At 55.6% G+C, this 72089-nt stretch overlaps 1 protein-coding gene across 1 annotated transcript; it reads right to left on the bottom strand.

Annotated features, from left to right (window-relative positions):
• Positions 1–5980: 5980 nt before the first annotated feature.
• krtcap2 (keratinocyte associated protein 2) lies at positions 5981–46948 on the bottom strand. Its single transcript, XM_041181751.1, has 5 exons — positions 46849–46948; positions 45250–45404; positions 44772–44835; positions 11313–11379; positions 5981–6178 (listed from the first exon to the last, which is right to left on the bottom strand). Exons 1-5 carry the CDS (start codon positions 46850–46852, stop codon positions 6064–6066), a joined length of 405 nt encoding a protein of 134 aa, XP_041037685.1. The 5' UTR covers positions 46853–46948; the 3' UTR covers positions 5981–6063.
• Positions 46949–72089: the final 25141 nt, after the last annotated feature.

Genomic DNA, 72089 nt, shown 5'->3' on the forward strand with positions numbered 1-72089 from the left:
TCCGTAACCTCCTCCACACACTGCACCCCTCCCCATCTCTGTAACCTCCTCCAGCCCCTACACCCCTCCCTACCTCTGTAACCTCCTCCAGCCCCTACACCCCTCTCCATCTCTGTAACCTCCTCCAGCCCCTACACCCCTCCCTACCTCTGTAACCTCCTCCAAACCCTACACCCCTCTCCATCTCTGTAACCTCCTCCAGCCCCTACACCCCTCCCTATCTCTGTAACCTCCTCCACGCACTACACCCCTCCCCATCATTGTAACCTCCTCCAGCCCCTACACCCCTCCCTATCTCTGTAACCTCCTCCAGCCCCTACACCCCTCCCTATCTCTGTAACCTCCTCCACCCACTATACCCCTCCCCATCACTGTAACCTCCTCCAGCCCCTACACCCCTATCTCTGTAACCTCCTCCAGCCCCTACACCCCTCTCTAACTCTGTAACCTCCTCCAGCCCCTACACCCCTACCTATCTCGGTAACCTCCTCCACCCACTACACCCCTCCCCATCACTGTAACCTCCTCCAGCCCCTACACCCCTATCTCTGTAACCTCCTCCAGCCCCTACACCCCTCCCTATCTCTGTAATCTCCTCCAGCCCTTACATCCCTCCCCTCCCTATCTCTGTAACCTCCTCCAGCCCCTACACCCCTATCTCTGTAACCTCCTCCAGCCCCTACACCCCCCCATCTCTCTAACCTCCTCCAGCCCCTACACCCCTCCCTATCTCTGTATCCTCCTCCAGCCCCTACACCCCTCCCCATCTCTGTAACCTCCTCCAGCCCCTACACCCCTCCCTATCTCTGTAACCTCCTCCAGCCTCTACACCACTCTCTATCTCTGTAACCTCCTTCAGCCCCTACAACCCCTCCCTATCTCTGTAACCTCCTCCAGTCCCTACACCCCTCCCTAGCTCTGTAACCTCCTCCAGCCCCTACACCCCTCCCTATCTCTGTAACCTCCTCCAGCCCCTACAACCCTCCCTATCTCTGTAACCTCCTCCAGCCCCTACACCCCTCCCTATCTCTGTAACCTCCTCCAGCCTCTACACCCCTCCCTATCTCTGTAACCTCCTCCAGCCCCTACACCCCTCCCCATCATTGTAACCTCCTCCAGCCCCTACACCCCTCCCTATCTCTGTAACCTCCTCCAGCCCCTACACCCCTCCCTATCTCCGTAACCTCCTCCAGTCCCTACACCCCTCCCTATCACTGTAACCTCCTCCAGTCCCTACACTCCTCCCTATCTCTGTAACCTCCTCCACACACTACACCCCTCCCCATCACTGTAACCTCCTCCAGCCCCTACACCCCTCCCTACCTCTGTAACCTCCTCCAGCCCCTACACCCCTCTCCATCTCTGTAACCTCCTCCAGCCCCTACACCCCTCCCTATCTCTGTAACCTCCTCCAGCCCCTACACCCCTCCCTATCTCTGTAACCTCCTCCAGCCCCTATACCACTCTCTATCTCTGTAAGCTCCTCCAGCCCCTACACCCCTCCCTATCTCTGTAACCTCCTCCAGTCCCTACACCCCTCCCTATCTCTGTAACTCCCTCCAGCCCCTACACCCCTCCCTATCTCTGTAACCTCCTCCAGCCCCTACACCCCTCCCTATCTCTGTAACCTCCTCCAGCCCCTACACCCCTCCCTATCTCTGTAACCTCCTCCAGCCACTACACCCCTCCCTATCTCTGTAACCTCCTCCAGCCCCTACACCCCTCCCTATCTCTGTAAACTCCTCCAGCCCCTAAATCCCTCGCCATCGTTGTAACCTCCTCCAGCCCCTACACCCCTCCCTATCTCTGTAACCTCCTCCAGCCCCTACACCCCTCCCTATCTCCGTAACCTCCTCCAGTCCCTACACCCCTCCCTATCACTGTAACCTCCTCCAGCCCCTACACCCCTCCCTATCTCTGTAACCTCCTCCAGCCCCTACACCCCTCCCTACCTCTGTAACCTCCTCCAAACCATACACCACTCTCCATCTCTGTAACCTCCTCCAGCCCCTACACCCCTCCCTATCTCTGTAACCTCCTCCAGCCCCTACACCCCTCGCCATCATTGTAACCTCCTCCAGCCCCTACACCCCTCCCTATCTCTGTAACCTCCTCCAGCCCCTACACCCCTCCCTATCTCTGTAACCTCCTCCACCTACTATAACCCTCCCCATCACTGTAACCTCCTCCAGCCCCTACACCCCTATCTCTGTAACCTCCTCCAGCCCCTACACCCCTCTCTATCTCTGTAACCTCCTCCAGCCCCTACACCCCTCCCTATCTCTGTAACCTCCTCCACCCACTACACCCCTCCCCATCACTGTAACCTCCTCCAGCCCCTACACCCCTATCTCTGTAACCTCCTCCAGCCCCTACACCCTTCCCTATCTCTGTAATCTCCTCCAGCCCTTACATCCCTCCCCTCCCTATCTCTGTAACCTCCTCCAGCCCCTACACCCCTATCTCTGTAACCTCCTCCAGCCCCTACACCCCTCCCTATCTCTGTATCCTCCTCCAGCCCCTACACCCCTCCCCATCTCTGTAACCTCCTCCAGGCCCTACACCACTCTCTATCTCTGTAACCTCCTCCAGCCCCTACAACCCCTCCCTATCTCCGTAACCTCCTCCAGTCCCTACACCCCTCCCTATCACTGTAACCTCCTCCAGCCCCTACACCCCTCCCTATCTCTGTAACCTCCTCCACACACTACACCCCTCCCCATCACTGTAACCTCCTCCAGCCCCTACACCCCTCCCTACCTCTGTAACCTCCTCCAAACCATACACCCCTCTCCATCTCTGTAACCTCCTCCAGACCCTACACCCCTCCCTATCTCTGTAACCTCCTCCAGCCCCTACACCCCTCCCCATCATTGTAACCTCCTCCAGCCCCTACAACCCTCCCTATCTCTGTAACCTCCTCCAGCCCCTACACCCCTCCCTATCTCTGTAACCTCCTCCACCCACTATACCCCTCCCCATCACTGTAACCTCCTCCAGCCCCTACACCCCTATCTCTGTAACCTCCTCCAGCCCCTACACCCCTCTCTATCTCTGTAACCTCCTCCAGCCCCTACACCCCTCCCTATCTCTGTAACCTCCTCCACCCACTACACCCCTCCCCATCACTGTAACCTCCTCCAGCCCCTACACCCCTATCTCTGTAACCTCCTCCAGCCCCTACACCCTTCCCTATCTCTGTAATCTCCTCCAGCCCTTACATCCCTCCCCTCCCTATCTCTGTAACCTCCTCCAGCCCCTACACCCCTATCTCTGTAACCTCCTCCAGCGCCTACACACCCCTATCTCTCTAACCTCCTCCAGCCCCTACACCCCTCCCTATCTCTGTATCCTCCTCCAGCCCCTACACCCCTCCCCATCTCTGTAACCTCCTCCAGCCCCTACACCCCTCCCTATCTCTGTAACCTCCTCCAGCCTCTACACCACTCTCTATCTCTGTAACCTCCTCCAGCCCCTACACCCCTCCCCATCATTGTAACCTCCTCCAGCCCCTACACCCCTCCCTATCTCTGTAACCTCCTCCAGCCCCTACACCCCTCCCTATCTCCGTAACCTCCTCCAGTCCCTACACCCCTCCCTATCACTGTAACCTGCTCCAGCCCCTACACCCCTCCCTATCTCTGTAACCTCCTCCACACACTGCACCCCTCCCCATCACTGTAACCTCCTCCAGCCCCTACACCCCTCCCTACCTCTGTAACCTCCTCCAGCCCCTACACCCCTCTCCATCTCTGTAACCTCCTCCAGCCCCTACACCCCTCCCTACCTCTGTAACCTCCTCCAAACCCTACACCCCTCTCCATCTCTGTAACCTCCTCCAGCCCCTACACCCCTCCCTATCTCTGTAACCTCCTCCACACACTACACCCCTCCCCATCATTGTAACCTCCTCCAGCCCCTACACCCCTCCCTATCTCTGTAACCTCATCCAGCCCCTACACCCCTCTGGTTCCCTTCCCGATTCTCTTCAATCTGTGTCCCCTCTGGTTACCGACCCTCTTGCCCAGTGGGAACAGTTTCTCCTTATTTATTCTGTCCGAACCCCTTTCCTGATTTTGAACGCCTCGATTCAATCTCCTCCCTGAACCTTCTCCGCTCTAAGGAGAACAATCCCAGCTTCTCCAGCCTCTCCACATGAACTGAAGCCCCTCATCCCTGGTCCCACTCGGGGTCAATCTCCCTCCGCACCCTCTCCCTCGATATCCTTCCTAAAGTGTGGGGCCTGGAACCGTTCTCCCACTGGGGCCTAACCAGGGGTTTATACAGGCTTTAACAGAACGTCCTTGCTTCTGTCCTCAATGTCTCTTCGGATGAACCCCAGGGTTCCATATAAAGCCTCCTCAACCTGTCCTGCCACTTGGAATTCACCAAGGAGACTTTGCCTTTGCTCCAAGAGAGTGTTCAACCTCATACCCCAACAGCCCTGGAACTGTCTGCTTTCAATTGGCTGTTGTCTTGAATTCACCCTCCCAGCACCAAAATCACCTCAAGTTGGAGGGGCCGAATGGTCTTCTCTGGTCCCTCTCGTTGCTCTCAACATGGCTTAAAGCCGCACAACACTGCCCTCTGCTGACACACTGAAGAACAACGGACCTCGGCAGCCTGTGTGACTCGAGCGTGGCGATTCCCACAATCCAGTCTCATTCCAACTGCCCCACTCCCCACCCAGCACCCAGCCCCACCGCCACTTGCCACTTCCCCATTCCAGGCCTTTCCCTTTGCTGCTCTGTCCATGTTGATCACTGGTGCAGTCAAAAGGTCGTGGATTCAAGTCCCACTCCTGAGCCCCATAACCCAGCCGAGATTCCTGGTACCAGTACTGAGGGAGTGCCGCACTGTCGGAGGGTCAGTACTGAGGGAGTGCCACACTGTCGGAGGGTCAGTACTGAGGGAGCGCCGCACTGTCGGAGGGTCAGTACTGAGGGAGCGCCGCACTGTCGGAGGGTCAGTACTGAGGGAGCACCGCACTGTCGGAGGGTCAGTACTGAGGGAGCACCGCACTGTCGGAGGGTCAGTACTGAGGGAGCACCGCACTGTCGGAGCATCAGCGCTGAGAGAGTGCCGCACTGTCGGAGGTGCCATCTTTCAGGGTGAGATGTTAAACCGAGGGCCCCGTCTGCCCTCTTGGGTCAATGTGAAAGATCCCATTCCCCTCAGGCCTTTCCCCACCTGAGGACATCCTGAAGCATTTCACAGCCAATGAGGTGCTACATTTTGCTGTGAGGTCACTGTTGTAAAGGAGGAAACAGGACAGCGAATTTGCGCAGAGCAAGATCGCAAAACGGGATCAACCATGATAACTGAGCGTTACGAGCTGAACGTTACGAGCTGAGCGTTACGAGCTGAGCGTTACGAGCTGAGCGTTACGAGCCGAGCGTTACGCGCTGAGCGTTACGAGCTGAGCGTTACGTGCCGAGCGTTACGAGCTGAGCGTTACGAGCTGAGCGTTACGAGCCGAGCGTTACGCGCTGAGCGTTACGCGCTGAGCGTTACAAGCCGAGTGTTACGAGCTGAGCGTTACGAGCTGAGCGTTACGAGCTGAGCGTTACAAGCCGAGCGTTACGCGCTAAGCGTTATGTACTGGGACGTGGGCAGAACTCTCCTGCTCCATTTCCAACAACGGCCATGGGATCTTCTGGGGGGGACAGAGAGAAGGGGACACCAAAGGGGGGGGTGTGGGGAGATTCTGGTGGGGGGGGGGTAGTGAGGCAAGAGTCCAGGGGGGTGTGGGGGAGAAACCTGGGTAGTGATGTGGGTGGGAGAGGGGCTGTTATTGGGGGTTGGGGAGAGACCCGGGCAGCGATGGGGGGGTTAGGGAGAGGCTGGGTGGGTAGGAAGGAGGAAGCCGAGGTGGGGGGGTGGAGGGGAGGGAGACAGTGAGGTTATTCTTGGCCTCTCAGTGGGTTTATTTCTTTTTCTTGAGTGAGCAGTACAGCGTCAAGAAACAGCAGAGCCCGTCTGAATAAAAATTACACCCATCTTTATTCCAGCAGCGCAGAACAGCACACGTGCACAGTGGAGGGGGGGAGACACACGTCAGCTTCAATTCCTCTTCTTCTTGGGAGTCTTGCTGGCGAGGGGAGGGGGGGGTCCTGCCTGATACAGGGTGGCAGACAGCTTGTTAACGTAGTACAGTCCGATCATGGAAAAGATGAAGCTACAGAGAGAGAGAGAAAGAGAGAGGAACCACACCATTAGTCAAAGGTCATGACTGATGACCCTGCTCGGGTCAAAGGCTCAGCTGACCGAATAATCCCCTCGACTGAAGCAGCCCGTGTCCAAATGCAGCAAGACCTGGACAATATCCAGGCTCGGGGCTGACAAGTGGCAAGTAACATTCACACCACAGAAGTGCCAGGAAATGACCATCTCCAACAAGAGAGAATCCAACCATCACCCCCTTGACATTCAATGGCATTACCATCACAATCCCCCACTATCAACATCCTGGGGGTTACCATTGACCAGAAACTGAACTGGACCAGCCATATAAATACTGTGGCTACAAGAGCAGGTCAGAGGCTGAGAATCCTGCAGTGAGTAACTCACCTCCTGACTCCCCAAAGCCTGTCCACCATCTACAAGGCACAAGTCAGGAGTGGGATGGAATACTCCCCACTTGCCTGGATGAGTGCAGCTCCCACAACACTCAAGAAGCTCGACACCATCCAGGACAAAGCAGCCCCGCTTGATCGGCTCCCCATCCACAAACATTCACTCCCTCCACCACCGACGCACAGTAGCAGCAGTGTGTGTACCATCTACAAGATGCACTGCAGCAACTCACCAAGGCTCCTTAGACAACACCTTCCAAACCCACGACCACTACCATCTAGAAGGACAAGGGCAGCAGACACATGGGGAACACCACCACCTGGAAGTTCCCCTCCAAGCCACTCACCATCCTGACTTGGAAATATATCGGCTGTTCCTTCACTGTCGCTGGGTTCAAATCCTGGAACTCCCTCTCTAACAGCACGGTGGGTGTACCTACACCACAGGGACTGCAGCAGCTCAAGAAGGCGGCTCACACCCACCTTCTCAAGGGGCAATTAGGGATGGGAAATAAATGCTGGGCCCAGCCAGCGACACCCACATCCCATAAATGAACAAAAAAAACTGCTGGAACAGAAACAGAAATAGCTGGAAAAACTCAGCAGGTCTGGCAGCATCAGTGGAGAAGAGCAAAGTTAACGTTTCGAGTCCTCATGACCCTTCAACAGAACTAAGTAAAAATAGGAAAGGGGTGAAATATAAGCTGGTTTAAGGTGGGGGGATGGGGGGAGAAGTGGGGGGGGGCGGTGGTGGTGGGTGGTTGTAGGGACAAGCAAGCAGTGATAGGTGGAGATAACCAAAAGATGTCACAGACAAAAGGACAAAGAGGTGCTGAAGGTGGTGATATTATCTAAAGAATGTGCTAATTAAGATTGGAGAGCAGGACAAGCAAGGTACAGATAGCTCTAGTGGGGGTGGGGTGGGGTGAAATAAACCATGGGTGGAATACATTTAAAAATAATGGAAATAAGTGGGAAAAGAAAAATCTATATAAATAATTGGAAAAAACAAAATGGAGGGGGAAGAATCGGAAAGGGGGTGGGGATAGAGGGGAGAGTTCATGATCTAAAATTGTTGAATTCAATATTCAGTCCGGAAGGCTGTAAAGGGCCTAGTCGGAAGATGAGGTGTTGTTCCTCCAGTTTGCATTGGGCTTCACTGGAACAATGCAGCAAGCCAAGGACAGACATGTGGGCAAGAGAGCAGGGTGGAGTGTTAAAATGGCAAGCGACAGGGAGGTCTGGAGGAGTGGACCAGGGTGTCCCGAAGGGAACGGTCCCTATGGAATGGTGCCGGGTGGGGAGGTGGGGGGGGTGGTGGGGTGGGGGTGGGGTGGGGGGGTGAAGGGAAGACGTGTTTGGTGGTGGCACCATGCTAGAGTTAGCGGAAATGGCGGAGGATGATCCTTTGAATGCCTGTCTCTTTATGGGGTATGTGGAACATTCCTTGTTCCAGTCCTACTCCAGCCCCCTTCCACAACTCTTTCTCCAGTACATCGATGATTACTTCGGTGCTGCTTCATGCTCTCGCCGGGACTTGGAAAAATTTATTAATTTTGTTTCCAATCTCCACCCTCCATCATTTTCACGTGGCCCATCTCTGACACTTCCCTTCCCTTCCTTGACCTCTCTGTCTCAATCTCTGGTGATAGACTGTCCACCAATATCCATTACAAACCCACCGACTACCACAGCTACCTCGACTACAGCTCCTCACACCCCGCTTCCTGTAAGTACTCCATCCCAATCTCTCAGTTCCTTCGCCTCCGTCGCATCTGTTCCGATGATGCTACCTTCAAAAACAGTTCCTCTGACATGTCCTCCTTCTTCCTTAACCGAGGTTTTCCACCCATGGTCATTGACAGGGCCCTCAATCGTGTCCGGCCCATCTCCCGCGCATCCGCCCTCACGCCTTCTCCTCCCTCCCAGAAACATGATAGGGTCCCTCTTTGTCCTCACTTATCACCCCACCAGCCTCCGCATTCAAAGGATCATCCTCCGCCATTTCTGCCAACTCCAGCATGATGCCACCACCAAACACATCTTCCCTTCACCCCCCGTCGGCATTCTGTAGGGATCATTCCCTCCAGGACACCCTGGTCCACTCCTCCATCACCCCCTACTCCTCAACCCCCACCTATGGCACCACCCCATGCCCACACCAAAGATGTAACACCTGCCCCTTCACTTCCTCTCTCCTCACCGTCCAAGGGCCCAAACACTCCTTTCAAGTGAAGCAGCATTTCACTTGCACTTCCCTCAATTTAGTCTACTGCATTTGTTGCTCCCAATGTGGTCTCCTCTACATTGGAGAGACCAAACGCAGACTGGGCGACCGCTTTGCAGAACACCTGCGGTCTGTCCGCAAGAATGACCCAGACCTCCCTGTCGCTTACCATTTCAACACTCCACCCTGCTCTCTTGCCCACATGTCTGTCCTTGGCTTGCTGCATTGTTCCAGTGAAGCCCAACGCAAACTGGAGGAACAGCACCTCATCTTCCGACTAGGCACTTTACAGCCTTCCGGACTGAATATTGAATTCAACAACTTTAGGTCTTGAACTCCCTCCTCCATCCCCACCCACTTTCTGTTTCTTCACCCTTCCTTTTGTTTTTCCAATAATTTATATAGATTTTTCTTTTCCCACCGATTTCCATTATTTTTAAATCTATACCTTTTATGCCCTTTTAGTCTTATTTCACCCCACCCCCACTAGAGCTGTACCTTGAGTGCCCTGCCATCCATTCTTAATTAGCACATTCGTTTAGATAATATCACCACCTTCCACACCTCTGTGTTCTTTTGTCTGTGACATCTTTTGATTATCTGCTCCTATCACTGCTTGCTTGTCCCTACAACCACCCCCACCACCCCTTCTGCCCCCACACACCCCCCACCTTAAACCAGCTTATATTTCACCCCTCTCCTTGGATTCAACCAGTTCTGCTGAAGGGTCATGAGGACTCGAAACGTCAACTCTTTTCTTCCCCGCCGATGCTGCCAGACCTGCTGAGTTTTTCCAGGTAATTCTGTTTCTGTTTTGGATTTCCAGCATCCGCAGTTTTTTGTTTTTAAAAACACTGCTGGCCCTGCCAGGCACCTCCTCCCTCCTCCCTCCTGAGGTGGGGAAACTCCCTGCGCAGGACTTTGATCCCTCCTAATCCTACCCGCCTCTGAAGATGCGGAACCCTGAGTCAGGCTATTCGACTGCCTGGGCCATCACCTGAGCACCAGAACTCCACGCAGGGAACACTTGGTTGATTTCCCCAGCAGGAACCAAGGTGGTACACTGCAATTCAGCAGCTTTCAGGCATGTACCACGAGATCACGGATCTGCCCTGATGACAAACCCTCACCAACCCCTCTTTCAGCAGGTTCAGGGCACCACACCTTCAGCATCAACTGCCCTTGGAGAGAGCAGAGTATACATTTACCAGAATTATACCAGGGCTATGGGGAGAGAGCAGGGCAGTGGGATTAGTCTAGGATTGATACAGGGCTATGGGGAGAGAGTGGGGCAGTGGGATTCGTTTGGGGACTGATACAGGGCCATGGGGAGAGAGCGGGTCAGTGGGATTAGTCTGGGATTGATACAGAGCTATGGGGAGAGAGTGGGGCAGTGGGATTAGTTTGGGGATTGATACAGGGCTATGGGGAGAGAGTGGGGCAGTGGGATTAGTCTGGGATTGATACAGGGCTATGGGGAGAGAGTGGGGCAGTGGGATTAGTTTGGGGATTGATACAGGGCTATGGGGAGAGAGCGGGGCAGTGGGATTCGTCTGGGATTGATACAGGGCTATGGGCAGAGAGTGGGGCAGTGGGATTAGTTTGGAGATTGATACAGGGCCATGGGGAGAGCTGGGCAGTGGGATTCGTTTGGGGTTTGATACAGGGCTATGGGGAGAACGGAGCAGTGGGATTAGTTTGGGGATTGACACAGTACTATGGGGGAGATAGTGGGGCAGTGGGATTAGTTTGGGGATTGATACAGGGCTATGGGGAGACAGCGGGACAGTGGGATTAGTTTGGGGTTTGATACAGGGCTATGGGGAGAGAGCGGGGCAGTGGGATTAGTTTGGGGATTGATACAGGGCTTTGGGTAGAGAGCGGGGCAGTGGGATTAGTTTGGGGATTGATACAGGGCTTTGGGGAGAGAGCGGGGGAGTGGGATTAGTTTGGGGATTGATACAGGGCTATGGGGAGACAGCGGGACAGTGGGATTAGTTTGGGGTTTGACACAGGGCTATGGGGAGAGAGCGGGGCAGTGGGATTAGTTTGGGGATTGATACAGGGCTTTGGGTAGAGAGCGGGGCAGTGGGATTAGTTTGGGATTGATACAGGGCTATGGGGAGAGAGCGGGGCAGTGGGATTAGTTTGGGGATTGACACAGGGCAATGGGGAGAGACCTGGGCAGTGGGATTAGTCTCGGATTGATACAGGGCTACGGGGAGAGAGTGGGGCAGTGGGATTAGTTGGGGACTGATACACGGCTATGGGGAGAAAGTGGGGCAGTGGGATTAGTCTCGGATTGATACAGGGCTATGGGGAGAGAGTGGGGGAGTGGGATTAGTTTGGGGATTGACACAGGGATATGGGGAGAGAGCGGGTCAGTGGGTTGCCTCAAGGAAAAGCCGGGAAACGCTCTGATAGCTGAATGGCCTCCTTCTTTGCCCTGTAATATTTATGATCCATTTAGACAGAGTGAGGTGATTGCTAGGCCATGAACAGATACTTACCAGGTAGTGACGCACACCCGGTGGATCAGGGCCGATGCAAAGAGAGACAGCAGCAAACACACTGTGACTAGGACAAAAGGAAGAGACAATTCAGCTCTGAATAACCCGCATACCACAGCCAAGGGATTTATTCAATCTCAGGGCTGCACTGTTAAAGATCACAACTCAAAATGGCACCAGGCCTGTTTTTAAAGGAGCAGGGAGGGGGTCGTTCACATCAGGTGTACTGGTTCACTCTGCACAGCACATCAAGATCCACTTGCTTCTCTGCATTCTCCCAGAGTCCCTAACGTTGTCTACACTTCTTTCAGCCAGGCCAACATTGGGAGAATCACACACTCCAGAGAGCCCCAGTAAATACTGACAAACTCCCCGAGAGACGCGGTAAATACTGACACACTCCCCGGGAGCCCCCTGTAAATACTGACCCACTCACCGGGGACCCCCTGTAAATACTGACACACTCCCCGGGGACCCCCTGTAAATACTGACACACTCCCCGGGGACCTCCTGTAAATACTGACACACTCCCCAGGGACCTCCTATAAATACTGACACACTCCCCGGGGACCCCCTGTAAATACTGACACACTCTCAGGGTTCCCTGTAAATACTGACACACTCCCCGGGGACCCCCTGTAAATACTGACACACTCCCCAGGGACCCCCTGTAAATACTGACACACTCCCCGGGGACCCCCTGTAAATACTGACACACTCCCTGGGGACCCCCTGTAAATACCGACACACTCCCCAGGGACCCGCTGTAAATACTGACACTCCCCAGGGACCCCCTGTAAATACTGACACATTCCTTGGGGACACCCTGTAAATACTGACACACTCCCTGGGGACTCATTGTAAATACTGACACACTCCCTGGGGACCCCCTGTAAATACTGACACACTCACCGAGAGACCCGGTAAATACTGCCACACTCCCCGGGGACCCCCTGTAAGTACTGACACACTCCGCATGACCCCCTGTAAATACTGACACACTCCCCGAGAGACCCGGTAAATACTCACACACTCCCCGGGGACCCCCTGGAAATACTGACACATTCCCCATGACCCCCGGGAAATAGTGACACACTCACCGAGTGACCCGGTAAATACTGACACACTCCCCAAAACCCCCTGTAAATACTGACACACTCACCGAGTGACCCGGTAAATACTGACACACTCCCCAAAACCGCCTGTAAATACTGACACACTCACCGAGTGACCCGGTAAATACTGACACACTCCCCGGGGACCCGCTGTAACTGCTGACACACTCCCCGGGGACGCCCTGTAAATACTGACACACTCCCCGGGGACCGCCTGTAAATACTGACACACTCCCCAGGACCCCCTGTAAATAGTGACACACTCCCCCAGAGACCCGGAAACTACTGACACACTCCCCGGGGACGCCCTGTAAATACTGACACATACCCCGGGGAGCCCCTGTAAATACTGACACACTCCCCGGGGACTCCCTGTAAATACTGACACACTCCCCGAGAGACCCGGTAAATAGTGACACACTACCCGGGGAGTCACTGTAAATACTGACACACTCCCCGGGGAGCCCATGTAAATACTGACACACTCCCCGAGAGACCCGGTAAATACTGACACACTACCCGGGGAGTCCCTGTAAATGCTGACACACTCCTCGGGGAGTCCATGTAAATACTGACAAGCTCCCCGGGGACACCCTGTAAATACTGACACGCTCCCCGGGGACACCCTGTAAATACTGACACGCTCCCCGGGGAGTCCCTGTAAATACTGACACAGTCCCCGGGGAGTCCCAGTAAATACTGACACACTCCCCGGGGAGACCCAGTAAATACTGACACACTCCCCGGGGACCCCTGCAAATACTGACACACTCCCCGGGGAGTACCTGTAAATACTGACACACTCCCCGAGAGACCCGGTAAATACTCACACAATCCCCGGGGACCCCCTGTAAATACTGACACACTACCCGGGAAGTCCCTGCAAATACTGGCACACTCCCCAGGGACCTACTGTAAATACCGACACACACCCCGGGGAACCACTGTAAATACTGACACACTCCCCGGAGACCCCCCTGTAAATACTGACACACTCCCCGGGGACCCCATGTAAATACTGACACACAACCCGGGGACCAACTGTAAATACTGACACAGCCCCCGAGAGACCCGGTTAATAATGACACACTCCCCGGGGACGCCCCGTAAATACTGACACACTCGCCGGAGGCCCCCCTGTAAATACTGACACACTCCCCGGGGACCCCCTGTAAATACTGACACACAACCCGGGGACCAACTGTAAATACTGACACAAAACCCGAGAGACCCGGTTAAAACTGACACACTCCCCAGGGACGCCCTGTAAATACTGACACACTGCCTGGGGACACCCTGTAAATACTGACACACTCCCCAGGGACCCCCTGTAAATACTGACACACTCCCCGGGGACCCCCTATAAATACAGACACATTCCCTGGGGACACCCCGTAAATACTGACACACTCCCCGGGGAGCCCCTGTAAATACTGACAAACTCCCCGGGGACCCCCTGTAGATACTGACACACTCCCCAAGAGATCCGGTAAATACTGACACACTCCCCGTGGACACCCTGTAAATACTGACACACTCCCCGGGGACCGCCTGTAAATGCTGACACACTCCCCGGGGAGTCCCTGTAAATACTGACACACTCCCCGGGAAGTGCCTGTAAATACTGACACACTCCCCAGGGACCCACTGCAAATACTGACACACGCCCCGGGGTATCCCTGTAAATACTGACACACACCCCAGGGAACGCCAGGAAATACTAACACACTCCCAGGCGACCCCCTGTAAATACTGACACACTCCCCGGGACACCCTGCAAATACTGACACACAACCCGGGGACCAACTGTAAATACTGACACACTCCCCGAGAGACCCGGTTAATACTGACACACTCCCCGGGGACACCCTGTAAACACTGACACAACCCCCGGAGACCCCCTGTAAATACTGACACACTCCCTGGGGACACCCTGTAAATACTGACATACTCCCCAGGGACCCCCTGTAAATACTGACACAATCCCCGGGGAGCCCCTGTAAATACTGACACACTCCCCGGGGACCCCCTGTAAATACTGACACATTCCCTGGGGACACCCTGTAAATACTGACACACTCCCCGGGGAGCCCCTGTAAATACTGACACACTCCGCAGGGACCCCCTGTAAATACTGACACACTCCCCAGGGACCCCCTGTAAATACTGACACACTCCCCAGGGACCCCCTGTAAATACTGACACACTCCCCAAGACAACCGGTAAATACTGACACACTCCTCGTGGACACCCTGTAAATACTGACACACTCCCCGGGGTGTCCCTGTAAATACTGACACACTCCCCGGGGACCCGCTGCAAATACTGACACAATCCCCGGGGAGTCCCTGTAAAAACTGACACACACCCCAAGGAACCCCAGTAAATACTAACACACTCCCCGGCGACCCCCTGTAAATACTGACACACTCCCTGGGGTTTCCCCTGTAAATACTGACACACTCCCCATGGACCCCTTGTAAATACTGACACACTCCCCAGGGACCCCCTGTAAATACTGACACACTCCCCAAGACATCCGGTAAATACTGACACACTCCTCGTGGACACCCTGTAAATACTGACACACTCCCCGGGGAGTCCCTGTAAATACTGACACACTCCCCGGGGTGTCCCTGTAAATACCGACACACTCCCCGGGGACCCGCTGCAAATACTGACACACTCCCCGGGGAGTCCCTGAAAAAACTGACACACACCCCAAGGAACCCCAGTAAATACTAACACACTCCCCGGCGACCCCCTGTAAATACTGACACACTAACCGGGACTCCCTGTAAATACTGACACACTCCCCGGGGACCCCTTGTAAATACCGACACACTCCCCGGGGACCCCCTGTAAATACCGACACACTCCCCGGGGACCCCCTGTATACACTGACACACTCCCCGGGGACCTACTGTAAATACTGACACACTCCCCGGGGACCCCCTGTAAATACTGACACACTCCCCGGGGACCCGATGTAAATGCTGACACATTTCCCGGGTACCCCCTGTAAATACTGACACACTCCTCACGGACCCCCTGCAAATACTGACACACTCCCCAGGACCCCCTGTAAATACTGACACACTCCGCAGGACCCCCTGTAGATACTGACACACTCCCCGAGAGACCCGGTAAATACTGACACACTCCCCGGGGACGCCCTGTAAATACTGACACAATCCCCGGGGAGCCCCTGTAAATACTGACACACTCCCTGGGGACTCCCTGCAAATACTGACACATTCCCTGGGGACACCCTGTAAATACTGACACACTCCCCGGGGAGCCCCTGTAAATACTGACACACTCCGCAGGGACCCCCTGTAAATACTGACACACTCCCCAGGGACCCCCTGTAAATACTGACACACTCCCCAAGACAACCGGTAAATACTGACACACTCCTCGTGGACACCCTGTAAATACTGACACACTCCCCGGGGAGTCCCTGTAAATACTGACACACTCCCCGGGGTGTCCCTGTAAATACAGACACACTCCCCGGGGACCCGCTGCAAATACTGACACAATCCCCGGGGAGTCCCTGTAAAAACTGACACACACCCCAAGGAACCCCAGTAAATGCTAACACACTCCCGGGCGACCCCCTGTAAATACTGACACACTCCCCGGGATTCCCTGTAAATACTGACACACTCCCCAGGGAGCCCTTGTAAATACTGACACACTCCCCAGGGACCCCCTGTAAATACTGACACACTCCCCAAGACATCCGGTAAATACTGACACACTCCTCGTGGACACCCTGTAAATACTGACACACTCCCCGGGGAGTCCCTGTAAATACTGACACACTCCCCGGGGTGTCCCTGTAAATACTGACACACTCCCCGGGGACCCGCTGCAAATACTGACACACTCCCCGGGGAGTCCCTGAAAAAACTGACACACACCCCAAGGAACCCCAGTAAATACTAACACACTCCCCGGCGACCCCCTGTAAATACTGACACACTAACCGGGACTCCCTGTAAATACTGACACACTCCCCGGGGACCCCCTGTAAATACCGACACACTCCCCGGGGACCCCCTGTAAATACTGACACACTCCCCGGGGACCTACTGTAAATACTGACACACTCCCCGGGGACCCGATGTAAATGCTGACACATTTCCCGGGTACCCCCTGTAAATACTGACACACTCCTCACGGACCCCCTGCAAATACTGACACACTCCCCAGGACCCCCTGTAAATACTGACACACTCCGCAGGACCCCCTGTAGATACTGACACACTCCCCGAGAGACCCGGTAAATACTGACACACTCCCCGGGGACGCCCTGTAAATACTGACACAATCCCCGGGGACCCCCTGTAAATACTGACACACTCCCTGGGGACTCCCTGCAAATACTGACACACTCCCCAGGGACCCCCTGTAAATACTGACACACTCCCCAGGGACCCCCTGTAAATACTGACAAACTCTCCAGGGACCCCCTGTAAATACTGACACACTCCCCGGGGACCCCCTGTAAATACTAACACACTCCCCGGGGACCCCCTGTTAATACTGACACACTCCCCAAGAGACCCGGTAAATACTGACACACTCCCCGTGGGCCCCCTGTAAATACTGACACACTCCCCGGGGACACCCTATAAAGACTGACACACTCCCTAGGGACACCCTGTAAATACTGACACACTCCCCGGGACACCCTGCAAATACTGACACACAACCCGGGGACCAACTGTAAATACTGACACACTCCCCGAGAGACCCGGTTAATACTGACACACTCCCCGGGGACACCCTGTAAACACTGACACAACCCCCGAGACCCCCTGTAAATACTGACACAATCCCCGGGGAGCCCCTGTAAATACTGACACACTCCCCGGGGACCCCCTGTAAATACTGACACATTCCCTGGGGACACCCTGTAAATACTGACACACTCCCCGGGGAGCCCCTGTAAATACTGACACACTCCGCAGGGACCCCCTGTAAATACTGACACACTCCCCAGGGACCCCCTGTAAATACTGACACACTCCCCAAGACAACCGGTAAATACTGACACACTCCTCGTGGACACCCTGTAAATACTGACACACTCCCCGGGGTGTCCCTGTAAATACTGACACACTCCCCGGGGACCCGCTGCAAATACTGACACAATCCCCGGGGAGTCCCTGTAAAAACTGACACACACCCCAAGGAACCCCAGTAAATACTAACACACTCCCCGGCGACCCCCTGTAAATACTGACACACTCCCCGGGATTCCCTGTAAATACTGACACACTCCCCAGGGACCCCTTGTAAATACTGACACACTCCCCAGGGACCCCCTGTAAATACTGACACACTCCCCAAGACATCCGGTAAATACTGACACACTCCTCGTGGACACCCTGTAAATACTGACACACTCCCCGGGGAGTCCCTGTAAATACTGACACACTCCCCGGGGTGTCCCTGTAAATACCGACACACTCCCCGGGGACCCGCTGCAAATACTGACACACTCCCCGGGGAGTCCCTGAAAAAACTGACACACACCCCAAGGAACCCCAGTAAATACTAACACACTCCCCGGCGACCCCCTGTAAATACTGACACACTAACCGGGACTCCCTGTAAATACTGACACACTCCCCGGGGACCCCTTGTAAATACCGACACACTCCCCGGGGACCCCCTGTAAATACCGACACACTCCCCGGGGACCCCCTGTATACACTGACACACTCCCCGGGGACCTACTGTAAATACTGACACACTCCCCGGGGACCCCCTGTAAATACTGACACACTCCCCGGGGACCCGATGTAAATGCTGACACATTTCCCGGGTACCCCCTGTAAATACTGACACACTCCTCACGGACCCCCTGCAAATACTGACACACTCCCCAGGACCCCCTGTAAATACTGACACACTCCGCAGGACCCCCTGTAGATACTGACACACTCCCCGAGAGACCCGGTAAATACTGACACACTCCCCGGGGACGCCCTGTAAATACTGACACAATCCCCGGGGAGCCCCTGTAAATACTGACACACTCCCTGGGGACTCCCTGCAAATACTGACACATTCCCTGGGGACACCCTGTAAATACTGACACACTCCCCGGGGAGCCCCTGTAAATACTGACACACTCCGCAGGGACCCCCTGTAAATACTGACACACTCCCCAGGGACCCCCTGTAAATACTGACACACTCCCCAAGACAACCGGTAAATACTGACACACTCCTCGTGGACACCCTGTAAATACTGACACACTCCCCGGGGAGTCCCTGTAAATACTGACACACTCCCCGGGGTGTCCCTGTAAATACAGACACACTCCCCGGGGACCCGCTGCAAATACTGACACAATCCCCGGGGAGTCCCTGTAAAAACTGACACACACCCCAAGGAACCCCAGTAAATGCTAACACACTCCCGGGCGACCCCCTGTAAATACTGACACACTCCCCGGGATTCCCTGTAAATACTGACACACTCCCCAAGGACCCCTTGTAAATACTGACACACTCCCCAGGGACCCCCTGTAAATACTGACACACTCCCCAAGACATCCGGTAAATACTGACACACTCCTCGTGGACACCCTGTAAATACTGACACACTCCCCGGGGAGTCCCTGTAAATACTGACACACTCCCCGGGGTGTCCCTGTAAATACTGACACACTCCCCGGGGACCCGCTGCAAATACTGACACACTCCCCGGGGAGTCCCTGAAAAAACTGACACACACCCCAAGGAACCCCAGTAAATACTAACACACTCCCCGGCGACCCCCTGTAAATACTGACACACTAACCGGGACTCCCTGTAAATACTGACACACTCCCCGGGGACCCCTTGTAAATACCGACACACTCCCCGGGGACCCCCTGTATACACTGACACACTCCCCGGGGACCTACTGTAAATACTGACACACTCCCCGGGGACCCGATGTAAATGCTGACACATTTCCCGGGTACCCCCTGTAAATACTGACACACTCCTCACGGACCCCCTGCAAATACTGACACACTCCCCAGGACCCCCTGTAAATACTGACACACTCCCCAGGACCCCCTGTAAACACTGACACACTCCACTAGAGACCCGGTAAATACAGACACACTACCCGTGAGGCCCTGTAAATACTGACACAATCCCCGGGGACCCCCTGTAAATACTGACACACTCCCTGGGGACTCCCTGCAAATACTGACACACTCCCCAGGGACCCCCTGTAAATACTGACACACTCCCCAGGGACCCCCTGTAAATACTGACAAACTCTCCAGGGACCCCCTGTAAATACTGACACACTCCCCGGGGACCCCCTGTAAATACTAACACACTCCCCGGGGACCCCCTGTTAATACTGACACACTCCCCAAGAGACCCGGTAAATACTGACACACTCCCCGTGGGCCCCCTGTAAATACTGACACACTCCCCGGGGACACCCTATAAAGACTGACACACTCCCTAGGGACACCCTGTAAATACTGACACACTCCCCGGGGAGCCTCTGTAAATACTGAGACACTCCCCGGGGACCCCCTGTAAATACTGACACACTCCCCAAGAGACCCGGTAAATACTGACACACTCCCCGTGGACCCCCTGCAAATACTGACACACTCCACTGCGACCGCCTGTAAATGCTGACACACTCCCCGGGGAGTCCCTGTAAATACAGAAACACTCCCCGGGGACCCCCTGTAAATACTGACACACTCCCCGAGAGACCCGGTAAATCCTGACACACTCCCCAGGACGCCCTGTAAATACTGACACACTCCCCAGGACCCCGTGTAAATACTGACACACTCACCGAGAGACACCCTGTAAATACTGACACACTTCACGGATACCCCCAGTATATAGTGACCCACTCCCCGGGGAAGCCCTGTAAATACTGACACACTCCCCGGGGACCCACTGTAAATACTGACACACTCCCCGGGGACCACCTGTAAATACTGACACACTCCCCGGGGACACCCTATAAAGACTGACACACCCCCTAGGGACACCCTGTAAATACTGACACACTCCCCGGGGAGCCTCTGTAAATACTGACACACTCCCCGGGGACCCCCTGTAAATACTGACACACTCCCCGGGGACCCCCTGTAAATAGTGACACACTCCCCGGGGACACCCGGTAAATACTGACACACTCCTCACGGACCCCCTGTAAATACTAACACACTCCCCAGGGACCCCCTGTAAATACTGACACACTCCCCAGGACCCCCTGCAAATATTGACACACTCCCCAGGACCCCCTGTAAATACAGACACACTCCCCGAGAGACCCGGTAAATACTGACACACTCCCCAGGGACGCCCTGCAAATACTGACACACTCCCCGGGGACCCCTGTAAATACTGACACACTCCCTGGGGACCCCCTGTAAATACTGACACTCTCCCCGGCGACTCACCTGCAAATACTGACACACTCCCCGGGGACCCCCTGTAAATACTGACACACTCCCCGGGTAACCCCTGTAAATACTGACACACTCCCCAGGACCCCCTGTAAATACTGACAAACTCCCCGGGGACCCCCTGTAAATACTGACACACTCCCCGGGGAACCCCTGTAAATACTGACACACTCCCCAGGACCCCCTGTAAATACTGACAAACTCCCCGGGGACGCCCCTGTAAATACTGACACACTCCCCAAGAGACCCGGTAAATACTGACGCACTCCCCGTGGACCCCCTGTAAATACTGACACACTCCCCGGCGACCGCCTGTAAATGCTGACACACTCCCCGGGGAATCCCTGTAAATACTGACACAATCCCCTGGGAGTCCCTGTAAATACTGACACACTCCCCGGGGACCCCCTGAAACTACTGACACACTCCCCAGGGAGTCCCTGTAAATACTGACACACTCCTCGGGGAGTCCCTGTAAATACTGAAACACTCACCAGGGAGTCCCTGTAAATACTGACACACTCCCCGAGAGACCCGGTAAATCCTGACACACTCCCCAGGACGCCCTGTAAATACTGACACACTCCCCAGGACCCCCTGTAAATACTGACACACTCCCCGAGAGACACCTTGTAAATACTGACACACTTCACGGATACCCCCAGTAAATAGTGACACACTCCCCGGGGAAGCCCTGTAAATACTGACACACTACCCGGGGACCGCCTGTAAATACTGACACACTCCCCGGGGACCTACTGTGAATACTGACACACTCCCCGGGGACCCCCTGTAAATACTGACACACTCCCCGGGGAACCGATGTAAATACTGACACATTTCCCGGGTACCCCCTGTAAATACTGAAACACTCCTTACGGACCCCCTGCAAATACTGACACACTCCCCAGGACCCCCTGTGAATACTGGCACACTCCGCAGGACCCCCTGTAGATACTGACACACTCCCCAGGGACCCCCTGTAAATACTGACACACTCTCCAGGGACCCCCTGTAAATACTGACACACTCCCCGGGGACCCCCTGTAAATACTTACACACTCCCCGGGGACCCCCTGTAAATACTGACAAACTCCCCGGGGAGTCCCTGTAAATACTGACACACTCCCCGGGGAGTCCCTGTAAATACTGACACACTCCCCGTGGTGTCCCTGTAAATACTGACACACTCCCCGGGGACCCGCTGCAAATACTGACACTCCCCGGGAAGTCCCTGTAAAAACTGACACACACCCCAGGGAACCCCAGTAAATACTAACACACTCCCCGGCGACCCCCTGTAAATACTGACACACTCCCCGGGACTCCCTGTAAATTCCGACACACTCCCCGGGGACCCCCTGTAAATACCGACACACTCCCCGGGGACCCCCTGTAAATACCGACACACTCCCCGGGGAGTCCCTGTAAATACTGACACACTCCCCAGGGACCCCCTGTAAATACTGACACACTCCCCGAGAGACACCCTGTAAATACTGACACACTTCACGGATACCCCCAGTAAATAGTGACACACTCCCCGGGGAAGCCCTGTAAATACTGACACACTACCCGGGGACCGCCTGTAAATACTGACACACTCCCCGGGGACCTACTGTAAATACTGACACACTCCCCGGGGACCCCCTGTAAATACTGACACACTCCCCGGGGACCCGATGTAAATGCTGACACATTTCCCGGGTACCCCCTGTAAATACTGACACACTCCTCACGGACCCCCTGCAAATACTGACACACTCCCCAGGACCCCCTGTAAATACTGACACACTCCGCAGGACTCCCTGTAGATACTGACACACTCCCCGAGAGACCCGGTAAATACTGACACACTCCCCGGGGACGCCCTGTAAATACTGACACAATCCCCGGGGACCCCCTGTAAATACTGACACACTCCCCAGGGACTCCCTGCAAATACTGACACACTCCCCAGGGACCCCCTGTAAATACTGACACACTCCCCAGGGACCCCCTGTAAATACTGACACACTCTCCAGGGACCCCCTGTAAATACTGACACACTCCCCGGGGACCCCCTGTAAATACTAACACACTCCCCGGGCCCCCCTGTTAATACTGACACACTCCCCAAGAGACCCGGTAAATACTGACACACTCCCCGTGGACCCCCTGTAAATACTGACACACTCCCCGGGGACACCCTATAAAGACTGACACACTCCCTAGGGACACCCTGTAAATACTGACACACTCCCCGGGGAGCCTCTGTAAATACTGAGACACTCCCCGGGGACCCCCTGTAAATACTGACACACTCCCCAAGAGACCCGGTAAATACTGACACACTCCCCGTGGACCCCCTGCAAATACTGACACACTCCACTGCGACCGCCTGTAAATGCTGACACACTCCCCGGGGAGTCCCTGTAAATACAGAAACACTCCCCGGGGACCCCCTGTAAATACTGACACACTCCCCGAGAGACCCGGTAAATCCTGACACACTCCCCAGGACGCCCTGTAAATACTGACACACTCCCCAGGACCCCGTGTAAATACTGACACACTCACCGAGAGACACCCTGTAAATACTGACACACTTCACGGATACCCCCAGTATATAGTGACCCACTCCCCGGGGAAGCCCTGTAAATACTGACACACTCCCCGGGGACCCACTGTAAATACTGACACACTCCCCGGGGACCACCTGTAAATACTGACACACTCCCCGGGGACACCCTATAAAGACTGACACACCCCCTAGGGACACCCTGTAAATACTGACACACTCCCCGGGGAGCCTCTGTAAATACTGACACACTCCCCGGGGACCCCCTGTAAATACTGACACACTCCCCGGGGACCCCCTGTAAATAGTGACACACTCCCCGGGGACACCCGGTAAATACTGACACACTCCTCACGGACCCCCTGTAAATACTAACACACTCCCCAGGGACCCCCTGTAAATACTGACACACTCCCCAGGACCCCCTGTAAATATTGACACACTCCCCAGGACCCCCTGTAAATACAGACACACTCCCCGAGAGACCCGGTAAATACTGACACACTCCCCAGGGACGCCCTGCAAATACTGACACACTCCCCGGGGACCCCTGTAAATGCTGACACACTCCCTGGGGACCCCCTGTAAATACTGACACACTCCCCGGGGACACCCTGCAAATACTGACACACTCCCCGGGGACCCCCTGTAAATACTGACACACTCCCCAGGGACCCCCTGTAAATACTGACACACTCCCCAGGGACCCCCTGTAAATACTGACACACACCCCGGGGACCCCCTGTAAATACTGACACACTCCCCGGGGAACCCCTGTAAATACTGACACACTCCCCGGGGACCCCCTGTAAATACTGACACACTCCCCGGGGACCCCCTGTAAATACTGACACACTCCCCAAGAGACCCGGTAAATACTGACGCACTCCCCGTGGACCCCCTGTAAATACTGACACACTCCCCGGCGACCGCCTGTAAATGCTGACACACTCCCCGGGGAATCCCTGTAAATACTGACACAATCCCCTGGGAGTCCCTGTAAATACTGACACACTCCCCGGGGACCCCCTGAAACTACTGACACACTCCCCAGGGAGTCCCTGTAAATACTGACACACTCCTCGGGGAGTCCCTGTAAATACTGAAACACTCACCAGGGAGTCCCTGTAAATACTGACACACTCCCCGAGAGACCCGGTAAATCCTGACACACTCCCCAGGACGCCCTGTAAATACTGACACACTCCCCAGGACGCCCTGTAAATACTGACACACTCCCCAGGACCCCCTGTAAATACTGACACACTCCCCGAGAGACACCTTGTAAATACTGACACACTTCACGGATACCCCCAGTAAATAGTGACACACTCCCCGGGGAAGCCCTGTAAATACTGACACACTACCCGGGGACCGCCTGTAAATACTGACACACTCCCCGGGGACCTACTGTGAATACTGACACACTCCCCGGGGACCCCCTGTAAATACTGACACACTCCCCGGGGAACCGATGTAAATACTGACACATTTCCCGGGTACCCCCTGTAAATACTGAAACACTCCTTACGGACCCCCTGCAAATACTGACACACTCCCCAGGACCCCCTGTGAATACTGGCACACTCCGCAGGACCCCCTGTAGATACTGACACACTCCCCAGGGACCCCCTGTAAATACTGACACACTCTCCAGGGACCCCCTGTAAATACTGACACACTCCCCGGGGACCCCCTGTAAATACTTACACACTCCCCGGGGACCCCCTGTAAATAATGACAAACTCCCCGGGGAGTCCCTGTAAATACTGACACACTCCCCGGGGAGTCCCTGTAAATACTGACACACTCCCCGTGGTGTCCCTGTAAATACTGACACACTCCCCGGGGACCCGCTGCAAATACTGACACTCCCCGGGAAGTCCCTGTAAAAACTGACACACACCCCAGGGAACCCCAGTAAATACTAACACACTCCCCGGCGACCCCCTGTAAATACTGACACACTCCCCGGGACTCCCTGTAAATTCTGACACACTCCCCGGGGACCCCCTGTAAATACTGACAAACTCCCCGGGGACCCCCTGTATATACTGACACGCTCCCCGGGGAGTCCCTGTAAATACTGACACACTCCCCAGGGACCCCCTGTAAATACTGACACACTCCCCGAGAGACACCCTGTAAATACTGACACACTTCACGGATACCCCCAGTAAATAGTGACACACTCCCCGGGGAAGCCCTGTAAATACTGACACACTACCCGGGGACCGCCTGTAAATACTGACACACTCCCCGGGGACCTACTGTAAATACTGACACACTCCCCGGGGACCCCCTGTAAATACTGACACACTCCCCGGGGACCCGATGTAAATGCTGACACATTTCCCGGGTACCCCCTGTAAATACTGACACACTCCTCACGGACCCCCTGCAAATACTGACACACTCCCCAGGACCCCCTGTAAATACTGACACACTCCGCAGGACTCCCTGTAGATACTGACACACTCCCCGAGAGACCCGGTAAATACTGACACACTCCCCGGGGACGCCCTGTAAATACTGACACAATCCCCGGGGACCCCCTGTAAATACTGACACACTCCCCAGGGACTCCCTGCAAATACTGACACACTCCCCAGGGACCCCCTGTAAATACTGACACACTCCCCAGGGACCCCCTGTAAATACTGACACACTCTCCAGGGACCCCCTGTAAATACTGACACACTCCCCGGGGACCCCCTGTAAATACTAACACACTCCCCGGGCCCCCCTGTTAATACTGACACACTCCCCAAGAGACCCGGTAAATACTGACACACTCCCCGTGGACCCCCTGTAAATACTGACACACTCCCCGGGGACACCCTATAAAGACTGACACACTCCCTAGGGACACCCTGTAAATACTGACACACTCCCCGGGGAGCCTCTGTAAATACTGAGACACTCCCCGGGGACCCCCTGTAAATACCGACACACTCCCCAAGAGACCCGGTAAATACTGACACACTCCCCGTGGACCCCCTGCAAATACTGACACACTCCCCTGCGACCGCCTGTAAATGCTGACACACTCCCCGGGGAGTCCCTGTAAATACTGACACACTCCCCGAGAAACCCGGTAAATCCTGACACACTCCCCAGGACGCCCTGTAAATACTGACACACTCCCCAGGACCCCGTGTAAATACTGACACACTCCCCGAGAGACACCCTGTAAATACTGACACACTTCACGGATACCCCCAGTAAATAGTGACACACTCCCCGGGGAAGCTCTGTAAATACTGACACACTCCCCGGGGACCCACTGTAAATACTGACACACTCCCCGGGGACCACCTGTAAATACTGACACACTCCCCGGGGACCCGATGTAAATACTGACACATTTCCCGGGTACCCCCTGTAAATACTGACACACTCCCCGGGGACCCCTTGTAAATAGTGACACACTCCCCGGGGACACCCGGTAAATACTGACACACTCCTCACGGACCCCCTGTAAATACTAACACACTCCCCAGGGACCCCCTGTAAATACTGACACACTCCCCAGGACCCCCTGTAAATATTGACACACTCCCCAGGACCCCCTGTAAATACAGACACACTCCCCGAGAGACCCGGTAAATACTGACACACTCCCCGGGGACACCCTGCAAATACTGACACACTCCCCGGGGACCCCTGTAAATACTGACACACTCCCCGGGGACACCCTGCAAATACTGACACACTCCCCGGGGACACCCTGCAAATACTGACACACTCCCCGGGGACCCCCTGTAAATACTGACACACTCCCCAGGGACCCCCTGTAAATACTGACACACTCCCCAGGGACCCCCTGTAAATACGGACACACACCCCGGGGACCCCCTGTAAATACTGACACACTCCCCGGGGACCCCCTGTAAATACTGACACACTCCCCGGGGACCCCCTGTAAATACTGACACACTCCCCGGGTACCCCCTGTAAATACTGACACACTCCCCGGGGACCCCCTGTAAATACTGACACACTCCCCGGGGACCCCCTGTAAATACTGACACGCTCCCCGGGGACCCCCTGTAAATACTGACACACTCCCCAAGAGACCCAGTAAATACTGACGCACTCCCCGTGGACCCCCTGTAAATACTGACACAGTCCCCGGCGACCGCCTGTAAGTGCTGACACACTCCCCAGGGTCCCCCTGTAAATACTGACACACTCCCCAGGGAACCCCTGTAAATACTGACACACTCCCCAGGGACCCACTGTAAATACTGACACACTCCCAAGTAATTCCCTGTAAATACTGACACACTCCCCGGGGAGTCCCTGTAAATACTGACACACTCCCCGGGGAGTCCCTGTAAATACTGACACACTCCCCGGGGAGCCTCTGTAAATACTGAGACACTCCCCGGGGACCCCCTGTAAATACCGACACACTCCCCAAGAGACCCGGTAAATACTGACACACTCCCCGTGGACCCCCTGCAAATACTGACACACTCCCCTGCGACCGCCTGTAAATGCTGACACACTCCCCGGGGAGTCCCTGTAAATACTGACACACTCCCCGAGAGACCCGGTAAATCCTGACACACTCCCCAGGACGCCCTGTAAATACTGACACACTCCCCAGGACCCCGTGTAAATACTGACACACTCCCCGAGAGACACCCTGTAAATACTGACACACTTCACGGATACCCCCAGTAAATAGTGACACACTCCCCGGGGAAGCTCTGTAAATACTGACACACTCCCCGGGGACCCACTGTAAATACTGACACACTCCCCGGGGACCACCTGTAAATACTGACACACTCCCCGGGGACCCGATGTAAATACTGACACATTTCCCGGGTACCCCCTGTAAATACTGACACACTCCCCGGGGACCCCTTGTAAATAGTGACACACTCCCCGGGGACACCCGGTAAATACTGACACACTCCCCGGGGACACCCGGTAAATACTGACACACTCCTCACGGACCCCCTGTAAATACTAACACACTCCCCAGGGACCCCCTGTAAATACTGACACACTCCCCAGGACCCCCTGTAAATATTGACACACTCCCCAGGACCCCCTGTAAATACAGACACACTCCCCGAGAGACCCGGTAAATACTGACACACTCCCCGGGGACACCCTGCAAATACTGACACACTCCCCGGGGACCCCTGTAAATACTGACACACTCCCCGGGGACACCCTGCAAATACTGACACACTCCCCGGGGACACCCTGCAAATACTGACACACTCCCCGGGGACCCCCTGTAAATACTGACACACTCCCCAGGGACCCCCTGTAAATACTGACACACTCCCCAGGGACCCCCTGTAAATACTGACACACACCCCGGGGACCCCCTGTAAATACTGACACACTCCCCGGGGACCCCCTGTAAATACTGACACACTCCCCGGGGACCCCCTGTAAATACTGACACACTCCCCGGGTACCCCCTGTAAATACTGACACACTCCCCGGGGACCCCCTGTAAATACTGACACACTCCCCGGGGACCCCCTGTAAATACTGACACGCTCCCCGGGGACCCCCTGTAAATACTGACACACTCCCCAAGAGACCCAGTAAATACTGACGCACTCCCCGTGGACCCCCTGTAAATACTGACACAGTCCCCGGCGACCGCCTGTAAGTGCTGACACACTCCCCGGGGAATCCCTGTAAATACTGACACAATCCCCTGGGAGTCCCTGTAAATACTGACACACTCTCCGGGGACCCCCTGAAACTACTGACACACTCCCCAGGGAGTCCCTGTAAATACTGACACACTCCCCGGGGAGTCCCTGTAAATACTGACACACTCCCCGGGGAGTCCCTGTAAATACTGACACACTCCCCGGGGAGTCCCTGTAAATACTGACACACTCCCCGGATTGTCCCTGTAAATACTGACACACTCCCCGGGGACCCGCTGCAAATACAGACACACTCCCCGGGGAGTCCCGGTAAAAACTGACACACACCCCAGGGAACCCCAGTAAATACTGACACACTCCCCGGCCACCCCCTGTAAATACTGACACACTCCCCGGGACTCCCTGTAAATACCGACACACTCCCCGGGGACCCCCTGTAAATACCGACACACTCCCCGGGGACCCCCGTAAATACCGACACACTCCCCGGGGAGTCCCTGTAAATACTGACACACTCCCCAGGGACACCCTGTAAATACTGACACACTCCCCGGGGACACCCTGTAAATACTCACACACTACCCCGGGGAGTCCCCGTAAATACTGACACACTCCCCGGGGACCCGCTGTAAATACTGACACACTCCCCGGGGACCCGATGTAAATGCTGACACATTTCCCGGGTACCCCCTGTAAATACTGACACACTCCTCACGGACTCCCTGTAATTACTGACACACTCCCCAGGACCCCCTGTAAATACTGACACACTCCCCAGGACCCCCTGTAAATACTGACACACTCCCCGAGAGACCCCCTGTAAATACTGACACACTTCCCGGGTACTCCCAGTAAATACTGACACACTCCCCGGGGACCGCCTGTAAATACGGACACACTCCACGGGGACCGCCTGTAAATACTGACACACTCCCTGGGGAGCCTCTGTAAATACTGACACGCTCCCCGGGGACCCCCTGTAAATACTGACACACTCCCCAAGAGACCCGGTAAATACTGACGCACTCCCCGTGGACCCCCTGTAAATACTGACACACACCCCGGGGACCCACTGAAACTACTGACACACTCCCCGGGGAGTCCCTGTAAAAACTGACACACTCCCCGGGGAGTCCCTGTAAATACTGACACACTCCCCGGGGAGTCCCTGTAAATACTGACACACTCCCCGGGGTGTCCCTGTAAATACTGACACACTCCCCGGGGACCCGCTGCAAATACTGACACACTCCCCGGGGAGTCCCTGTAAAAACTGACACACACCCCAGGGAACCCCAGTAAATACTAACACACTCCCCGGCGACCCCCTGTAAATACTGACACACTCCCCGGGGAACCCCTGTAAATACCGACACACTCCCCGGGGACCCCCTGTATACACTGACACACTCCCCGGGGAGACCCTGTAAATACTGACACACTCCCCAGGGACACCCTGTAAATACTGACACACTCCACGGGGACACACTGTAAATACTCACACACTCCCCCGGGGAGTCCCTGTAAATACTGACACACTCCCAGGGGACCCCCTGTAAATACTGACACACTCTCCGGGGACCCGCTGTAAATACTGACACATTTCCCGGGTACCCCTTGTAAATACTGACACACTCCCCGCGGACCCCCTGTAAATACTAACACACTACCCGAGAGTCCCGGTAAATACTGAAACACTCACCAGGACCCCCTGTAAATACTGACACACTTCCCGAGAGACCCGGTAAATCCTGACACACTCCCCGGGGACCCCCTGTAAATACTGACACACTCCCCGGGGACTCACTCTAAATACTGACACACTCCCGGGGGACCCCCTGTAAATACTGACACACTTCCCGGTTACCCCTTGTAAATACTGACACACGCCCCGGGGATTCCCTGTAAATACTGACACACTTCCCGAGAGATCCGGTAAATACTGACACACTCCCCGGGGACACCCTGTAAATACTGACACACTCCCCGGGGACCCCTGTAAATACTGACAAACTCCCCGGGGACCCACTGTAAACACTGACACACTCCCCGGGGACCGCCCTGTAAATACTGGCACACTCCCCACGGACCCGCTGTAATTACTGACACACTCCCTGGGGACCCCCTGTAAATACTGACACACTCCCCAGGACCCCCTGTAAATACTGACACACTCCCCAGGACACCCTGTAAATACTGACACACTCCCCGAGAGACCCGGTAAATCCTGACAGACTCCCCAGGACCCCCTGTAAATACTCACACACTCCCCAGGACCCCCTGTAAATACTGACACACTACCCGAGAGACAACCTGTAAATACTGACACACTTCACGGATAAACCCAGTAAATACTGACACACTCCCCGGGGACCCCCTGTAAATACTGACACACTACCCGGGGACCGCCTGTAAATACTGACACACTCCCCACGGACCCACTGTAAATACTGTCACACTCCCCGGGGACCCCCTGTAAATACGGCCACACTCCTCACGGACACCCGATGTAAATACTGACACACACCTCACGGACACCCTGTAAATAATGACACACTCCCCGGGGACCCCCTGTAAATACTGACACACTCCCCAGGACCCCCTGAAGATACTGACACACTCCCCAGGACCCCATGTAAATACTGACACACTCCCCGGGGAGTCCCTGTAAATACTGACACACTCCCCGGGGAGTCCCTGTAAATACTGACACACGTCCCGGGGACCCCCTGCAAATACTGACACACTCCCCGGGGAGTCCCTGTAAATACTGACACACACCCCAGGGAACCCGTGTAAGTACTAACACACTCCCCGGCGACACCCTGTAAATACTGACACACTAACCAGGAACCCCTGTAAATACTGACACGCTCCCCGGGGACCCCCGGTAAATACTGACACACTCCCTGGGGAGCCTCTGTAAATACTGACACGCTCCCCGGGGACCCCCTGTAAATACTGACACACTCCCCAAGAGACCCGGTAAATACTGACGCACTCCCCGTGGACCCCCTGTAAATACTGACACACTCCCCTGGGATTCCCTGTAAATACTGACACACAACCCGGGGACCCACTGAAACTACTGACACACTCCCCGGGGAGTCCCTGTAAAAACTGACACACTCCCCGGGGAGTCCCTGTAAATACTGACACACTCCCCGGGGAGTCCCTGTAAATACTGACACACTCCCCGGGGTGTCCCTGTAAATACTGACACACTCCCCGGGGACCCGCTGCAAATACTGACACACTCCCCGGGGAGTCCCTGTAAAAACTGACACACACCCCAGGGAACCCCAGTAAATACTAACACACTCCCCGGCGACCCCCTGTAAATACTGACACACTCCCCGGGACTCCCTGTAAATACTGACACACTCCCCGGGGACCCCCTGTAAATACCGACACACTCCACGGGGACCCCCTGTAAATACCGACACACTCCCCGGGGACCCCCTGTATACACTGACACACTCCCCGGGGAGTCCCTGTAAATACTGACACACTCCCCAGGGACACCCTGTAAATACTGACACACTCCACGGGGACACACTGTAAATACTCACACACTCCCCCGCGGAGTCCCTGTAAATACTGACACACTCCCAGGGGACCCCCTGTAAATACTGACACACTCTCCGGGGACCCGCTGTAAATACTGACACATTTCCCGGGTACCTCTTGCAAATACTGACACACTCCCCGCAGACCCCCTGTAAATACTAACACACTACCCGAGAGACCCGGTAAATACTGAAACACTCACCAGGACCCCCTGTAAATACTGACACACTCCCCGAGAGACCCGGTAAATCCTGACACACTCCCCAGGACGCCCTGTAAATACTGACACACTCCCCAGGACCCCCTGTAAATACTGACACACTCCCCGAGAGACACCCTGTAAATACTGACACACTTCACGGATACCCCCAGTAAATAGTGACACACTCCCCGGGGAAGCCCTGTAAATACTGACACACTACCCGGGGACCGCCTGTAAATACTGACACACTCCCCGGGGACCTACTGTAAATACTGACACACTCCCCGGGGACCCCCTGTAAATACTGACACACTCACCGGGGACCCGATGTAAATACTGACACATTTCCCGGGTACCCCCTGTAAATACTGACACACTCCTCACGGACCCCCTGTAAATACTGACACCCTCCCCAGGACCCCCTGTAAATACTGACACACTCCCCAGGACCCCCTGTAGATACTGACACACTCCCCGAGAGACCCGGTAAATACTGACACACTCCCCGGGGACGCCCTGTAAATACTGACACAATCCCCGGGGACCCCCTGTAAATACTGACACACTCCCTGGGGACTCCCTGCAAATACTGACACACTCCCCAGGGACCCCCTGTAAATACTGACACACTCCCCAGGTACCCCGTGTAAATACTGACACACTCTCCAGGGACCCCCTGTAAATACTGACACACTCCCCGGGGACCCCCTCTAAATACTGACACACTCCCCGGGGACACCCTATAAAGACTGACACACTCCCTAGGGACACCCTGTAAATACTGACACACTCCCCGGGGAGCCTCTGTAAATACTGACACACTCCCCGGGGACCCCCTGTAAATACAGACACACTCCCCAAGAGACCCGGTAAATACTGACACACTCCCCGTGGACCCCCTGCAAATACTGACACACTCCCCTGCGACCGCCTGTAAATGCTGACACACTCCCCGGGGAGTCCCTGTAAATACTGACACACTCCCCGGGGAGTCCCTGTAAATACTGACACACTCCCCGGGGACCCCCTGTCAATACTGACACACTCCCCGAGAGACCCGGTAAATCCTGACACACTCCCCAGGACGCCCTGTAAATACTGACACACTCCCCAGGACCCCTGGTAAATACTGACACACTCCCCGAGAGACACCCTGTAAATACTGACACACTTCACGGATACCCCCAGTAAATAGTGACACACTCCCCGGGGAAGCCCTGTAAATACTGACACACTACCCGGGGACCGCCTGTAAATACTGACACACTCCCCGGGGACCTACTGTAAATACTGACACACTCCCCGGGGACCCCCTGTAAATACTGACAACACTCACCGGGGACCCGATGTAAATACTGACACATTTCCCGGGTACCCCCTGTAAATACTGACACACTCCTCACGGACCCCCTGTAAATACTGACACCATCCCCAGGACCCCCTGTAAATACTGACACACTCCGCAGGACCCCCTGTAGATACTGACACACTCCCCAGGGACTCCCTGCAAATACTGACACACTCCCCAGGGACACCCTGTAAATACTGACACACTCCCCAGGTACCCCCTGTAAATACTGACACACTCTCCAGGGACCCCCTGTAAATACTGACACACTCCCCGGGGACCCCCTCTAAATACTGACACACTCCCCGGGGACACCCTATAAAGACTGACACACTCCCTAGGGACACCCTGTAAATACTGACACACTCCCCGGGGAGCCTCTGTAAATACTGACACACTCCCCGGGGACACCCTGTAAATACAGACACACTCCCCAAGAGACCCGGTAAATACTGACACACTCCCCGTGGACCCCCTGCAAATACTGACACACTCCCCTGCGACCGCCTGTAAATGCTGACACACTCCCCGGGGAGCCCCTGTAAATACTGACACACTCCCCGGGGAGTCCCTGTAAATACTGACACACTCCCCGGGGACCCCCTGTAAATACTGACACACTCCCCGAGAGACCCGGTAAATCCTGACACACTCCCCAGGACGCCCTGTAAATACTGACACACTCCCCGGGACCCCCTGTAAATACTGACACACTCCCCGAGAGACACCCTGTAAATACTGACACACTTCACGGATAACCCCAGTAAATAGTGACACACTCCCCGGGGAAGCCCTGTAAATACTGACACACTACCCGGGGACCGCCTGTAAATACTGACACACTCCCCGGGGACCTACTGTAAATACTGACACACTCCCCGGGGACCCCCTGTAAATACTGACACACTCACCGGGGACCCAATGTAAATACTGACACATTTCCCGGGGACCCCCCGTAAATACTGACACATTCCCCGGGGACCCCCTGTAAATACTGACACACTCCCCAGGACCCCCTGTAAATACTGACACACTCCCCAGTGACCACCTGTAAACACTGACACACTCCCCGAGAGACCCGGTAAATACAGACACACTCCCCGGGGACGCCCTGTAAATACTGACACAATCCCCGGGGACCCCCTGTAAATACTTACACACTCCCTGGGGACTCCCTGCAAATACTGACACACTCCCCAGGGACCCCCTGTAAATACTGACACACTCCCCAGGTACCCCCTGTAAATACTGACACACTCTCCAGGGACCCCCTGTAAATACTGACACACTCCCCAGGTACCCCCTGTAAATACTGACACACTCTCCAGGGACCCCCTGTAAATACTGACACACTCCCCGGGGACCCCCTCTAAATACTGACACACTCCCCGGGGACACCCTATAAAGACTGACACACTCCCTAGGGACACCCTGTAAATACTGACACACTCCCCGGGGAGCCTCTGTAAATACTGACACACTCCCCGGGGACACCCTGTAAATACAGACACACTCCCCAAGAGACCCGGTAAATACTGACACACTCCCCGTGGACCCCCTGCAAATACTGACACACTCCCCTGCGACCGCCTGTAAATGCTGACACACTCCCCGGGGAGCCCCTGTAAATACTGACACACTCCCCGGGGAGTCCCTGTAAATACTGACACACTCCCCGGGGACCCCCTGTAAATACTGACACACTCCCCGAGAGACCCGGTAAATCCTGACACACTCCCCAGGACGCCCTGTAAATACTGACACACTCCCCAGGACCCCCTGTAAATACTGACACACTCCCCGAGAGACACCCTGTAAATACTGACACACTTCACGGATAACCCCAGTAAATAGTGACACACTCCCCGGGGAAGCCCTGTAAATACTGACACACTACCCGGGGACCGCCTGTAAATACTGACACACTCCCCGGGGACCTACTGTAAATACTGACACACTCCCCGGGGACCCCCTGTAAATACTGACACACTCACCGGGGACCCAATGTAAATACTGACACATTTCCCGGGTACCCCCTGTAAATACTGACACACTCCTCACGGACCCCCTGTAAATACAGACACCCTCCCCAGGACCCCCTGTAAATACTGACACACTCCCCAGGACCCCCTGTAGATACTGACACACTCCCCGAGAGACCCGGTAAATACTGACACACTCCCCGGGGACGCCCTGTAAATACTGACACAATCCCCGGGGACCCCCTGTAAATACTTACACACTCCCTGGGGACTCCCTGCAAATACTGACACACTCCCCAGGGACCCCCTGTAAATACTGACACACTCCCCAGGTACCCCCTGTAAATACTGACACACTCTCCAGGGACCCCCTGTAAATACTGACACACTCCCTAGGGACACCCTGTAAATACTGACACACTCCCCGGGGACCCCCTGTAAATACAGACACACTCCCCAAGAGACCCGGTAAATACTGACACACTCCCCGTGGACCCCCTGCAAATACTGACACACTCCCCTGCGACCGCCTGTAAATGCTGACACACTCCCTGGGGAGTCCCTGTAAATACTGACACACTCCCCGGGGAGTCCCTGTAAATACTGACACACTCCCCGGGGACCCCCCGTAAATACTGACACACTCCCCGAGAGACCCGGTAAATCCTGACACACTCCCCAGGACGCCCTGTAAATACTGACACACTCGCCAGGACCCCGTGTAAATACTGACACACTCCCCGAGAGACACCCTGTAAATACTGACACACTTCACGGATACCCCCAGTAAATAGTGACACACTCCCCGGGGAAGCCCTGTAAATACTGACACACTCACTGGGGACCCACTGTAAATACTGACACACTCCCCGAGAGACCCGGTAAATACTCACACAATCCCCGGGGAGTCCCTGTAAATACTGACAGACTCCCCAGGGACCCCCTGAAAATACTCACACACTTCCCGGGTACCCCCAGTAAATACTGACACACTCCACGGGGAACCCCTGTCAATACTGATACACTCCCCGGGGACCCCCTGTAAATACTGACACACTCCCCGGGGACCCCCTGTAAATACTGACAAACTCCCCGGGGACCCGATGTAAATACTGACACACTCCCCAGGGATCCCTGTAAATACTGACACACTCCCCGAGAGACACGGTAAATACTGACACGCTCCCCAGGGAAACCCCTGTAAATACTGAAACACTCCACAGGGACCCATTGAAATACTGACACACACCCCGAGAGACCCGGTAAATACTGACACACTCCCCGGGGACCCGCCTCTAAATACTAACACACTCCCCGGAGATCCCCCGGTAAATACTGACACTCCCCGGGATCCCCCTGTAAATACTGACACACTTCCCGAGAGACCCGGTAAATACTGACACACTCCCCAGGACCCCCTGTAAATGCTGACACACTCCCCAAGACCCCCTGTAAATACTGACACTCTTCCCAGGACCCCATGTAAATGCTGACACACTCCCCAGGACCCCCTGTAAATACTGACACACTCGCCGATACACCCGGTAAATTATGACACAATCCCCAGGACTCCCTGTAAATACTGACACACTACCCGAGAGACCCGGTAAATACTGACACACTCCCCGGGGACGCCCCTGTAAATACTGACAAACTCACCGAGAGATGCGATAAATACTGACACACTCCCCAGGACCCCCTGTAAATACTGACACACTCCCCGAGAGCCTGGTAAATACTCACACACTCCCCGGGGAGTCCCTGTAAATACTGACACACTCCCCTCGGACCCTCTGTAAATACTGACAGACTTCCTGGGTACCCCCAATAAATACTGACACACTCCCCGGGGACCACCTGAAAACACTGACACACTCCCCGGGGACCCCCTGTAAACACTGACACACTCCCCGGGGACCTCCTGTAAATACTGACACACTCCCCGAGAGACCCGGTAAATACTGACACACTCCCCAGGACCCCCTGTAAATACTGACACACTCCCCAGGACCCCCTGTAAATACTGACACACTACCCGAGAGACCCGGTAAACACTCACTCACTCCCCGGGGAGTCCCTGTAAATACTGACACACTCCCCGAGAGACACCCTGTAAATACTGACACACTTCCCGGGTACTCCCAGTAAATACTGACACACTCCCCGGGGACCGCCTGTAAACACTGACATAGTCCCCGGGGACCGCCTGTAAATACGGACACACTCCCCGGGGACCGCCTGTAGATACTGACACACTCCCCGGGGACCCCCTGTAAATACTGACACACACCCCGGGGACCCCCTTTAAATACTGACACACTCCCCGGGGACCCCCTGTAAATACTGACACACTCCCCGGGGACTCACTCTAAATACTGACACACTCCCGGGGGACCCCCTGTAAATACTGACACACTTCCCGGGTACCCCTTGTAAATACTGACACACTCCCCGGGGATTCCCTGTAAATACTGACACACTTCCCGAGAGATCCGGTAAATACTGACACTCTCCCCGGGGACACCCTGTAAATACTGACACACTCCCCGGGGACCCCTGTAAATACTGACAAACTCCCCGGGGACCCCCTGTAAACACTGACACACTCCCCGGGGACCGCCCTGTAAATACTGGCACACTCCCCACGGACCCGCTGTAATTACTGACACACTCCCCGGCGACCCCCCGTAAATACTGACACATTCCCCAGGACTCCCTGTAAATACTGACACACTCCCCGGGGAACACCCTGTAAATACTGACACACTCCCCGGGGAGCGCCTGTAAATACTGACACACTCCCCGGGGACCCCCTGTAAATACTGACACACTCCCCAGGACCCCCTGTAAATACTGACACACTCCCCAGGACACCCTGTAAATACTGACACACTCCCCGAAAGACCCGGTAAATCCTGACAGACTCCCCAGGACCCCCTGTAAATACTCACACACTCCCCAGGACCCCCTGTAAATACTGACACACTACCCGAGAGACAACCTGTAAATACTGACACACTTCACGGATAAACCCACTAAATACTGACACACTCCCCGGGGACCCCCTGTAAATACTGACACACTACCCGGGGACCGCCTGTAAATACTGACACACTCCCCACGGACCCACTGTAAATACTGACACACTCCCCGGGGACCCCCTGTAAATACGGCCACACTCCTCACGGACACCCGATGTAAATACTGACACGCTCCTCACGGACACCCTGTAAATAATGACACACTCCCCGGGGACCCCCTGTAAATACTGACACACTCCCCAGGACCCCCTGAAGATACTGACACACTCCCCAGGACCCCATGTAAATGCTGACACACTCCCCGGGGAGTCCCTGTAAATACTGACACACTCCCCGGGGAGTCCCTGTAAATACTGACACACTTCCCGGGGACCCCCTGCAAATACTGACACACTCCCCGGGGAGTCCCTGTAAATACTGACACACACCCCAGGGAACCCGTGTAAGTACTAACACATTCCCCGGCGACACCCTGTAAATACTGACACACTAACCAGGACCCCCTGTAAATACTGACACACTCCCCGGGGACCCCCTGTAAATACCGACACACTCCCCGAGGACCCCCTGTAAATACCGACACACTCCCCGGGGACCCGCTGTAAATACTGACACATTTCCCGGGTACCCCTTGTAAATACTGACACACTCCCCGGGGACCCCCTGTAAATACTGACACACACCCCGGGGACCCCCTTTAAATACTGACACACTCCCCGGGGACCCCATGTAAATACTGACACACTCCCCGGGGACTCACTCTAAATACTGACACACTCCCGGGGGACCCCCTGTAAATACTGACACACTTCCCAGGTACCCCTTGTAAATACTGACACACTCCCCGGGGATTCCCTGTAAATACTGACACACTCCCCGGGGACACCCTGTAAATACTGACACACTCCCCGGGGACACCCTGTAAATACTGACACACTCCCCGGGGACCCCTGTAAATATTGACAAACTCCCCGGGGACCCCCTGTAAACACTGACACACTCCCCGGGGACCGCCCTGTAAATACTGGCACACTCCCCACGGACCCGCTGTAATTACTGACACACTCCCCGGCGACCCCCCGTAAATACTGACACATTCCCCGGGACTCCCTGTAAATACTGACACACTCCCCGGGGAACACCCTGTAAATACTGACACACTCCCCGGGGACCGCCTGTAAATACTGACACACTCCCCGGGGACCCCCTGTAAACACTGACACACTCCCCAGGACCCCCTGTAAATACTGACACACTCCCCAGGACACCCTGTAAATACTGACACACTCCCCGAGAGACCCGGTAAATCCTGACAGACACCCCAGGACCCCCTGTAAATACTCACACACTCCCCAGGACCCCCTGTAAATACTGACACACTACCCGAGAGACAACCTGTAAATACTGACACACTTCACGGATAAACCCAGTAAATACTGACACACTCCCCGGGGACCCCCTGTAAATACTGACACACTACCCGGGAACCGCCTGTAAATACTGACACACTCCCCACGGACCCACTGTAAATACTGACACACTCCCCGGGGACCCCCTGTAAATACAGCCACACTCCTCACGGACACCCGATGTAAATACTGACACACTCCTCACGGACACCCTGTAAATAATGACACACTCCCCAGGGACCCCCTGTAAATACTGACACACTCCCCAGGACCCCCTGAAGAATACTGACACACTCCCCAGGACCCCATGTAAATACTGACACACTCCCCGGGGAGTCCCTGTAAATACTGACACACTCCCCGGGGAGTCCCTGTAAATACTGACACACTTCCCGGGGACCCCCTGCAAATACTGACACACTCCCCGGGGAGTCCCTGTAAATACTGACACACACCCCAGGGAACCCGTGTAAGTACTAACACACTCCCCGGCGACACCCTGTAAATACTGACACACTAACCAGGACCCCCTGTAAATACTGACACACTCCCCGGGGACCCCCTGTAAATACCGACACACTCCCCGGGGACCCCCTGTAAATAGCGACACACTCCCCGGGGACCCGCTGTAAATACTGACACATTTCCCAGGTACCCCTTGTAAATACTGACACACTCCCCGGGGACCCCCTGTAAATACTGACACACTACCCGAGAGACCCGGTAAATACTGAAACACTCACCAGGACCCCCTGTAAATACTGACACACTCCCCGAGAGACCCGGTAAATCCTGACACACTCCCCAGGACCCCCTGTAAATACTGACACACTCCCCAGGACCCCCTGTAAATACTGACACACTCCCCGAGAGACCCCCTGTAAATACTGACACACTCACCGGGGACCCCCTGTAAATACTGACACACTCCCCAGGGACCTCCTGTAAATACTGACTCACACCCCAGGGACCCGCTGTAAATACTGACACACTACCCGATAGACCCGGTAAATACTGAAATACTCACCAGGACCCCCTGTAAATACTGACACACTCCCCGAGAGACCCGGTAAATCCTGACACACGCCCCAGGACCCCCTGTAAATACTGACACACTCCCCAGGACCCCCTGTAAATACCGACACACTTCACGGATACCCCCAGTAAATACTGACACACTCCCCGGGGACCCCCTGTAAATACTGACACACTACACGGGGACCGCTTGTAAATACTGACACACTCCCCACGGACCCACTGTAAATACTGACACACTCCCCGGGGACCCCCTGTAAATACGGACACACTCCCCGGGGACCCAATGTAAATATTGACACAATCCTCACGGACCCCCTGTAAATAATGACACACTCCCCGGGGACCCCCTGTAAATACTGACACACTCCCCAGGACCCCCTGTAAATACTGACACACTCCCCGAGACACACGGTAAATATTGACACACTCCCCAGGGAAACCCCTGTGAATACTGAAACACTTCCCAGGGAACCATTGTAAATACTGACACACTCCCTGGGGACACCCTGTAAATACTGACACACTCCCCGGGGATCGCCTGTAAATACTGACACACTCCCCGGGGACCCCCTGTAAATACTGACACGCTCCCCAGGGACCCCCTGTAAATACTGACACACTCCACTGGGAACCACTGTAAATACTGACACACTTCCAGGGTACCCCCAGTAAATACTGACACACTCCCCGGGGACCGCCTGTAAACACTAACACACTCCCCGGGGACCGCCTGTAAATACTGACACACTCCCCGGGGACCGCCTGTAAATACTGACACACTCCCCGGGGATCGCCTGTAAATACTGACACACTCCCCGGGGACCCCCTGTAAATACTGACACGCTCCCCGGGGACCCCCTGTAAATACTGACACACTCCACTGGGAACCACTGTAAATACTGACACACTTCCAGGGTACCCCCAGTAAATACTGACACACTCCCCGGGGACCGTCTGTAAACACTAACACACTCCCCGGGGACCGCCTGTAAATACTGACACACTCCCCGGGGACTGCCTGTAAATACTGACACACTCCCCAGGGACCCCCTGTAAATACTGACACGCTCCCCGGGGACCCCCTGTAAATACTGACACACTACCCGGTGACCCCCTGTAAATATTGACACACTACCCGGGGACTCACTGTAAATACTGACACACTCCCTGGGGACCCCCTGTAAATACTGACACACTTCCCGGGTACCCCTTGTAAATACTGACACACTCCCCGGGGACCCCCTGTAAATACTGACACACTCCCCGGGAATTCCCTGTAAATACTGACACACTCCCCAAGGACTCACTGTAAATACTGACACACTCCCCGGGGACTCACTGTAAATACTGACACACTCCCCGGGGACCCCCTGTAAATACTGACACACTACCCGAGAGACCCGGTAAATACTCACACAGTCCCCGGGGAGTCCCTGTAAATACTGACACACTCCACTGGGAACCACTGTAAATACTGACACACTTCCAGGGTACCCCCAGTAAATACTGACACACTCCCTGGGGACCGCCTGTAAACACTGACACACTCCCCGGGGACCGCCTGTAAATACTGACACACTCCCCGGGGACCGCCTGTAAATACTGACACACTCCCCGGGGTCCCCCTGTAAATACTGACACACTCCCCGGGGACCCCCTGTAAATACTGACACACTCCCCGGGGACCCCCTGTAAATACTGACACACTCCCCGGGGACCCCCTGTAAATACTGACACACTACCCGGTGACCCCCTGTAAATATTGACACACTACCCGGGGACTCACTGTAAATACTGACACACTCCCTGGGGACCCCCTGTAAATACTGACACACTTCCCGGGTACCCCTTGTAAATACTGACACACTCCCCGGGGACCCCCTGTAAATACTGACACACTACCCGGGAGACCCGGTAAATACTGACACACTCCACGGGGAGTCCCTGTAAATACTGACACACTCCCCTGGGACCCCCTGTAAATACTGACACACTCCCCGAGAGATCCCCTGTAAATACTAACACACTTCCCGGGTACCCCCAGTAAATACTGACACACTCCCCGGGGACCGCCTGTAAACACTGACACACTCCCCGGGGACCGCCAGTAAATACTGACACACTCCCCGGGGACCGCCTGTAAATACTGACACACTCCCCGGGGACCCCTTGTAAATACTGACACACTCCCCGGGGAACCCCTGTAAATACTGACACACTCCCCGAGAGACCCGGTAAATACTGACACGCTCCCCAGGACCCCCTGTAAACACTGACACACTCCCCGGGGACCCCCCTGTAAATACTGACACACTCCCCGCGACACCCTGTAAATACTGACACACCCCCCCGGGGTCCCCCTGTAAATACTGACACACTCCCCGGGGACCCTCTGTAAATACTGACACACTCCCCGGGGACCCCCTGTAAATACTGACACACTCCCCGAGGACCCCCTGTAAATACTGACACACTCCCTGGGGACCCCCCTGTAAATACTGACACACTCCCCGGGGACCCCCTGTAAATACTGACACACTCCCTGGGGACCACCCTGTAAATCCTGACACACTCCCCAGGGACCTCCTGGCACACTGGACCTACTGACACACTCCCTGGGGAACCCCCTGTACATACTGACACACTCCCCGGGGACTCACTGTAAATACCGACATGCTCGGTAGGTGCTCAAGGCCAGTGATTTATCCCTGAATCGACAGCCCTGAAGGAACACTTTACGTGCTGACAAGCACATTGTGTGATCCCGCTGTGTACAAACCGGCTGCTGGTTTTGCAACACCGCAGACTGTGACTGTGCTCCACCGGGTATGGCGCCCTGTGCGACCCTGTCCAGTCATGGTGTAACGCCCTCAACCCCACCAAAGAGCACCGCCCTCCAGACCCGAGAGTCTGGTTCCGCCCCCTCGGCCGGCTTCAGTGGGCAGGAGGTGACGGGGGGGGGGGGCTTGCTCGCTGATCTGCTACCCCTGTTGTACGTCTTTGCACTCAGCAGGCGGCTCCTCCTCATCCACCTCCACGCCCGAACCCAAACCCTCGATCAGGGGAAAGGCGCTCTTACTCTCCGGGAATATCTTGGCCTGGAATCCTTTTCCAAACACCACACTTTCCAAGTTGTTAAACGCCTGGTTGGGGAGAAGTTAAGGATACGCACACACACACAGACACACACACGCGCGCAGGCAGAGCAGTTTCGCAGCCTTTACCGCTCCCCCTAAAAGTCCCATTCACTCTCCCTCAAGCTCGAGGGTTATGTTGGTGCAGACTTGATGGGCTAAAGGGCCTGTTCTGCACTGTGTGATTCTGTGACAGACAGCAAAGTGGAGCTGAGGCCACAATCAGATCAGCCACCATCTTATAGAATTGGGGCAGACTCGAGGGGCTGAATAGCCCCCTCCTGATTGGTTTGACCTCACCGCCTTTAGGCGAAGTGCGATCACCTGGGAGGATTGGACCTCAGAGCGAGGAAGCGACAGGTCTCAAGCACGTTTAACCACGCCAACGACCCGTTTCTGTGTTGGAAACCCTGCCAAGGATACTGTTAAGGAGAAGAGGAAGAGAATCGATCCCAGGAATCCTCCGAGGATGGTCAGCCACTCCGAGGATGCCAGCTGCCGACTGTACATCTGCATCCCAGCGAACAGCAGGAGGGTGAGGAGCGAGGAAAGGACAAGCGAGGATCCTGAGCTGACAGCTGGAAATGAGGAGACAATAGTTAGCAGCTTCGGAATCCGGCAGGGACCAACTCACCCCCCCACACCCAACCCCCCAGCTCTACCCCACCCCCTGACCCCACCCCCTGACCCCTACTCCCTACACACCCCCCACACCCACCCCCCCCAGCTCTACCCCACCCCCTGACCCCACCCCCTGACCCCTACTCCCTACACACCCCCCACACCCACCCCCCCCAGCTCTACCCCACCCCCTGACCCCACCCCCTGACCCCTACTCCCTAGACACCACCCACACCCAACACCCCAGCTCTACCCCACCCCCCCGACCCCAACTCCCTACACACCCCCCCACCCCCTGACCCCAACTCCCTACACACCCCCCCACCCCCCCACCCCCTGACCCCAACTCCCTACACACACCCCCACCCCCTGACCCCAACTCCCTACACACACCCCCCACCCCCTGACCCCAACTCCCTACACACCCCCCCACCCCCTGACCCCAACTCCCTACACACCCCCCCACCCCCTGACCCCAACTCCCTACACACCCCCCCACCCCCTGACCCCAACTCCCTACACACCCCCCCACCCCCTGACCCCAACTCCCTACACACCCCCCCACCCCCTGACCCCAACTCCCTACACACCCCCCCACCCCCTGACCCCAACTCCCTACACACCCCCCCACCCCCTGACCCCAACTCCCTACACACCCCCCCACCCCCTGACCCCAACTCCCTACACACCCCCCCCACCCCCTGACCCCAACTCCCTACACACCCCCCCACCCCCTGACCCCAACTCCCTACACACCCCCCCACCCCCTGACCCCAACTCCCTACACACCCCCCACCCCCTGACCCCAACTCCCTACACACCCCCCCCACCCCCTGACCCCAACTCCCTACACACCCCCCCACCCCCTGACCCCAACTCCCTACACACCCCCCCACCCCCTGACCCCAACTCCCTACACACCCCCCCCACCCCCTGACCCCAACTCCCTACACACCCCCTCACCCCCTACACCCCAACTCCCTACACCCCACCCCCACCCCCTAACCCCAACTCCCTACACACCCCCCCACCCCCTGACCCCAACTCCCTACACACCCCCCCACCCCCTGACCCCAACTCCCTACACACCCCCCCACCCCCCCACCCCCTGACCCCAACTCCCTACACACCCCCCCACCCCCTGACCCCAACTCCCTACACACCCCCCACACCCAACCCCCCCTGCTCTACCCCCCCACCCCACCCCCTGACCCCAACTCCCCATACAACTCCTGACCCCACCCACGACCCTTAACCCCTACACACCCCCTCCCCCTCCCCCAACCCCTGACCCCTACACACCAATCCCCTCCCCACTTCCCGACCCCGGGCAGGATTAGGTGGGGGGAGGGCGGGTTTGGGGGGTATTTTGGGGGGTATCTGCAGTTCGCTCTCACTCACCCATCGCCTCTTCGGCAGCTGCTGTAAAATGGGGCGGAGGTTGACGGCGTCTTTACGACAGCTCGCCGGTGCCACGTCGCATTGTGCGGCTGGGCGGCCATCTTGGTAAGGGAGACAGGTCTCTCCGTCTGGCGGCCATGTTGGTGAGGGAGGCCAGCAAGCCCTGCGCCCAAAAGGCGGCCATCTTGGTGAAGGAGAGCAGCCTCCGTCTGGTGGCCATCTTGGTAAGGGAGGCCAGCAACCACCCGGCGGCCATGGAGGTGAGGAATTGACAATGGCGGTGCCCCTGCCTCTGTGGCGGCCATCTTGGTAAGGACAAGCCCTCCCACCCCCACCCACCTTGGCCACTGTCTGGGTGACCGATGCCAACACGTTAACGGCCGGCAGCCTGTCCAGGCCCCTCGGGACAGCGTCCATCCTCCACCAAAACCACACACAGGGCAACCCCGGCCCCAAACAACACCCCCAAACCGGGGCCCGGTGCCAGAGGCATTGACGTCCCTCTGGCCCTGAGTGGACGGTCACTCCCCATTCGGGTGCCGGACCCTCCCTCCCCACACCCCGAGGGTCGGTCACTCCCCCATTCAGGTACCCATCCCTCTCCCTCCCCACACCCCGAGGGTCGGTCACTCCCCCATTCGGATACCGGACCCCCCCACACCCCGAGGGGACGGTCACTCCCCCATTCGGGTCCCATCCCACTCCCTCCCCACACCCTGAGGGTCAGTCACTCCCCCATTTGGGTACCGGACACCTCCCACACCCCGAGGGTCGGTCACTCCTGCATTCGGGTACCCATCCCTCTCCCTCCCCACACCCCGAGGGTCGGTCACTCCCCCATTCAGGTACCCATCCCTCTCCCTCCCCACACCCCGAGGGTCAGTCACTCCCCCATTAGGGAACCCATCCCTCTCTCCTTCTGGTCTCTGCAGCCACCCTCGCCCCCCCACCGGACTACCCGCCCATACTGCCGACCTTACGCACATCCTGACACAGGGGGTCCTTCCATCAGGGGGTGTGTGTCTCCCCTCTGCCCGCTGACCACCCTCAACTCTCCGCAAGGCCAAGTGGCCATCCCCGCTCCCCATGGACAGCCCCACACCCACCCCCATTCCAAACTCCAGATTCCCTCCCCACCTGCAGCCTCCCTCAGGTTCCCCCATTGGGATGTATCACCACCTCACTTCTCAGGAGGGCCACACAGGAGGTATACAGGCCGCCATCACTGTGGCCAGGCCCAGCACAAAGGCAGCCTCACGTGGTGAGCAATCCAAACACTCCGACAAGGCATGCTGGGGGACTTTTTGTCGAATAAGGTGTCCCGTCAAGAGAAGGGACCAGGCTCGGGGAGATGGTTCCGTGAGGGTGAGCTCCTGAGAACACCTAATGAATCATGGAGTGCTCAGCTGTCAGGGTGAGGCTATTTACAGAATTCCTAACTGGGTCTCGTCAACGTGACTCATAGCATGATGTCTACTTCCCAGCACATGCTGCATCGCGACACTGTCCCCATCAAACACTCCCAGGACAGGTACAGCACGGGGTTAGATACAGAGTAAATCTCCCTCTACACTGTCCCCATCAAACACTCCCAGGACAGGTACAGCACGGGGTTAGATACAGAGTAAATCTCCCTCTACACTGTCCCCATCAAACATTCCCAGGACAGGTACAGCACGGGGTTAGATACAGAGTAAAGCCCCCTCTACACTGTCCCCATCAAACACTCCCAGGACATATACAGCACGGGGTTAGATACAGATGTTAAATGGACACACTGTCTGCCACCTCACGTGGCTTATACAGGATCCCTTGTCACTCCGTGTATGTCTCGGGGGAGTGCAGAGTGTGAACTGCAGGGAAAGGGGGTTGGGTAAAATCCTATTCTCCGTTCCCATGGTTACCCGAATCTCTTGCAGTGATTATTTTAATCCTCTGTGAATCGGCACACTTCACAACAAAACGGATGAAGGAGAGGTTCTGGAAAGATATGAAGAAGAGGGAATTCTGACCAAATGTCAGCCTCGGGCCAGTGGGTTCTCTCTCATTGAACAAGTTGAGATTTCGAGTCCCCGCTACTGCAGTGACTCAACCACACAGTCCTCAACATCCACTCCGGACCCCATGAAGTCTCATGGCATCAGGTCAAACATGGGCAAGGAAACCTCCTGCTGATGACCACGTACCACCGTCCCTCAGCTGATAAATCCGTGCTCCTCCATGTTGAACACCACTTGGAGGAAGCACTGAGGGTGACAAGGGCACAGAATGTACTCCGGGTGGGGGACTTCAATGTCGATCACCAAGAGAGTCTCGGTAGCACCACTACTGACCGAGCTGGCCGAGTCCTAAAGGACATAGCTGCTAGACTGGGTCTGCAGCAGGTGGTGAGGGAACCAACAAGAGGGAAAAACACACTTGACCCCATCCTCACAACCTGCCTGTCACAGATACATCTGTCCATGACAGTATCGGTAGGAGTGACCACCCCACAGTCATTGTGGAGACAAAGTCCCACCTTCACACTGAGGATACCCTCCATCGTGTTGTGTGGCGCCACCACCGTGCTAAATGGGATCGATTTCAAACAGATCTAGCAACTCAAGACTGGGTATCCATGAGGAGCTGTGGGCCATCAGCAGCAGCAGAATTGTACTCGAACACAATCTGTAACCTCATGGCCCAGCATATCCCCCACTCTACCATTACCATCAAGACAGGGGATCAACCCTGGTTCAATGAAGAGTGCAGGAGGGTATGTCAGGAGCAGCTCCAGGCATACCTAAAAATGAGGTGTCAGCCTGGTGAAGCTATAACACAGGACTACCTGTGTGTCATACAGCATAAGCAGCAAGTGATAGGCAGAGCTAAGCGATCCCACTACCAACGGATCAGATCTAAGCTCTGCAGTCCTGCTACATCCAGTTGTGAATGGTGGTGGACAATTAAACAACTCACAGGAGGAGGAGGCTCCACAAATATCCCCATCCTCAATGATGGAGGAGCCCAGCACATCAGTGCAAAAGATAAGGCTGAAGCATTTACTACAATCTTCAGCCAGGAGTGTCGAGTGGATGATCCATCTCAGCCTCCTCTGGAGGTCCCCAGCATCACAGATACCAGTCTCCAGCCAATTCAATTCACTCCACGTGATATCAAGAAACGGCTGAAGGCACTGGATACTGCAAAGGCTATGGGCCCTGACAATATTCCAGCAATAGTACTGAAGACTTAATACTGTGGCTACAAGAGCAGGTCAGAGGCTGGGAATCCTGCAGTGAGTAACTCACCTCCTGACTCCCCAAAGCCTGTCCACCATCTACAAGGCACAAGTCAGGAGTGGGATGGGACACTCCCCACTTGCCTGGATTGAGTGCAGCTCCCACAACACTCAAGAAGCTCGACACCATCCATGACAAAGCAGCCCCGCTTGATCGGCACCACATCCACAAACATTCACTCCCTCCACCACCGACGGACAGTAGCAGCAGTGTGTGTACCATCTACAAGATGCGCTGCAGCAACTCACCAAGGCTCCTTAGACAGCACCTTCCAAACCCACGACCACAACCATCTAGAAGGACAAGGGCAGCAGACACATGGGGAACACCACCACCTGGAAGTTCCCCTCCGAGCCCCTCACCATCCTGACTTGGAAATATATCGGCTGTTCCTTCACTGTCGCTGGGTCCAAATCCTGGAACTCCCTCCCTAACAGCACGGTGGGTATACCTACACCACAGGGACTGCAGCGGCTCAAGAAGGCAGCTCACCCACCACTTTCTCAAGGGGCAGTTAGGGATGGGCAATAAATGCTGGGCCCAGCCAGGGAAGCCCACATCCTGTGAAAGAACAATCTCCAGGCCGACACTCACAGCCCCAATACTGAGGGAGTGCTGCTCTGTCAGAGATGCCATTTTGGATGAGAATTTAAATTGAGGTCTCTGTCTGCTCTCCCTGAAAGACACGCTTGCCCTTAAACAGCACCTTTTCCGATCACAGGAGCACACAAAGCGTTTCACAGCCAATGAAATGACATTTTCTGACGTGTGATCAGTGTTCTCATGTCAGAGATGCTGCCACCACTTTGTGCACAGCAAGCTCCCACAGACAGCAAAGCGAGAAGGACACATCATCTGTTTTTTTAGTGATGCTGATTGAGGGATAAATACTGGGCCCCTGGACACCGGGGAGAACTCACTCCACATCCCCCCCGCCCCCCACTAACCACCCCCCACCCACCCTACTACCCCATCCTGTTCTCCTTTCAATAGTGGCCATGGGATCTTTAACAACCAAGCGAGGGAGCAGACATGGGCCTCAGTTTAACATCTCATCTGAAAGACGGCACCTCCGACAGTGCGGAGCTCCCTCAGTACTGACCCTCCGACAGTTCGGCACTCCCTCAGTACTGACCCTCCGACAGTGCTGCACTCCCTCAGTACTGACCCTCCGACAGTGCGGCGCTCCCTCAGTACTGACCCTCCGACAGTTCGGCACTCCCTCAGTACTGACCCTCCGACAGTGCTGCACTCCCTCAGTACTGACCCTCTGACAGTGCGGCACTCCCTCAGTACTGACCCTCCGACAGTGCGGCACTCCCTCAGTACTGACCCTCCGACAGTGCGGCACTCCCTCAGTACTGACCCTCCGACAGTGCGGCATTCCCTCAGTACTGACCCTCCGACAGTGCGGCGCTCCCTCAGTACTGACCCTCCGACAGTGCGGCGCTCCCTCAGTACTGACCCTCCGACAGTGCGGCGCTCCCTCAGTACTGACCCTCCGACAGTGTCCCCCTCAGCACTGACCCTCCAACAGTGCGGCACTCCCTCAGTACTGACCCTCCGACAGTGCGGCTCTCCCTCAGTACTGACGTTCTGACAGTGAGGCACTCCCTCAGTACTGACCCTCCGACAGTGCGGCACTCCCTCAGTACTGACCCTCCGACAGTGCGGCTCTCCCTCAGTACTGACCTTCTGACAGTGAGGCACTCCCTCAGTACTGACCCTCCGACAGTGCGGCGCTCCCTCAGTACTGACCCTCCGACAGTGCGGTGCTCCCTCAGTACTGACCCTCCGACAGTGCAGCGCTCTCTCAGTACTGACCCTCCGACAGTGCGGCTCTCCCTCAGTACTGACCTTCTGACAGTGAGGCACTGCCTCAGTACTGACCCTCCGACAGTGCTGCGCTCCCTCAGTACTGACCCTCCGACAGTGCTGCGCTCCCTCAGTACTGACCCTCCGACAGTGCGGCACTCCCTCAGTTCTGACCCTCCGACCGTGCGGCGCTCCCTCAGTACTGACCCTCCGACAGTGCGGCGCTCCCTCAGTACTTACCCTCTGACTATGAAGCACTCCCTCAGTACTGACCCTCCGAAGGTGCTGCAATCCCTCAGTACTGACGCTCCAACAGATCGGCACTCAATCAGTACTGACCCTCCGACAGTGCGGCAGTCCCTCAGTACTGACCCTCCGACAGTGCGGCGCTCCCTCAGTAATGACCCTCCGACAGTGCGGCGCTCCCTCAGTACTGACCCTCCGACAGTGCGGCGCTCCCTCAGCACTGACCCTCCGACAGTGCGGCACTCCCTCAGTACTGACCCTCCGACAGTGTGGCACTCCCTCAATACTGACCCTCCGACAGTGCGGCGCTCCCTCAGCACTGACCCTCTGACAGTGCGGCTCTCCCTCAGTACTGACGCTCCAACAGTGTCCCCCTCAGCACTGACCCTCCAACAGTGCGGCACTCCCTCAGTACTGACCCTCCGACAGTGCGGCTCTCCCTCAGTACTGACATTCTGACAGTGAGGCACTCCCTCAGTACTGACCCTCCGACAGTGCGGCACTCCCTCAGTACTGACCCTCCGACAGTGCGGCTCTCCCTCAGTACTGACCTTCTGACAGTGAGGCACTCCCTCAGTACTGACCCTCCGACAGTGCGGCGCTCCCTCAGTACTGACCCTCCGACAGTGCAGCGCTCTCTCAGTACTGACCCTCCGACAGTGCGGCTCTCCCTCAGTACTGACCTTCTGACAGTGAGGCACTGCCTCAGTACTGACCCTCCGACAGTGCTGCGCTCCCTCAGTACTGACCCTCCGACAGTGCGGCGCTCCCTCAGTACTGACCCTCCGACAGTGCAGTGCTCCCTCAGTACTGACCCTCCGACAGTGCGGCGCTCCCTCAGTACTGACCCTCCGACAGTGCGGCGCTCCCTCAGTACTGACCCTCCGACAGTGCAGCACTCCCTCAGTACTGACCCTCCGACAGTGCAGCACTCCCTCAGTACTGACACTCTGACAGTGCGGCACTCCCTCAGCACTGACCCTCCGACAGTGCGGCGCTCCCTCAGTACTGACCCTCCGACAGTGCGGCGCTCCCTCAGTAATGACACTCCGACAGTGCGGCGCTCCCTCAGTACTGACCCTCCGACAGTGCGGTGCTCACTCAGCACTGACCCTCCGACAGTGCGGCACTCCCTCAGTACTGACCCTCCGACAGTGTGGCACTCCCTCAATACTGACCCTCCGACAGTGCGGCGCTCCCTCAGCACTGACCCTCTGACAGTGCGGCTCTCCCTCAGTACTGACGCTCCAACAGTGTCCCCCTCAGCACTGACCCTCCGACAGTGCGGCGCTCCCTCAGTACTGACCCTCCGACAGTGTCCCCCTCAGCACTGACCCTCCAACAGTGCGGCACGCCCTCAGTACTGACCCTCCGACAGTGCGGCTCTCCCTCAGTACTGACGTTCTGACAGTGAGGCACTCCCTCAGTACTGACCCTCCGACAGTGCGGCACTCCCTCAGTACTGACCCTCCGACAGTGCGGCTCTCCCTCAGTACTGACCTTCTGACAGTGAGGCACTCCCTCAGTACTGACCCTCCGACAGTGCGGCGCTCCCTCAGTACTGACCCTCCGACAGTGCGGTGCTCCCTCAGTACTGACCCTCCGACTGTGCAGCGCTCTCTCAGTACTGACCCTCCGACAGTGCGGCTCTCCCTCAGTACTGACCTTCTGACAGTGAGGCACTGCCTCAGTACTGACCCTCCGACAGTGCTGCGCTCCCTCAGTACTGACCCTCCGACAGTGCTGCGCTCCCTCAGTACTGACCCTCCGACAGTGCGGCGCTCCCTCAGTACTGACCCTCCGACAGTGCAGTGCTCCCTCAGTACTGACCCTCCGACAGTGCTGCGCTCCCTCAGTACTGACCCTCCGACAGTGCGGCGCTCCCTCAGTACTGACCCTCCGACAGTGCAGCACTCCCTCAGTACTGACCCTCCGACAGTGCAGCACTCCCTCAGTACTGACACTCTGACAGTGCAGCACTCCCTCAGCACTGACCCTCCGACAGTGCGGCGCTCCCTCAGTACTGACCCTCCGACAGTGCGGCGCTCCCTCAGTAATGACCCTCCGACAGTGCGGCGCTCCCTCAGTACTGACCCTCCGACAGTGTGGCACTCCCTCAATACTGACCCTCCGACAGTGCGGCGCTCCCTCAGCACTGACCCTCTGACAGTGCGGCTCTCCCTCAGTACTGACGCTCCAACAGTGTCCCCCTCAGCACTGACCCTCCAACAGTGCGGCACTCCCTCAGTACTGACCCTCCGACAGTGCGGCTCTCCCTCAGTACTGACATTCTGACAGTGAGGCACTCCCTCAGTACTGACCCTCCGACAGTGCGGCACTCCCTCAGTACTGACCCTCCAACAGTGCGGCACTCCCTCAGTACTGACATTCTGACAGTGAGGCACTCCCTCAGTACTGACCCTCCGACAGTGCGGCACTCCCTCAGTACTGACCCTCCGACAGTGCGGCTCTCCCTCAGTACTGACCTTCTGACAGTGAGGCACTCCCTCAGTACTGACCCTCCGACAGTGCGGCGCTCCCTCAGTACTGACCCTCCGACAGTGCGGTGCTCCCTCAGTACTGACCCTCCGACAGTGCAGCGCTCTCTCAGTACTGACCCTCCGACAGTGCGGCTCTCCCTCAGTACTGACCTTCTGACAGTGAGGCACTGCCTCAGTACTGACCCTCCGACAGTGCTGCGCTCCCTCAGTACTGACCCTCCGACAGTGCTGCGCTCCCTCAGTACTGACCCTCCGACAGTGCGGCGCTCCCTCAGTACTGACCCTCCGACAGTGCGGCGCTCCCTCAGTACTGACCCTCCGACAGTGCGGCGCTCCCTCAGTACTGACCCTCCGACAGTGCAGCACTCCCTCAGTACTGACCCTCCGACAGTGCAGCACTCCCTCAGTACTGACACTCTGACAGTGCAGCACTCCCTCAGCACTGACCCTCCGACAGTGCGGCGCTCCCTCAGTACTGACCCTCCGACAGTGCGGCGCTCCCTCAGTAATGACCCTCCGACAGTGCGGCGCTCCCTCAGTACTGACCCTCCGACAGTGCGGCGCTCCCTCAGCACTGACCCTCCGACAGTGCGGCACTCCCTCAGTACTGACCCTCCGACAGTGTGGCACTCCCTCAATACTGACCCTCCGACAGTGCGGCGCTCCCTCAGCACTGACCCTCTGACAGTGCGGCTCTCCCTCAGTACTGACGCTCCAACAGTGTCCCCCTCAGCACTGACCCTCCAACAGTGCGGCACTCCCTCAGTACTGACCCTCCGACAGTGCGGCTCTCCCTCAGTACTGACATTCTGACAGTGAGGCACTCCCTCAGTACTGACCCTCCGACAGTGCGGCACTCCCTCAGTACTGACCCTCCGACAGTGCGGCTCTCCCTCAGTACTGACCTTCTGACAGTGAGGCACTCCCTCAGTACTGACCCTCCGACAGTGCGGCGCTCCCTCAGTACTGACCCTCCGACAGTGCAGCGCTCTCTCAGTACTGACCCTCCGACAGTGCGGCTCTCCCTCAGTACTGACCTTCTGACAGTGAGGCACTGCCTCAGTACTGACCCTCCGACAGTGCTGCGCTCCCTCAGTACTGACCCTCCGACAGTGCGGCGCTCCCTCAGTACTGACCCTCCGACAGTGCAGTGCTCCCTCAGTACTGACCCTCCGACAGTGCGGCGCTCCCTCAGTACTGACCCTCCGACAGTGCGGCGCTCCCTCAGTACTGACCCTCCGACAGTGCAGCACTCCCTCAGTACTGACCCTCCGACAGTGCAGCACTCCCTCAGTACTGACACTCTGACAGTGCGGCACTCCCTCAGCACTGACCCTCCGACAGTGCGGCGCTCCCTCAGTACTGACCCTCCGACAGTGCGGCGCTCCCTCAGTAATGACACTCCGACAGTGCGGCGCTCCCTCAGTACTGACCCTCCGACAGTGCGGTGCTCCCTCAGCACTGACCCTCCGACAGTGCGGCACTCCCTCAGTACTGACCCTCCGACAGTGTGGCACTCCCTCAATACTGACCCTCCGACAGTGCGGCGCTCCCTCAGCACTGACCCTCTGACAGTGCGGCTCTCCCTCAGTACTGACGCTCCAACAGTGTCCCCCTCAGCACTGACCCTCCGACAGTGCGGCGCTCCCTCAGTACTGACCCTCCGACAGTGTCCCCCTCAGCACTGACCCTCCAACAGTGCGGCACGCCCTCAGTACTGACCCTCCGACAGTGCGGCTCTCCCTCAGTACTGACGTTCTGACAGTGAGGCACTCCCTCAGTACTGACCCTCCGACAGTGCGGCACTCCCTCAGTACTGACCCTCCGACAGTGCGGCTCTCCCTCAGTACTGACCTTCTGACAGTGAGGCACTCCCTCAGTACTGACCCTCCGACAGTGCGGCGCTCCCTCAGTACTGACCCTCCGACAGTGCGGTGCTCCCTCAGTACTGACCCTCCGACTGTGCAGCGCTCTCTCAGTACTGACCCTCCGACAGTGCGGCTCTCCCTCAGTACTGACCTTCTGACAGTGAGGCACTGCCTCAGTACTGACCCTCCGACAGTGCTGCGCTCCCTCAGTACTGACCCTCCGACAGTGCTGCGCTCCCTCAGTACTGACCCTCCGACAGTGCGGCGCTCCCTCAGTACTGACCCTCCGACAGTGCAGTGCTCCCTCAGTACTGACCCTCCGACAGTGCTGCGCTCCCTCAGTACTGACCCTCCGACAGTGCGGCGCTCCCTCAGTACTGACCCTCCGACAGTGCAGCACTCCCTCAGTACTGACCCTCCGACAGTGCAGCACTCCCTCAGTACTGACACTCTGACAGTGCAGCACTCCCTCAGCACTGACCCTCCGACAGTGCGGCGCTCCCTCAGTACTGACCCTCCGACAGTGCGGCGCTCCCTCAGTAATGACCCTCCGACAGTGCGGCGCTCCCTCAGTACTGACCCTCCGACAGTGTGGCACTCCCTCAATACTGACCCTCCGACAGTGCGGCGCTCCCTCAGCACTGACCCTCTGACAGTGCGGCTCTCCCTCAGTACTGACGCTCCAACAGTGTCCCCCTCAGCACTGACACTCCAACAGTGCGGCACTCCCTCAGTACTGACCCTCCGACAGTGCGGCTCTCCCTCAGTACTGACATTCTGACAGTGAGGCACTCCCTCAGTACTGACCCTCCGACAGTGCGGCACTCCCTCAGTACTGACCCTCCGACAGTGCGGCTCTCCCTCAGTACTGACCTTCTGACAGTGAGGCACTCCCTCAGTACTGACCCTCCGACAGTGCGGCGCTCCCTCAGTACTGACCCTCCGACAGTGCAGCGCTCTCTCAGTACTGACCCTCCGACAGTGCGGCTCTCCCTCAGTACTGACCTTCTGACAGTGAGGCACTGCCTCAGTACTGACCCTCCGACAGTGCTGCGCTCCCTCAGTACTGACCCTCCGACAGTGCGGCGCTCCCTCAGTACTGACCCTCCGACAGTGCAGTGCTCCCTCAGTACTGACCCTCCGACAGTGCGGCGCTCCCTCAGTACTGACCCTCCGACAGTGCGGCGCTCCCTCAGTACTGACCCTCCGACAGTGCAGCACTCCCTCAGTACTGACCCTCCGACAGTGCAGCACTCCCTCAGTACTGACACTCTGACAGTGCGGCACTCCCTCAGCACTGACCCTCCGACAGTGCGGCGCTCCCTCAGTACTGACCCTCCGACAGTGCGGCGCTCCCTCAGTAATGACACTCCGACAGTGCGGCGCTCCCTCAGTACTGACCCTCCGACAGTGCGGCGCTCCCTCAGCACTGACCCTCCGACAGTGCGGCACTCCCTCAGTACTGACCCTCCGACAGTGTGGCACTCCCTCAATACTGACCCTCCGACAGTGCGGCGCTCCCTCAGCACTGACCCTCTGACAGTGCGGCTCTCCCTCAGTACTGACGCTCCAACAGTGTCCCCCTCAGCACTGACCCTCCGACAGTGCGACGCTCCCTCAGTACTGACCCTCCGACAGTGCGGCACTCCCTCAGTACTGACCCTCCGACAATGCGGCTGTTTCTCAGTACTGACCCTCCAACAGTGCGGCACCCCCTCAGTACTGACCTTCCGACTGTGCGGCACTCCCTCAGTACTGACCCTCCGACAGTGCAGCATTCCCTCAGTACTGACCCTCCAACAGTGTCCCCCTCAGCACTGACCCTCCGACAGTGTGGCACTCCCTCAGTACTGACCCTCCGACAGTGCGGCGCTCCCTCAGTACTGACCCTCCGACAGTGCGGCGCTCCCTCAGTAATGACCCTCCGACAGTGCGGCTCTCCCTCGGTACTGACCATCCGACAGTGCGGCACTCCCTCAGTACTGACCCTCCGACAGTGCGGCACTCCCTCAGCACTGACCGTCTGACATTGCGGTGCTCCCTCAGTACTGACCGTCTGACAGTTGACCCCCCTAATTGCTTGCTGCATCTGTATACTAACTTTCCCTGATTCATACACCAGGACACCCAGATCCCTCTGCACCTCAGAGTCCTGCAATCTCTCTCCATTTATATAATCTGCTGCTTTTCTATTCTTCCTGCCAGAGTGGACAAGCTCACATCTTCCCCTCATTATACTCCATCCACCAGATTTTTGCCCACTTGCTTAACTTGTCTATAGACCTTCTGTCCCCTTGCGTCATTTATCAGCTGAGATTATGGGGCTCAAGTCTCTGAAGCAGAGTCTCGAACCCACAGCCCTCTGGCTCTAAGGTAAGCGTGTTCCCGAACCTGTTCTTAGACAGTGCCTCATGTCTCTTATTCTGACACACCACACGAGAGGGAGGGACCATGAGGGACCCTCAGTCCCCACAAGTCACTGATTCTGTGGGGGTCCCTGCTCACAGTCACCATAGTGGGACCTGATTATCAACAGAGACGAACGGGCTCCCATTTCCCAAATAATACTCACTATAACATTACAATATTCAACACTCAATTTAATCATTCCAATTAATTGTAATTAGTCTTCTCTCCCTCCCCCAATCCTCCCTCCTTCCTTTTCCCACCTCCTCCCCCTCCCCTATCCCCCTCCCATAGCCCTTTGACCCCCTCCCCCACCCCAATCACCGCTCCCCGTCTCCAATCTCGTAGCCAATGAAACCCCTCCCCAATTTCCTCCCCCCCTCTCCAATCACTCCATTCACTCAATCCCTCCATTCCGGTATCCCCCAAATCCTTGAGCCCTCCATACCCCCCAATTCCCTCAATTCCCCTGTTCCCCCATTCCCTCCAGACCCCCAATCCCACCGATCCAAAACCCCCCCAATTCCTGCAATTCCCTTATCCCACTTCTCCCTCCCCACTCCTCAATCCCTCCAATCCCCCATTCCCCCAATCCACCCATTCCCCAAACCTTCCATTCCCTCAATCCCTCCATTCCCTCAATCCTCCAATCCCCCATTCCCTAATCCTTCATTCTCCCAATTTCCCCATTCCCTCAATCCTTCTTTCCCTCATTCCCCAATTCTCCCATTCCCACAATCCCTCCACTCCCCCAATCCCCCAATTTCCCCAATTCCCTCAATTTCCCCACTCCCTCCATTCACCCACTCCCTCCATTCCCCCATTTCACCCATTCCCCCACACACTCCATTCCCAATCCCTCTATACCCTCAATCCCTCCATCCCCAATCCCTCAATCCCATCCATTACTCCATTCTCCCAATTCACCCATTCCCTCAATCATTCCAATCCCCAATTACCCATTCCCTCAATTCTGCCATTCTCTAAATGTTGCCACTCCCTCCATTCCACTACTCACTCAATCCCTCCATTTTCTCAATTCTCCAATTCCCTCCATTTCCTAATTTCCCCCAATTCTCCCACACCCTCAATCCCTCCACCCCATTCCCTCCATTCCCCATTCCCTCAATTCCCTCATTCCCTCCATTTCCCTATTCCCTCAATCCCTCCAGTCCCTCAATTCCCTCAAATCCCCCAATTCCCCCCATTCCCCATTCCTCCATTTCCTCAATTCCACCAATTCTCCCACTCCCTCCATTGCCCCAAACCCTCCATTGCCCCCATTCTCCCATTGCCTTAATTTCACCAATCCCTGCATTCCCCCGATGCTCCCATTCCCTCCATCCCTCCATTACCCCATTCCCTCAATTTCCCCATTCCCTCAATCCCTCTTTCCTTCATTCCCCAGTTCTCCCATTCCCACAATCCCTCCACGCCCCCAATTCCCCAATCCCCCAATTTCTCCAATTCCCTCTATTCTCTTAATCCCTCCATTCCCCCATTCCCTCAATCCCTCCATTTCCCCATTACCCCAATTCACCCATTCCTCAATCATTCCAATCCCTAAATTACCCATTCCCTCAATTCTGCCATTTGTTCAATTTTGCCACTCCCTCCATTCCCCCTCTCCCTCAATCCCTCCATTCCCTCCATTTCCCATTCCTCCATTTCCCCATTTCCTCCAATTCTCCCACACCTTCACCCCTCCATTCCCATTCCCTCCATTCCCCCATTCCCTCAATTCCCTCAATACCCTCCATTTCCCCATTCCCCCAATTCCCTCCAATCTGCCAAACCCTACATTGCCCTGTTCCCTCAATCCCTCCATTACCCCCATTCTCCCATTCCCTCAATTTCGCCAATCCCAGCATTCCCCCAATGCTCCCATTCCCCCATACCTACATTCCCTCATTCTCTCAATCCATCCATCCCCCTTTGCCCCAAACACTCAATTTCCTGATACCCTCAATTGTCCCATTCCCTCCATTCCCTTTCTCCCTCAATCCCTCCATTCTCTCTATTCCCTCAATTCCCCCAATTTCCACCATTCCTCCATTTCCCCAATTCACCCAATTCTCCCATTCCCCCAAATCCTCCATCGCCATTCGCTCCATTCCCCCAATCTCTCAATTCCCCCATTCCCTCCATTTCCCCACCTCCTCAATCCCTTCATTCTCTCAATTCCCTCAAATCCCCCCATTTCCCTCCATTTCCCATTCCACAATTTGCCCAATTCCCTCCTTCCCCCAATCCCTCCATTCCCCCAATTCCTCCATTCTCCCATTCCCTCTATTCCCTCAATCCCTCCATTCCCCAAATTCTCCATTCCCTCAATTTCCCCAATCCCCCCATTCCCCCAATCTCTCCATTTCCCCATTCCCTGAATCCCTCCATTTCCCCATTCCCTGAATCCCTCCATTTCCCCATTCTCCCAAATCACCCATTCCCTTAATTTCCTGATTCCCTCCATTTTTCCTACCCCCTCAACCCCTCCATTCTCTCAATTCCCTCAAATCCCCCAATTCCCTCCAGTTCCATTCCTCAATTCCCCCAATTTCCCCAATTCTCCCATTCCCTCAATCCCTCCATCCCCATTCCCTCCATTACCCCATTCCCTCAGTTTCCACATCCCCCCCTTACCTCAATTTCCCCATTCCCTCCATTCCCCCACTCCTTCAATCCATCTATTCTCTCAATTCCCTCAAATCCCTCAATTGCTCCATTACCCTAATTCACCCATTCCCCCACTCCGTCCATTCCCCCAATCCCTCAATTCCCCCATTCCTCAATCCTTCTATTCCTTTAATCCATCTATTCATCCAATTCCCCCATTCCCTCAATTTCTCCATCTCATCCATTCCCTCGCTTTTACAATCCCTCCATTCCCTCAATTCCCTTAAATCCCCAATTCCCACCATTCACCATTCCTCCATTTCCCCAATTCTCTCAATCCCTCTATTCCCTCAATCTCTCCATTCCCCCAATTCTCCCATTCCCTCAATCCCTGCATTCCCCCAAATCTCCCATTCCCTCAATCCCTCCATACCCTCAATTTCCCCATTTTCCCACTCCCTCAATCCCTCCATTCCCTCAATCCCTCCATTCACACATTCCCCCATTCCCTCAATTCACCCATTCCCGCAATTTCCCCATTCATTCCATTCCTCACTCCCCCATTCCCTCAATCCTGCCATTCCTCCATTCCCTGAGTTCCCCCATTCCCACAATTCTCCCATTCCCTCAATTACTCTGTTCCTCCAATTCTTCTATTCCCTCAGTTCCCCCATTCATTCCATTCCTCACTCCCCTATTCCCTCAATCCCTCCATTCCCCCATTACCTGAGTTCCCCTATTCCCACAATTCTCCCATTCCCTTAATCCCTCCATCCCCCCAATTCTCCAATACCCCCAATTCCCCATTCCCTCAATTCTCCCATTCATTCCATTTCTCAGTTCTCCCTTTCCCCCATTCCCTCAATTCTCCCATTCCGACAATCCCTCCATTCTCCCAATTCTCCCATTCCCTCAATCCCTCCATTGCCCCAATTCTCCCAATTCCCCCATTCTCTCAATCCCTCCATACCCCCAATTCCCCCATTCATTCCATTCTTCAGTCCTCCCATTCCCTCAATCCCTCCAATCCCTCCATTTCCCATTCCCTCAATCCCTCCATCCCCCCAATTCTCCCATACCCCCAATTCCCCATTCCCTCAATTCTCCCATTCATTCCATTTCTCAGTTCTCCCTTTCCCCCATTCCCCATTCCCTCAATTCTCTCATTCCGACAATCCCTCCATTCTCCCATTCCCTCAATCCCTCCATTGCCCCAATTCTCCCAATTCCCCCATTCCCTCAATCCCTCCAATCCCTCCATTCCCCATTTCCTCAATCCCTCCATTGCCTCAATCCCTCCATTCCCCCATTCCCTGAATCCCTCCTTTTCCCCATTCCCCCAATTCACCCATTCCCTCGATCCCTCCATTCCCCCAATTCTCCCATACCCACAATTCCCCATTCCCTCAATTCTCCCATTCATTCCATTTCTCAGTTCTGCCATTCCCCCAATCCCTCCATTCCCTCAATTCTCCCAATCCCTCAATCCCTCCATTCACCAAATTCTCCAATTCCCTCAATCCCTCCATTCCCTCAATCCCTCCATTTCCCCAATTCTCCCATTCCCTCAATTTTCCGATTCCCTCAATCCCTCCATCCCCAATCCCTCCATTCCCCCACTACCTCAACCCCTCCATTCTCTCAAATCTCCTAATTACTCCACTCCCCATTCCTCCATTTACCCAATTCCCTCAATTACCCCATTCCCTCAATCCCTCCATTCCTCCAATTCACCCATTCCCCCAATCCCTCCTTTCCCCCAATCCCTTCATTCTCCCATTCCCTCAATACTCCCATTCCCTCAATCCCTTTACTCCCTCAATCCCTCCATTCCCCCAATTCTCCCATTCCCTGAATTTCCCCAATCCCTCCATTGACACAAATTCTCCCATTCCCCCAATTCCCCCATTCCACCAATTCCCCCATTCCCTCAATCCCCCAATTCCCCCATTCCCTTAATCCCTCAATTCCCCCAATTCTCCCATACCCCCAATTCCCCATTCCCTCAATTCTCCCAATCTGACAAACCCTCCAATCTCCCATTCCCTCAATCCCTCCAATCCCTCAATTCTCCCATTCCCTCTATTCCCCTACTCCCTCAATTCCTCCATTCTCTCAGTTCCCTCAAATCCACAAATTTTCTCCATTCCCCATTCCTCCTATTCCCCAATTCCCCCAATTCTCCCACACCCTCAATTTCTCCACCCCATTCCCTCATTTCTCCATTCCCTCATTCCCTCCATTCCCCTATTCCCTCAATTTCCCCATTCCCTCAATCCCTCCATTCTCTCAATTCCCCAAAATCTGTCAATTCCGCCCACTCCCCATTCCTCCATTTCCCCATTCCCCCCAATTACCCCATTCCCCCAATCCTGCCATTCCCTCAATCCCTCTATTCCCTCAATCCCGCCATTCCCCCCATTCCTCCAATTCCCCATTCCCTCAATTCCCCCATTCATTCCATTCCTCAGTCCTCCCATTCCCTCAATCCCTCCTTTCCCCATTCCCTCAATTCTCACATTCCCTCAATTCCTCCAATTCTCCCATTCCCTCAATCCCTGCATTCCCCAATACCTTCAATCCCTCCATCCCCTCAATTTCCTCATTACCTCCATTCCACAATCCCTCTATTCTCTCAATTCCCTCAAATCCCCCAATTCCCTCCATTCCCCATTCCTCCATTTCCCCAATTCCCCCACACCCTCAATCATCCAATCCCATTCCCTCCATTTCCTCAAGACAGACTGTGAGGTTCTTAAGCAAATTGATATAGGGAGTGACAAAGTACTGGAGATGTTGGCAGGCTTAAAAGTGGACAAATCTCCAGGTCTGGATGATTTGTCCCCCAGACTGCTGAGGGAGGCAAGGGAGGAGATCGCAGGGGCTCTGACCCAAATTTTTAATTCCTCTCTGGCCACAGGGGAGGTGCCAGAGGACTGGAGAACAGCTAAAGTGGTTCCGCTATTTTTAGAAGGGTTGTAGAGAGAAGCCAGGGAACTACAGGCCAGGGAGTCTCACGTCAGTGGTAGGGAAACTATTGGAGAAAGTTCTGAAGGAGAGAATCTATCTCCACTTGGAGAGGCAAGGTTTGATCAGGGATAGTCAGCATTGCTATCATACTAGTCAGAGAGAGGTCATGCCTAACAAATGTGATTGAATTTTTTGAGGAGGTGACCAGGAGTATAGATGAGGGTAGCGCAGTTGATGTAGTTTATATGGATTTCATCAAAGCCTCTGACAAGGTCCCACATGGGAGACTTATAAAGAAGGCAAAGGCACATGGGATACAGGGTAATTTAATAAGGTGGATTCAAAATTGGCTTAGTTGTTAGAGACAGAGGGTGATGACAGAAGGATGCTTTAGTTACTAGAAGCCAGTGTCCAGTGGCGTACCACAGGGATCTGTGCTGGGTCCCCTATTATTCGTCATTTATATAAACGACATAGATGACTATGTGGGGGGTAGGATTAGTAAGTTTGCGGATGACACAAAGATTGGCCGGGTGGTTAACAGTGAGGTTGTGTGTCTTGGGAAGATATAGACGGGATGGTCAAATGGGCAGATAAGTGGCAGATGGAATTTAACCCTGAAAAGTGTGAGGTGATACACTTTGGAAGGAGTAATTTGACAAGGAAGTATTCAATGAACGGCTTGGCACTAGGAAGTTCTGAGGAACAAAGGGACCTTGGCGTGTGTGTCCATAAATCTCTGAAGGAGGAGGGGCATGTTAGTGGGGTGGTGAAAAAGGCATATGGGACACTTGCCTTTATCAATCGAGGCACAGATTACAAAAGTAGGGAGGTCAAGTTGGAGTTGTATAGAACCTTGGTGAGGCCACAGCTGGAGTACTGTGTGCAGTTCTGGTCACCACATTATAGGAAGGATGTGATTGCACTGGAGGGGGTGCAGAGGAGATTCACCAGGATGTTGCCTGGGATGAAACATTTAAGTTATGAAGAGAGGTTGGATAGACTTGGGTTGTTTTCGTTGGAACAGAGAAGACTGAGGGGTGACCTGATCGAGGTGTACAAGATTATGAGGGGCATGGACAGGGTGGATAGGGAGCAGCTGTTCCCCTTAGTTGAAGGGTCAGTCATGAGGGGACACAAGTTCAAGGTGAGGGGCAGGAGGTTTAGGGGGGATGTGAGGAAAACCCTTTTTACCCAGAGGGTGGTGAGGGTCTGGAATGCGCTGCCTGGGAGGGTGGTGGAGGCGGGTTAGCCTCACATCCTTTAAAAAGTACCTGGATGAGCACTTGGCATCATCATAACATTCAAGGCTATGGGCCAAGTGCTGGTCAATGGGATTAGGTAGGTAGGTCAGGTGTTTCTCACGTGTTGGTGCAGACTCGATGGGCTGAAGGGCCTCCTCTGCGCTGTGTGATTCTGTGATTTCCCATTCCCTCCATTCCCATTCTCTCAATCCCTCCATTCTCTTAATTCCCACAAATCTTCCAAATCCCTCCACTCCCTATTCCTCCATTTCCCCAATTCCCCCAATTCACCCATTCTCCAAATCCCTTCCATTCCACCGAATCACTTACTCCCTCGATCCCTCCATTTCCAACATTCCGCCAATTCTCCCACTCCCTCAATCTCTCCATGCCAATTCCCCCCACTCCCCATTCCTCCATTTCCCCAATTCCCCTAATTACCCCATTCCCTCAATTCTCCCATTCCCTCAATCCCTCTATCTCACTATTCCCTCAAACCCTCCATTTCCCTATTCCCTCAATTCCCCCATTCTCTCAATTCTCCCATTCCCTCAATTTCCCCAATCCCTCCATTCCCCCAATTCTCCCATTCCCTCAATCCCTCCATTCCCCCATTCTCTCTATTCCCCCATTCACTCAATCCCTCCATTCTCTCAATTCCCTCAAATCCCCAATTCCCCTCTATTCCCCATTCCTCCATTTCCCCAATTCCCTTAATTCTCCCATTCCCTCAATCCTCCACTCCTTCAATTTCTCCAATCCCTCCATTCCCCCAACGCTCCCATTCCCTCAAACCTTCCATTCCCCTATCCCCTCAATCCCTCCATTCCCCTATCCCCTCAATCCCTCCATTCCCCATTCCCTCAATCCCTCCATTCCCCCATCTCCTCAATCCCTCCATTCCCCCATCCCCTCAATCGCTCCATTCACCCAATCCCTTCATTCCCCCATTCCCTGAATTCCTCCATTCGTCATTCCCCCAATTCACCCATTCCCTCAATTCCCCCATTCCCCCATTCCCCCAATTCCCTCCATTCCTCAATCCTCCTTTCCCCAATTTACCCATTCCCTCAATCCTTCCATTCCCCAATCCCTTCATTCCCCCAATCCCTCCATTCCCCCAATCCCTCCATTCCCCAATCCCTCCATTCCCCCAATCCCTCCATTCCCCCAATCCCTCCATTCCCTCAATCCTTCCATTCCCTCAATTCTTCCATTCCCCATTCCCTCCATTTCCCCATTCCCTCAATCCCTCCATTCTCTCAATTCCCTCAAATCCCCAATTCCCCTCTATTCCCCATTCCTCCTTTTCCCCAATTCCCTTAATTCTCCCATTCCCTCAATCCCCCATTCCCTCAATTTCTCCAATCCCTCCATTCCCCCAACACTCCCATTCCCTCAAACCCTCCATTCCCCATCCCCTCAATCCCTCAATTCCCCATCCCCTCAATCCCTCCATTCCCCCATCCCCTCAATCGCTCCATTCACCCAATCCCTTCATTCCCCCATTCCCTGAATTCCTCCATTCGTCATTCCCCCAATTCACCCATTCCCTCAATTCCCCCATTCCCCCAATTCCCTCCATTCCTCAATCCTCCTTTCCCCAATTTACCCATTCCCTCAATCCTTCCATTCCCCAATCCCTCCATTCCCCCAATCCCTCCATTCCCCCAATCCCTCCAGTCCCCCAATCCCCTCAATCCCTCCATTCCCCCAAATCCCTCACTCCCCAAATTCACCCATTCCCTTAATCCCTCCACTCCCCCAATCCCCCCAACCCCTCTATTCCCCCAAATCCCTCCACTCCCTCAATCCCTCCACTCCCTCAATCCCTCCACTCCCTCAATCCCTCCACTCCCTCCATTCCCTCAAATCCCTCCACTCCCCCTCAATCCCTCCATTCCCCCAAATCCCTCCACTCCCTCAATCCCTCCACTCCCCTATCTCAATCTTCCCACCCCCTCGCTCCCTCCTCCCTCCTCCCTCCCTCGATGAGCCCCGGCTCCATCCCTCAACTCTGATGCTGCAGCCTCAAGGAGCCGGGAGGGGGGGTCGGCGCGCAGCCGCGCCGGCGGGGAAGCCACCCGCCCGCTCTCCCGCCCGCCCAGGCGCTTAGTCCCTCTGACTCGCTGGCCGGCTGGCTGGGTGCTGTAGCGCAGGTCTCTGCATGCAGGGTTTGCTCTCTGTCTCTCTCCCTCTATCTCTGGCTGCCTGTCTGTCTGTACCTAGGTAACCAGCTCTGTAACTGCAGCTTAATATTTATATATATATACATATAAAATCATTGATTAATTCACAGTTAGTCATGGCTGAATCCACAGACGGCGAAATGCATCATTTAAACACAATTATGGATACCTTATCCAGATTGACTGTAAGTATAAACCCTCTGTATCTTTAAAAGAAAACATTTTAAACCAGCAAAAAATGTGAGAATCTTGGGCAGTGCTGTCTGCTAACTGTAGCATTTTGGGCAGTGGATTTCAAAAAGAGATATATATATATATAAATATATAATAATAATTTTGCATATTGCAAGTGGATTTATTTGGATGTGAAGGATTTTTGATGCAGGTAAATTTGTTGGAAGTCAGACTTCATTGAGGACGGGAAGCAGATTTAGACAGGGATTGAGAGGTTGCTGTATTGTCTTGACTCTGCCATCGGGGGATTTTTTTTTTGGAGACTGCAGAGATTTTTTTTTAGAAATTATTTGTTTCAGGGGCTCAAAGGGGGGTGGGGGGGGGGGTGCCGCGGAGTGTGGAACGTGTCAGAATGGAGAGGAGAGGGGAGTGGAGTAGGAGGGATAAATCTCGGAGTGAGAATATGCTTAGAGAGGTTAATGAAATGGGATTCACACATACACAGACACACACAATCAGACACACACAATTACACACACTCTCACACATGCATACATTCACACAGTTACACTCTCACACAGTTACACTCTCACACAGTTACACACACACACACATATACACACAGATACACACACATACACTCACACAGATACACTCTCACACAGTTACACACACACAGATACACTCACATGCACTCTCACACAGTTATACACACATACTCTCACACAGATACACTCTCACACAGTTACACACACACAGATACACACAAATACGTTCACGCAGATACACTCACACAAATACACACATGCACTCACACAGATACACACACATACACTCTCACACAGATACACACTCACACAGATACACACACATACACTCTCACACAGATACACTCTCACACAGTTACACACACACACATACATACACAGATACACTCTTACATATACGCTCACACAGATACACACATGCACTTAAACTCACACAGATATACACACATATACACTCATGCAGATACACATGCACACCTACAGACACACACACACACGGATACAGGCACACGCACACAGATACATACACATACAGACACACACACACAGACACCCACACATATACAGATAACCATGCACACAGATACAGACACACACATATACACGCACATACAAGCACACAGATACACACACACACATACAAACACACACAGATATACACACACACACACAGATGCGGACATAGTTACACACACACAACACACACATACAGACACACACATACACAAATACACACACATACACACACATATACACACACACACACTCATACACATGCATACAGACACACACAGACATACACGCACTCAGATATACACACACGGATACAGACACACACACACGCACACACACAGACACACACACACACACACACACATATACACAGACACACACACACACACACACATATACACAGACACACACACACACACAGACACACACACACACACAGACACACACACACACATATGCACACACACATACACACACACACACACACACATATACAGACACACACACAGATACACACACACACACACACAGACACACACACACACACACACAGACACAGATACACACACAGACACAGACACACACACACACATATACACAGACACACAGATACACAACATTGCGTAAAAAAACAAGTGTCAGATTGACATTTAATTAAAAGCGGTGGGGTGACTCTCTCAAGTGGCATTGCAGTATTGCCTGCTCGCAGTTTCTATAGAAACTACAGATGTCCCTGCCATTTTTTTCTCTCTCTGTCTCTCTCTCCTGATTATTTTTAAACGGTGGATTTCCAGCCCTCCCCTTCCCCATTGTGGGCTCTCAGTGCTGCAGAAGGTGCTGTTTAGAGGGGTGTGTGTGTATGTGTGTGTGTGTGAGGGGAGGGGAGAGTGGTGGGGTGGGGTGGGGAGGGTGGGGGGGGGAGAGAGAGAGGCGAGAACATCACTGCAATCAGCCCCCATCACCACCCCTCTCTCTTCCTCTCTCTTCCTCTCTCTCTCTCTCTCTCTCTCTCCTTTCTCTCTCTCTCTCTCTCCCGTTTTCCTCCTTGGCAAAATCTTTTCACTGAAGTAATGACACCAAGGAAGCCAGTGAGAGTGAGTATGACTGGGGAAGGAACACTGCAGAGAGTGTGGCGGGGGGGGGGTGGGGATGGGAATGTTAGCAAGACCGGCTGGTGTAGGGGGGTTTTTTTTTAATGTTTGACGGTGGCCGAGTCATTGCAGCGTAAATTATGCACGAAATCTGGGCACATTTCTGCATGTCCCTCATGAATAATCAATCCCCTTCCCCTCCCAGGAATTTATTTTTATATCGTTTAAGACGAGGCATTCATCCTTCTGCTCGAATTCCCCGTCACTCTGTGCCCACACCGCCTGGGACTGGCTGATTAATCTGCAGGCTCCTCTCGCAACCAGTCCTTTGTTGCTGTGCCCAGCTTAGCTTGAGCTCTGCCCCTGTGTGTTAAATCGAGGGGAGGGGCAGCAAGCAGGGTGGGGGGGTTGGTGGGTGGTGGGGGTTGGTGTGGGTGAGGGGGTGGGGGTGGGTGAGGGGGTGGGTGAGGAGGGTGGAGGTGGGTAGGTGAGGGGTGGTGGGGGTGAGTGAGGGGGGGTGGGGGGGGGGGGGGTTTTGGGTGAGGGGGGTGGGGGCGAGTGATTCCTGAGCTGACACTTTGCCAAGATCAGGGGAGGGGGTTGGGGGGTAAATAATTGTCGTCCGGCCTGTTTTACTGACCCTGCTCAGTTCCCCCGGCAACGAACCCACCACCCGGGCGGGGTTAATAAGGCCCCCCTCGGCCTGCGAGCTCGGGGGGAGGTGGGGGATCCGGAGGGGGCCCATATCCCCTTCTCACCTTGCCCGCCCGGACCCCACCACCCCCCCCCGCTTCCTCCCCTCCCCCACATTCCCCTCCCCTCCCCTCCCCCAACATTCCCCTCCCCTCCCCTCCCCCACATTCCCCTCCCCTCCCCTCCCCTCCCCCACATTCCCCTCCCCTCCCCTCCCCTCCCCCACATTCCCCTCCCCTCCCCTCCCCTCCCCACATTCCCCTCCCCTCCCCTCCCCCACATTCCCCTCCCCTCCCCACATTCCCCTCCCCTCCCCCACATTCCCCTCCCCTCCCCCACATTCCCCTCCCCTCCCCTCCCCCACATTCCCCTCCCCTCCCCTCCCCCACATTCCCCTCCCCTCCCCCACATTCCCCTCCCCTCCCCTCCCCCACATTCCCCTCCCCTCCCCTCCCCCACATTCCCCTCCACTCCCCTCCCCTCCCCCACATTCCCCTCCCCTCCCCTCCCCCACATTCCCCTCCCCTCCCCCACATTCCCCTCCCCTCCCCCACATTCCCCTCCCCTCCCCTCCCCCACATTCCCCTCCCCTCCCCTCCCCCACATTCCCCTCCCCTCCCCTCCCCCACATTCCCCTCCCCTCCCCTCCCCTCCCCCACATTCCCCTCCCCTCCCCTCCCCCACATTCCCCTCCCCTCCCCTCCCCTCCCCCACATTCCCCTCCCCTCCCCCACATTCCCCTCCCCTCCCCTCCCCCACATTCCCCTCCCCTCCCCCACATTCCCCTCCCCTCCCCTCCCCCACATTCCCCTCCCCTCCCCTCCCCCACATTCCCCTCCACTCCCCTCCCCTCCCCCACATTCCCCTCCCCTCCCCTCCCCTCCCCCACATTCCCCTCCCCTCCCCCACATTCCCCTCCCCTCCCCCACATTCCCCTCTCCCTCCCCTCCCCCACATTCCCCTCCCCTCCCCCACATTCCCCTCCCCTCCCCCACATTCCCCTCCCCTCCCCCACATTCCCCTCCCCTCCCCTCCCCCACATTCCCCTCCCCTCCCCTCCCCTCCCCTCCCCTCCCCCACATTCCCCTC

The sequence above is a fragment of the Carcharodon carcharias genome (assembly GCF_017639515.1).
Source record: "Carcharodon carcharias isolate sCarCar2 chromosome 36 unlocalized genomic scaffold, sCarCar2.pri SUPER_36_unloc_2, whole genome shotgun sequence".
Taxonomy (NCBI): domain Eukaryota; kingdom Metazoa; phylum Chordata; class Chondrichthyes; order Lamniformes; family Lamnidae; genus Carcharodon; species Carcharodon carcharias.

Coding starts and splice junctions, on each gene's coding strand:
- krtcap2 (XM_041181751.1), bottom strand. Junction 11,380..44,771: donor GGCCAAGATATTCCCGGAGA/GTAAGAGCGCCT, acceptor CTTTTGTCCTAG/TCACAGTGTGTTTGCTGCTG. Junction 6,179..11,312: donor CGGGTGTGCGTCACTACCTG/GTAAGTATCTGT, acceptor CTCTCTCTGTAG/CTTCATCTTTTCCATGATCG.